The sequence below is a fragment of the Sceloporus occidentalis genome, unplaced genomic scaffold (genome assembly GCF_023333645.1).
Source record: "Sceloporus occidentalis isolate IW3139 unplaced genomic scaffold, rSceOcc1.0.p SCAF_1, whole genome shotgun sequence".
Classification (NCBI taxonomy): domain Eukaryota; kingdom Metazoa; phylum Chordata; class Lepidosauria; order Squamata; family Phrynosomatidae; genus Sceloporus; species Sceloporus occidentalis.
In genome coordinates this window covers 70,823,825-70,895,913 of record NW_028316981.1, presented here as the reverse complement: position 1 = coordinate 70,895,913, position 72,089 = coordinate 70,823,825, and the positions used below count along the sequence as shown (strand labels likewise).

Below are 72,089 nucleotides of genomic sequence, written 5' to 3'. Positions count from 1 at the left end.
TCATTGTACATCCAACCATAGGCCCATAGCAGGGTGTTTCTTATTGCCCCTTGCTCTCCACCAACCACTATATAGCCATAGAAGCCCCCCCCCCCCCCCCGCCAAGTCATTCTTGCAGAAGGGGATGGGAGAGAGTAAAAAGGTCAATGTGATTCTATACTGTGAAGTATAATTTCTAGATCAAGGGAAGTAATGGTGCCACTCTATTCTGTCTTGGTCTGGCTCCACCTGGAATACTGTGTCCAGTTCCAAGCAACACAATTTAAAAAGGACATTGAGAAACTGGAGTGTATCCAAAGGAAGGCAAACCATGCCTTATGAGAAGAGACTTAGGGAATTGGGTATGTTTAGCCTTGAGAAGAGACGGTTAAGAGGTGATATGACAGTCTTGTTTAAATATATGAAGGGATGTCATAGTGAGGATGGTGCAAGCTTGTTTTCCTCTGCTCCAGAGAATAGGACCCGGAGCAATGGATGCAAGTTACAGGAAAAGAGATTCCACCTTAACATTAGGAGGAACTTCCTGACAGTAAGGGCTGTTAAACAGTGGAACACACTCCCTCGGAGAGTTGTGGAGTCTCCTTCCTTGGAAGTCTTTAAGCATAGGCTGGATGGTCATCTGTCGGGTATGCTTTGACTGAGAGTTCTTGCATGGCAGGGGGTTGGACTGGATGGCCCTTGTGGTCTCTTCCAACTCTATGATTCTATGATTCTGTGAAACTTTACACACCATCTCCCCACTAAGAATCTTGGCCTCTGCTTGCAAAATTGAAACCCGGGTACTAAATGTATAAAAAAATGTATTATCTATTTTCTCCTTTGCCTGTTTTTAGTTTATAAGCATATATTTATAGCAGTGCTCTTGTGCACAGACACTTTAGCCATCCCCTCCCACAGAGTTCATCCAGATTTCATTTAAAACGTGCTGCAGGAAGCAATAAGGCGATAAGGTCCTTGTGGAGTAAATTCTCATTTTGTTCAGTAAACACAGACCACAACTGCAACACTCCACACTATCTGCCAATTTGCTATCTGATTTTAAAAGGTCCAGTATTTGTTCCCAAAATTGTGAGATCTGGGGATAACACAGCCACATATGGAACCCTGTTCTCCACAGCCTCTCTAGTACTTGGGCAACATGTGACATACACCAAGGATGAATTATTCTGAAAACATTTTGATATGATTATGCAGAAAGGGATTTGTGTGTCAGTGGGGTGGAGGGGGGAGAGACTCACAGCCAACTCCATTGAGAGTTAGGGGCTGTGCAGACCGCCCCTAAGTGGTGGCTTGCAGCCACCCCTTTTGCAGCCAGATCGGGGTCATGGCAATCACATGCCATATCCCCAATCTGGCCTTTGCGGGGCGCAAAAAGGAGCCACAAAAAGCAGCTTCTTTTTGCACCCTGCAAAGAGCATGATAGCCATGGTGGCGCAGCTTTATGGCACTCCTTCGGTGCTGCAGTGACAGAGAAGTACCGTGATGCAGTGACACCACATGTCATGTAGTGAGTGCAGCACGCACCATCACACCGGCCTAGGGCAGAGCCTGAGTATACGTCATGTAGATACTACGTCCCGACTCTGCCCCCAACCCGGCCAAAGATGCCGGTGTGCCCAGACTCTGAGTTAGAAACTTATCCAAACCAATCCCTCCAGTTACTGTCACACCCAGGGGCATCACTAGGGGGAGGTAGGGAGTACAGACCACACTGGGCGACATCTCATAAGGGGTGGATACCCACTGGGGTGGTCACTCATTGTCCTTCTCAAGACTCCCCCAGCAGCCCCCTCTGCCACCCAGGGCACCTCTGCCTGTTGTGACTGCTGTTGCTGTTGGAGTGCTACTGCCACCTGGCAGCCCCTTCTGGGCCTGTGAGACTGCTGCCAGGCAACACTTTCCTTCTCTTCCCTCTCCCGCCCAACCAGTAGCCATGCCAGACCAGGAAGGGTCTGCAGGGTGGCAGCAACACTCCATCTCTGACAGTGGCTGAAGCAGGTGGGCAGACAACAGAAGCTGGCAGAGGGAAGCAGGGTGTGTGTATCAGGCAGCTTGGCCAAAATAGGGAGGGTGGCAAGACAGTCAGGAGGGGGGGGAGGGAAGGCAGACAGAGAGTGAGTCCCCTTCCCTGCCTGGTGCCACTTCTCCTTCTGTCACCCATCCCCTGCTTTTCCACTCTCTCCCAATTTTGTCTCCCCTGGAGTGGCTACCTGCTTGCCTGGGGATAGCAATAGCATTTAGTATTTATAGTTCTATACCACTTATCAGTGAACTCAGTAATAATAATAATAATAATAATAATAATAATAAATTTTATTTGTATACCGTTTTTCCAAAGATCGAAACAATTTACAGACTACTAAAACTGTTACAGACCATCTTTATAAAAGATAGATAAAATCCAGTAATACAATTATACAAAACACAATCATTCACAGGGTAAGGCAGAGAATCGATGACATCAAGAACACTCAACTTCATTCCTGGGGGGAGGAAGGCTTGACAAAAAAGAAAGGTTTTAAGCCTCTTTTTAAATGTTTCCAGGGGGGTCATGAGACGGAGCTCCTCGGGGAGACTATTCCAAATCCACGGGGCCCCCACTGAAAAGGCTGTCTGGGATGTGGAAACATGTTTGGAGAATGGAGTTTCCAACAGATTCTTCCCGGATGTTCTGAGTGTGCGGGGCGGATTATATGGGGAGATGTGGTCCCTCAAGTAACTCGGGCCCAAGCCATGTAGCCTCTGAGCAGTTTACAATCTGTAAGCCAATTGCCCCAAGAAGCTGGGTACTCATTTTAATGACCTACAAAAGGATGGAAGGCTGAGTCAACCTTGGAGCCCTGGGATCAAACTCACAACCTTGTGGTTGCAGTACCAGCATTTTACCACTGTGACACCAGGGCTTCCTATGACAGCATGAATTACTGCACTGGGGTGACACCAACCCTAGTGATGCCACTGTTCACACCCACCATTCTTCCATGGCTCACACCAATCAACCAGTTACATATTTGGGAAACTTGGCTTGTTGTAACATTTAAAGGGGTAATCCATAGGTTTTCAATATTTGTTAGTCTCCTCAGAGGGCCCCTTTTGGGTTTTAACATCTTGGCAAATTCCCAGACTTGGAGTTTTTCCATCCAGCAGGTTGCTCTGAGGGATCCAGTTCTTTTTTAATTGGTATTCCTCTACGAAAGCAAGCCCTTGTTCTTTGAGTGTCCTTCTTTCTCCACTCTGCATATTGAGCTATTTTGTTTGCACAGCAATCTTCTAGGTGGAGGCTTTTGCCAATACCTGAACATCAGAAGGTGGGCTGATAAGTAGCATGTAGTCAAAAGTGAGATCAGTTGAAATATACATGTATCTAATTTATACAGCTGGCCCTTGGTATTTGCTGGAGTTTGGTCCCAGGACACCCCCCCCCCCATGGATATCAAAATCTGTGGATGCTCAAAGCATTGGGATGGGATACTCATCGCACTAAATACAAAACCATAGTGAAATGGTGGCCCTTATATAAAAGAGCAATATCAAGGCTTGCTTTTGGGAATTGATATGTTTTCTGGAATATTTTGAACCCATGGATAGTTGAACAGATGCAAAGGAATCTGTGGATATGAAGGGCCAACTGTACTGTCATTGTTAAACTGTGATTCAGAGATGCTTTATGCATTTCAGCTGCGTTGCTGTTGAAGTTTGCATATTGTGCAGCATAATGGTAATAGACCTGGGTTCAAATCCTAGCTTAGCCAGAACGCTCTCTGGGTAATCTTGGGCCAGTCACTATCTTTTAGCTTAACCTACAAGGGTCAAAGTTTACTTGACAGCAATTAAAAACAACAACAACAACTCAAGGTGCAAGAAATAACCAGTTAGTGAGTCTTGTATTTTAATCATGTTCTGCAGAAATTCTATGTATATTGTCCTACTTATGCTTTTAGTAATGTAAACTTTCAATTTTTAAATATATAATTGGCCAGACAAACAAACAAAGCTGGGAAGAAAGGGGGGGGGGGGACCAAGAGCTTTCTTTTTAATTAATTAAGCCTTTCCTACACCACTAGGGGGCACTTTCATGCATGAAATCAAGCAACAAACAAACCATGCAGTCTTGAGATCCTTGCCCTAAATGTCATTGCTACATTTCTTCTCCTCTTTTTAATGAAGGGAGGGGGGAGGGAATGTAGCATCACCTTTAAGACTAACAGGTTTTTATTTTAGTATGAGCTTTTGTGAATATAAACCCACACCTTCAGATGCAGTACAAGGTGATATTAAAATCTCAGGTTAAAAAGCATACTTATACAGTTGTAGGAGTGGGACAGAATAATAGGTTCCAGAAAGATGCAAATCTGCAGATGAATTTACTCTGGAAGGAGAACATTCCTGGCTGCCACTGGAAAGCACCAGGTGAATTTTGATGTTGTTGGCTCTGTGTTGGAGAGTTATGCTCTCATGAGGTAATGGTATCTTTTTGTTTTGACTGTAAAAATGTTCTATTTCCTGAATTTTCTAGTAATATTGTGGATTACATCCATGGTAAACTGCAGCTTTTTGGTTGATGTGGGCAATTTTATTATAATTTGGGAGTACATTTCATAGTCCCACTTCTTAGGAAAAAAGCTGAATACTCTCATTTAAGTACTTTTCAAATAGCTTCAGCTACTTTGGTGCATAGAACCACTGCAACTATAGTGGAACACAAATTGTGTTCATCATCTGAGACAGCCAGGCATGTACATGGCCCATTTCCAGATCTTCTTAGTAATCAGTATGTCTTGGAACTTGTATTTATGACAATTCAGCTATTTGGTCGTGTGGAAATATTTAACCATTTCTGGACAGGTCTCTCTTTCTGGGAGGTACCCATACTTTTATTACATGGGATGGAGAGGTACCCATACTTCTGTTGTCACATTCCTATCAGAGTTTGGAACAGATATGTTTTGTTTTTCTGTTCCCGTGCTGCCTGGGATTCCAGACCCTGCAGCCAAAAATAATAAATTTCCCAAGCTCCAGTCCACATTACCCCCCCCCCCCCCCCGTCAATATGTTCAGGACCAGATCTGAATAGGGTGACCCATTCAGATTTAAATAAGGTGTCCACTTCCTTCTCTCCTTTTTTGAATTATTTTAATTGATTAAAAAATCAACGAATAACAGAGAAATAACACAAGTAACACAAAGATCAACTTCCAAAATATACAAAACAAAGTACAAGCAGTAGAACTCACAAAATGTAGCCAAGGATAGATTGATCAAGCTCAGAATCTGCATAATCCTTTCACTGATAGGAGCGATGGTGGGTGATAGACCTTGTGTTTACAAGTGAACAAAAATCCAAGAATACTTCCCTCTGGGAACGATACACCTTTGTTCAAAGACATTTGCACTAATTGTCTGGCCATTCCTACATCCCTTCTCATTCTTCTCTTCTGGGAACTGCACTTGAATCCCAAACTCTGTCCAGGAAAAGGTTTTGCCCTATTAGTATGTGTGAATGGTGATTCCCTTTGATTCATGAATAAAACTGTTTTGGAATTTGCACTCTATAGTTCTGATTCTTGGAATGGCTATACACAGGCTTGATCCCTGCTTTCAGTTGCCTAAGCCCTCTTGCCTGTTTTAATTGGGCTAATAAAATTTCCCTATTGAATATTAATTGTGGGTGCCCTCCCGGGACCCTGGCATTTGGGTAACATTTAATTACGGTTATATGCTGGGATTTCGTTCCAAGATCCCCTGTGGATAACAAAATCCATGGATGCTCAAGTCCCATTAAATACAATGACATAGCAAAATGGTGTCCCTTATAAAAAAATGGAAAATCAAGGTTTGATATTTGAAATTTATACCTTTTTTGAACATTTTCAAACTGTGGATGCTTGAATACGTGTATAAAGAATCCATGTAGAAGAAGGGCCAACTATATCATTCATCTCTCTCTATATATAACTCATATTAATTAATAAAATCATTAATCATCAAATTACTTTTGTTATTTTTCAAAAAGTCAATTAACAATTTCCAATCTTTGCAAAAAGTTGTTAATGCATTTTCTTCAACCAAAACAGACAATTTATCCATCTCTGCTATTTCCTTCAGTCTAGATAGCCACTCTTCTTTTGCAGGAATTTAGTCCTTCTTCCATTTCTAAGCATATAATATCCTTGCAGCTGTGACCAAATGTATTATTCTTCCATGTCTCCTCTCCAGTTGTGTGTCCATCATTCCCAGAATAGGGTGACCATTTCTGTGCAAATATCCCTCATTCTGCAGCCCATCATTTTAAACCGTGGCTGTGGATGTTAGGGGTTGCCATGTCAGGACTATCTCGGGCCCTGAGATTTCAGGGCCCTAACCTGAGGTCTAGGGATGACCCCCCTCCCTTTGTGATGTCACAGATGATAGACCCTAATGATGTCACAAGGGTAAAGTTACAAGGGGTGGCCCTTGGTGATGCCATTAAGCATCAATCATTGTTGCACAGAATGTGCTAGTAAGAATCAAATTATTTAGAATATAAGACTCTTACACCTGCCTGTACCAAAATAGAAATGAATTTGGGACCCTTTTCTCTCCCTCCTCCCCCTCTTTTTTATAGCCACTGCAGTCGAATGGATACTGAACTGGGTCTCTGCTTTGGCTCCTGTTTTAAATCTCTGGTCAAATTCCATGTCTTCACAATGGCCTTGATCAGATGATTATCTGTCAGGTTCAGTCAGTGTTGTTTGTCAGATGTGTGAATTCTTATATGTTGCAGGAAAACCAGCAGCAGGGACAGGAAGTGCTCAAGGCAATTAAAATGAGATGAATTTTGTCAATTTTGCAAGCATATTACATCTACATCTACTCACTAAATAGGTGAATAAGAGAGTTATATAAACTATTCAGTACTGCTGAAATGTACATGTCGGAATCATATGTAAAACTTGTTCAGAGCTAGATAAAAAGGAAATCTTAGTACTGGTAGCAGATGGTCATAGTAAAAAGAAAAGAAAAGAAAAAAAGTAGAATATGTAGGCCTAAAGACACCAGATCCTGTCTGATCTTGGAAGCTAAGCAAGGTCAGCCCTCCTTAGTACTTGGATAAGAGACTGTAAACAAATTCCAGGTATTGTAGGCTTTATTTCAGAGGAAGAAAATGGCAAAAACACCTCTGAGTATTCCTTGTACTTATAGGGAGCCTTGGAAATTTACACACACACACACACACACACACACACACACACACACACACACCCTTTTACAAAACATCAATAAGCCCAAGAGCCTGGAAAAGTTTCTTTGGGGGGCTACATCTCCCAGCATCTCTCAGCCAGCATAAGGGATCTGATATAAGGGGGATTCTGGAAACAAATATTTTTCTCCCAAGCTAAGCCCCTGATTATACACACCAGTCAGAGCTGTTGTTGTTGTTGTTGTTGTTGTGTGCCTTCAAGTCGTACTCGACTTATGTCGACCCTAAGGAAACCCAATTATGGAGCCTTCTTGGCAAGATTTATTTGGAGTACGTTTCCCATTGCCTTTCCCATACTCCCATTGAATCAATGTGACTTACCTACACATTGTCTCATCATTCAATAATTGATGCAATGAGTGTCTGGAGTAATCAAAAGGATACCAGTCAGTCTTTTGTTGTTTGAACTGAACTGTGCACATCTAGTCCCTGCACAGTCTTCAGATGTGTGGTAGCTCTGCTCTACCCCAGGCATGCTGACTACTCAATCTCAAGCAAAGGCATAAATGGGCAAATACTTGGGTTTAGAGAGTGCACTCTTTTCAGACTAACATGGCCACTTTCTAACAATTTCTATCAACATCTTCCCCCTGACTGGAGTAATGGAAAGTTCTGATCATGTTGACACACAAACCCATGCCATCCACATGCCTTCCCACATGTGTGGCAGCAGCAACACTTAAGATAAATGGACATGGGAGAACATGGACCTTTGTGCTACACATTTATAGCACTATGATTCCATTGTAATTGCCATGGCTGCATCTTGTGCAATCCTGAGGCCTGCAGATTGGTCAGAGGGTCTGAAGTAGTCTGGCTCAGAACTCAAAATGTCTTTCCTTGAATTGTAAATCCTAGGATTCCATGCGATGTTACCATAGCAGTTAAAGTGGAATCATAGCACTATAAATGCGTACTGTGAAAGGGTTCCAAGTGCTTTTTTCTCATCTGTTGCATGAACAATGTCTGACCTTTGCCAAGTCCTGCAGGTGAAGCAGTACAGGGGGTGAATTCATGGAAGGCATCAGTTGGGTATATGTGTTGTTTCCAGAGCATGGAAAGTTACCTATGAAAAGTAATTTGTTATATACCTCATTCATGTAATAATTAGTTATCACTGACATTCCAAATTTTGAAAAACAATGTTACTTGCCTCATTGAGCTGTGTGATACTTGTTGTTGGGGGGGGGGGGGCGATTGCCTTTAGGACTGTGTTTTTTTAGGATTAATAAAATCCACTTTAGAACTGATAAAAAAGAAAATGGCATCAAACTAGAAAAGAATTACTGAACATGTTCTTAAATAACTTTTTAAAATAGCTGTAAAATGTCACTTATTATCACCCCACTCATTATTTTACTTGTGAAGGTCATTATGGCCTTACTGGGGTGGTGGTAGTGGGAAGATAACGTACAACTTTGAGATTCTGATCCTGCCCAAGGAGAAAAGAAGACATCACAGAGGAGAGTAAGGGCAACCATTTGATTCCAGGACCCTTCCTGAAGTGAATGTGAGACTCAGTAGTGTATCTTAAAAACAGAGTAATTAGCATTCACAAGAAGAAAGTATGCAACAACCAGTCCCACAGTACCACTCTACAGACATAGGGACTAGAAAAGAATGAATTAAGTTTAGCCTTCTTTAGAAAAACCTATCAGGTAGATTTGCTTACCAATACTAAAGGTTTCATAACATCCCATGGTGAGAGACTCTGTAACATGTAACATGTAACATGAAACATTGAGGAAACAGATGACGAAACACAGGGGAAAAAAAAAAAGGAAGATGAACAAACTCAGACTGATGCAGGAGGAAAGAAGGTGCAGATAGGACCAAAAAAAGAAAACTTGAAATGACATGAATACATGCTACTCTTAGAGATACATGCAAACTAGCAACTACTGAGTTTTTGTCATTTGATTTTGTCATTTTATATAAAGGACACCATTTTACTACTCCATTTTATATAATGGAACTTGGTATTCATAGGGTCTCCTGAAACCAAACCCCAGCAGATACCAAGGGTCCACTGTATAGGAATGCTAAGGCTGCTATCTCTAAATTGGAGCGTCCACCTACCTCTTGCACAAGTAACCTTGTCTGAGAAGTCTGACCAAGAACAGAAGAAAACATGCAGATAATTTTTAATGCTCTTGATTTGAGGATTCAGAATGAATAAACTGGCAATAACACTTGGTTCTGTGCCTTATCTATAAAGCAGGAATGACAGCAGTTTCTGATATATTGTAGAAACAAATGAAAAGAGGATGAAAAATAATGATTAAAGTGACAAGTGCAGTTCAAACAATAAAAATAACATGAGCAAGGAAGAAGCATTGTGCATGCAAGGAATGCAGGCAATGCAGAGTTGAGACATTACTATCTTCACTACCTGATTGTATGATGGGGAGAAAGCCAAACTAGTTCAGCTGTTGATAAAAGCTGTTAATGCCACCTTTACCTTACAGTCCCTTCATCAGAAGAGAGGTCAAAAGGATGCAAGGATGAAAAATCACTTGATGAAAGGATTTTGTAGATTTGCAAAACACATGACTTCCATTCTTCTCATCACAGAAAACTTGGAACTGTCAGGAACCATTTTATTTGATCGCTGAAGTTCTCCAGTTTGTTTTGCTATCAGGAGATTGTGGCTCATGATGACAGTATATATGTTTGTGTTGCAAAATGTGAGAGACAGTAGTGGATCCCTTTAGCAGAGTAATCATATTGTCAAGGCAGAAGCTGAACAACCCCAAACCCCACACATTCACAGGTTCTAGTAGAGAAAAGAAATACATTTAGTCAGTGTAAAACATATAAAGTAGCTTTATTTACTCATATTTGTGCATAAACACACACAGAGTCTAAAGGAGGAGAGGGGGGAATTGCAGGAAAAGACTGGGTATAGAAAAGTAAATAGGAAGTCTCCAAGCAAGCATGGAAAGATTGCTAACTCTTAGAATTCTAGTTCAGGGCTATCCTGGAATAAAGTGTGGGTAAGGGTTGTGATGAAGTATACTGTTAGGCCTCATGCATACATTTCTGTCCCTTGTGAGGAACTAATTCTTTGAGAAAGTATGCATGATATGGAAACAGTATGAAATCAGGTAAAAAAAAATTGTCAAGTCTGGGGCATCTTCAATTAAATCCAATATTTTTGACAAACACATAGCCAAACTAACTCTAAATTTGGAGAAGACAGTGCCAGACCTTCATGCTGCCTTTATGTACAGCTAAATTATTATTTTTTTTTCCTGATCTGACTGAAAGGAGTTGTTTTAGGATTGCCAAGTCTCTGGGCACCAGCTGAAGTCTCAGGGAACTTGCATGCCTGACAGCAATGGCACAGATGGCCTGGGGGAAAAATTATCTGAGGGCTAGTGAGCCTTCTTCAACCTCCAATAACATTTTTCGTCTCTCCCCCTCCTCCTTTCCCAAGGAAAACACAGAAAATCACTATATTTTCCTTGCTCTAAGAAAAATACAAAAGGTTAAAATAATATCTAGTTTACAAGATTAAGACCTTTCCAGCTCAGGTTTTGTTATACTATCTCATCCAACTTGAATTCAGATACGTGTGGGAAATATATGAATCTTCATAATAGCCAACCAGTAAATATTTTCTCTCACTCAGGAATGTGATTCAGGAATGCAGCTAATGATGAAGGGCTCTAGAGGGTAAGTATAATTCACAGAATTTTATCAAACTCTTTGTGCAGACTCATGGAGCTGGGAAAGGAGCCAGTCAATGGATAGCTGGCTTTACAGAAGAGCTGAGAAAAAAAAAAAAAAGATTGGCCCTTCAGATGTTTTAACTTCTGAGAAGCTTTAACAAGATTGCCTGTGGTAAGAGACCATGGGAGCTTTAGTCCAAAACATCTGGAGGGCCAGAGGTTCTCCAGTCCTGGTGTACAGCTTGACCCTGTGCACGTTTCCTCAGAATGAAGCCTTAGTGAATCCAATGGGATGTAAGCCCATTGACCAAATGCAAGCAGACAGGCAACATCTCTAGCCTTGCCCACAGTGTAAAAAATTAAGACTGATACCCTGTTTAAGCTTATGTGGAAATTGATTACATCTGGGATGGTATGGATTGCCCTAGAATTCTATGTCTCTTTACATTTGGACTCTTGGTTGCTTTTGCCTAAAAAGATATTGTAATTCAGGGACTGTACTGTATTTAAAGATATAGTCAAGTTAGTCTGTAGAATTGGTGTGTAGAGAGATATTGTAGCACCTTTGAGACTAACTGAAAGAAATAAGTTGGTAGCATGAGCTTTTGTAAATTAAAGGAAGTAGATGTAGTCAATGTAAACTCATGCTGCCAACTTCTTTCTCTCTCTATTGTTAATATATGAAGTTCATGGTGTGACTTTGGGCAACTCTCTCTCCTGATCAACTTTGCAGGGTTGCTGTAATGACGAATGACTTTATAGCTGAGATGTTTCTATGTTTACAATGTTTTGGCTCTTCCTGCCTTTCTGTATACTTTTTTAGTCAGTTTTTAGGTAGTCCTTCAACAGAGCACAAGGGATTAAACTCCTATAGTCATAGTCTATATTGGGACTTCCTATTGGCTATTTATCAAGATCCTTTCATCTGCCCCACATACTCAGAAACTATGGCTTTTGTCATGTGTAGGTTAGCTATCTGATCTGGGGGACTAGTAGGGTTTTCCCCTTAATCTGCCAAGGAGGGTTTTCCCCTTAATCTGCCAAGGATGGATGCCATCTTTGTGCCCACTGACTACTGGTTCTAGTTGCTTGGCATTATCAACATTATTCATTGTTGTTGTTGCATGCCTTCAAGTAATTTCCAACTTGTGGAGACCATAAGGCTGGGACTGAGATGGTGTGACTCATACAGTGGGTTTCCTTGGCCCACTGTGTGTTGACTCAAACACCGATTTCCAGAGTCCTAGTCCTATGCTCAGACTACTACACCACCCTGGCTACCATCAACATTGTACTTACTTGAATTTATAAACATAATGAATGAATGAATGAATGAATGAATGAATGAATGAATGAATGTTGAATTTAATATGGCTTCATTCTGAGTAGACATGTATTATTTAGTGCTATTAATATTTAATAATAAAAAACTTGCTGGTTTAAGATGAGGGTTAAGGCTTTCTCATGTCAATTCAAGGTCAATAAAACCAAGAAACTGGAAGCTAAGACTAATGTCTTAATAAATGTTTCTTGCAACTTGGATTGATGTGGTGCAATGTCACAAATTATGATTGCTTTCTTGATAACATCTGGGCTGCGGTTCAAAGGCTTTTAAGGTTTCATGCTGTTAAGAGCAGTGCACTGGTTTTACTGGTCTGGGGGGAAAGCTCCCCCAGGCACTAACCCTCTTCAGGACCTTACAGGTTTAAGATTTTTAAAATGGGCAATTAACTAAACTGACTACAAGTGAGAATGCGGTATAAGGTTAAACTGATTTTGCAGCGAAAACATTTATTTAAAAGAGAGAAAAAGATAGCAGTAAAAACCAACAGAATAGTCTGTATTCAATGCAAGCTGTTTCTCAAAGTAAAAGAGGGAGGAAATGGCATGGGAGCTACTCCTAACCAAGAGGGGTTAGTTGTGTGTAGCCAAGCTTAAGGGACTAAAGACTAAAACACAAATGGGGATTTTCTCCCCCTCCAACATGAACATGACAGGAGATTGGAGTAGCAGAAGCAGATCTCAGAGAGAGAAGCAGTGAAGCAGGTCTAAGAGAGAGGATCTCTTTCTGTCTCTATCTTTACCCCTTTCTAACCTGGGGGCTGTCTCTTAAAAATGAAGGGATCACCTCTGGATGGGCAAAATATGATCTCAGTTTTGTTCTATGGAAGGTTCAAAAACCAAAAACACGTGCTTGCAAAGGGCAGAGGTGAAAGTGCCCTTCAGGTACTGATACTAACTCTTATGTGGTATGGGCATTTTGAACAATGGAGTTGTGTACCCAAGATAAAAGTCAGCTAAGTAGAGATATTTACCTTCTTTCAGATCCATATGGGTTGCTCAGCATCTCTGGATACTGCACAGTACCTCACAATGGTGGGGGGGGGGGGATACCAGTCTGAACCATTTTGACAGATCTCCATTGAGTGGAAGACAAAAGAGTTAAGCACTGACTGGTTTCAATAATGGAACCATTTCCTTGTCAGCAAGGGGTGGGGGGTTTGAAGTGCAACTTCAGTTTGTACTTTTGAAATGATGCTTGAGTTTTCCCCCAAGGGTCCAGCCCAACAGCCCTAACAATTTGTGCAGACACTAGTAAGATACAGCTTTCCTATCTTATGTATCAAAGTCTAATATTCATATTTATTGAGCATAACACATAACAATGCACCCATTAAACTCTTTGAGTGGACATAAGCAACAAACATGCATGCGTCAATTCACATTATACTGTTGTAGTGCTATATTCTACTTTAACTCCCATCCTATGGACACCTGGGATTTGCAGTTTAGGGAGGGACATTTAGAATTCTCACCCAGAAAGCTCTTGAGCCTCTCTAAACTACAAATTCCAGAGGATGTTGCCATGGCACCTAAAATGGTATACAGCATTATAATAGTATAATGTGATGGGAATCTAAGCCTATGTGCACCTACATATTTCCTTGGTCTTTCAGTCCCAAATCCAGATGGGGAGTGTGATTCCAGCAAAAAACATCCCATCTTGCTCTAGCCTTAACTTATACTGCTTCATAAGCCATCCAAACTTCATCACATTGCTTGAGAAATCATCTTTTGAATTGACTCATGCCTGTTGCTCACACCCTCTCATAGAGTTTAATGGGGCATAAAACCTTAAAAGCCTTTGAACCACTGCCCAGACATTTGCTAAGTAGCCCTTTCAATACAAGCCTGAATAAAGTACAGATGTATTTTCCACCAAAATTTGCCTGGGAAAAAACATTACTTTATGAAAATTAGAGGGGGAAAAGGCGCACTCGTTCAGTTTCAGAACTGTCCAACTTGCAGTGCTTGTTGGATGTTTGAAATTCGGCAAATTTGTAAACCTTATCCAGTAGATAATGGATGAACAACATTCTGGGTAGCAATTTGATTATCTCATTGAAGTAGAAATGCACAAAATACATAATGCAAGCTTTCAAAGCTCCACTGGCTTCTTCATCAGACAAAAGATGCTAAAAAATCATACAGGAGAAGATAACTGTGGTAGAGTCACAGGCCTACATTTTGTATTGGATGTAATTTCTGTTGTAGCCCAGTTGTTCTGGACTGATGCCAGTGCCAGCAAAGGCCACTCCTCCTCTTGGCCATGTGGGGACCAGAGACAAAATGCAATAAAAGGTAATAACATCTCAGCTCCACTAGCAACAGTGCTAATGGACTGCTCGTACAAAATGTATGCATGTTTTCATACATACATGTATATTATATATACATATGGAAATATATATAGTTGGGAAAACTTTTGATAACTTTTGATACCAGACAACTTATGTACCTGCTGAGTCCAACTGTTTAGGCACTCACTGCTAATGGGCAACTTCAAGGCCCCAATTCTACTTTATTGTTCATTATCTTTAAACTGGAGTTTGGATGGGACAGATCTTCTCACAAAGGGTATCTTTAGATTGAAGAAACAGCATCACATCAGTTTATCCTCCTATCCCCCTTTGGTATCACTGCTCCAGGAACAAAGCATCTTGTTAGCCTCATTCCTAAGAGACTGAGGAAGGCACTGAGCATTTTAGGAAATCCAGCTTTTGAGAAATCTCCATATCCTCCATAAAAAGCAAAAACCCAAATAAATCGACTATTTGAAGAAACCCCATAGGAAAATGAGCCACAAAACTGACCAGTTCAAGTGTCAGATATTTTCAGCATGGGGAAAATAATTCATGACAGTTTTTTCCATAGTAGCCTTATCAACATCTATGGAACTATTTGGGTAAGACTTGGGAGCTGGGGATGTATGCAGTGTTTCTCAATCTTCATTTTCTCTGTTGAGTTGAAAATGGTTGTTAGTCAACAATGTTTACTTTTAGTACTTTTAGTACTTTTAACACAGGAATAATGAGAGGAAATTATTTCATCCTGCAGTGACATCTTAAATGAAGTAAAGTGACCCCTTGGTATCTGGTTCCAGGCCCCCCATGGACATCAAAATCCATGGATACTCAAATCCTATTTAATACAGTGGCACAGTAAGATTGTGTCCCTTGTATAAAATGGCAAAGTCAAGGTTTGTTTTTTGAAATTTATATATATATTAAATATTTTCAAATTCTGTATAACTGAATCTGTGGATAAAAAAATCCATGGATATGGCAGGTTGTCTGTACATATGACCCTAACCTTGTCCAAGAGAATTGTTACAACCACACTGCATCATAAACAACAATTTTAGGTAGAACTTGCTTAAGTGGTTCCAGTTATTTCGGAACTTGTGGGAATAGATCATGATTAGGAAATCCATGGCAAAAAACCTGTTAAACTAAATTTGTCGATAAATCTTGAACATTAATAATAATAATAATAATAATAATAAATTTTATTTGTATGCCGCCCTTCCTTCGATCAGGGCGGCTCACAGCAGTAAAAGCAAACAATTTCAATAAAAATTACAATAAAAATACAATAAAAACATCCAATACACAATCCTACAATAGAGGAGAAAAAAAAAAATTTAAAAAGCCCCATGACCCAACCTCTAGGCCACGAAAAGAGGAGGGAGGCCCACAGGATATCTATTTGGGGAATGCCTGTTGAAAAAGGAAGGTTTTTAAGTCCTTCCTAAATTGGGCCAGGGTGGTAGATGAGCGGAGCTCAATGGGCAGCGCATTCCAAAGGGCTGGGGCAGCTGTGGAGAACGTCCTCCGCGAAGTGGAGGCTAACCTAGCCCCAGGCACCTTCAATAGCTGCTGCCCAGTCGATCTGAGGGTGCGAGGCGGAATATACGGGGAGAGGCGGTCCTTTAGGTATCCTGGGCCCAAGCCATTTAGGGCTTTATAGGTAATTACCAACGCCTTATATTGAGCTCGGAAACAGATGGGCAGCCAATGGAGGTCCTTTAAGACCGGTGTTATATGGCTGGTCCTGGGAGCACCAGTGACCAGCCGGGCTGCCATGTTCTGCACCATCTGCAGTTTCCGAGTTTGGTATAAGGGTTGCCCCATGTAGAGTGCGTTGCAGAAGTCCAATCTCGAAGTTACCAGAGCGTGTACAACAGTTTCTAGATCCCTCTGGGCCAGGTATGGGCGCAGCTGGCGAATCAGCCGGAGCTGATAACAGGTGCTCTTGACCGTCGCGTTCACCTGAGCAGTCAGGTGAAGCGACGAATCAAGGAGCACCCCCAGACTGCGCACAGAGTCCTTCACAGGGAGCGTGACCCCGTTCAGGACAGGTGGAACCACCGCCATTCCTGGGCCAGGGGAACCTATCACTAGTACCTCCGTTTTCTCTGGATTCAGCTTGAGTCGGTTTTCCCTCATCCAGCCCATTACTGACTCCAGACAGGCCGCGAGAGGAGAGACGCCATCCCCAGTCACTGCATCAGTCGGAGACATAGAGAAAATGATTTGGGTGTCATCAGCGTACTGATAACCCCGCGCCCCATGTCTCCGGATGATCTCTCCCAGCGGTTTCATGTAAATGTTAAATAGCATGGGAGACAGAATAGCTCCTTGAGGGACCCCAGTTTTAAGGGGCCTCTCATCAGAGCACACGTCTCCCAGCTGCACCATCTGGGACCTCCCAGAGAGGTAGGACCGGAACCACTGGAGCGCAGTGCCCCCGATTCCCACCTCTGCCAGGCGTCCCAGAAGGATACCATGGTCTATGGTATCGAAAGCCGCTGAGATGTCCAAGAGCACCAACAGGGACACGCTTCCCCCGTCGATGCCCAGACGGAGATCATCGACCAAGGCGACCATGGCCGTCTCAACCCCGTAGCCCGCCCGGAAGCCAGTTTGAAATGGGTCCAGATAATCCGTTTCATCCAAGACCGCCTGAAGCTGGATGGCAACCGCCCTCTCGATCACCTTTCCCAAAAATGGTAGCAGCGAAACTGGCCGGTAATTATTATGTACCAGGGGGTCGAGGGAGGGCTTTTTTAGGATCGGTTTTACGATGGCCAATTTAAGATCCGATGGAAATTGCCCATCCCTCAAAGATGAATTAATTATCCGGCGTAACAATAATGTTACCGCCGGTCCCCCCTGGGCCGCTAACCACGAGGGGCAGGGATCAAGAGAGCAGGTCGTTTTCCGAACACTTCCGAGGATCTTGTCCACATCCTCGGTACTCACCAACTCAAACTGATCCAGTTTAACATAGTCCGCGGAGGCTCTGGACGCTTCTACCCTGGGTTCTGCTATAACGTCGGCGTTCAGACTTTCGCTTATACGAGAAGTTTTATCCGCAAAAAAGTCGTTAAATAAGTCACAGCAGGCCTTAGAAGGTTCAAGGATCTGGTTCGGGGTGGGAGGGAGCTGAGTTAGCTCCCTGACCACTCTGAACAACTCTGCCGGACGCGACTCAGCGGACGCAATACGAGCACCATAGAACGAATTCTTTGTTGCTCGTATTGCCTCTCCATAGTCCTTTAATAATTGGTCTAGGAGAGTCTTGTCGTCTAAGCGAAGGTGCTTGCGCCAACGGTACTCTAGCCGTCGCAGAGCTCGCTTCCTTGCCCGGAGATCTTCCGTATACCAGGGCTTACGTTTGGAAGCGGGCCTGAGAGGGCGCTTGGGAGCGATCCTGTGTATAGCCCTAGAAAGACCGGTATTCCAGATACCGGTGAGGGCGTCAACAGAGTCGCCGTCATTTCCAACCGTGAGTCCCTCTAAGGCTTCTTGGAACCTCTCAGGTTCCATCAGCCTTCGAGGGTGGACCATCCTAACAGGTCCACCACCCCCGGGGGGGATCTGGGTAGAGGCCTTGAGTTTTTATTCTGGCATAAAAATAAATCCTACCTAATATCCCACTCCAAACCAGTTACAAAACAAACTGAACAGCACAGATAAAGGCACTTGGGACTGAGTCTGAGATATTTAATTCTGTTTTCAGGGCTGATTGACATGTAACTTGTTTTTGTTCTCTTTTCAGATAGTACTTTGTAGAGGAAAAATATATATGACATTCAGGCATCATTTTACAACATATCTTAGAATCTATAAGGAAGCTGAGATGGTTTACATCAAGTTCACGTAGCCAAGTAAATGCATGAAAGATCATACCATTTGTGGCTAAAATGCTTTTTTCTGTTCTCAAGATCGACTTAAAGCAGCTTTAGTAACCTAACCTCACCTTCCTCTTTCATCCAATTATGCAACAATTTATTTATTTAGGCATTTATATCCTGCCCTTCAGCCCTAATGGCTCTCAGAGCGGCTTACAATTATTGTTTTTAATCGGACAGTTCCCTGCCCTCAGGCTTACAATCTAAAAGACATGAAACAAAAGGAGAAGGGAATGGTGGAGGGAAAGGGGATGAGGTCCAGTGGTTCTTCTCTCCCTCTGAGGCCTGGACCAAGGCAGATGGATTGGAGGGAGGGCTCTTCCTTCTTCCAGGCTAGTCCTGATGGAGCTGGACCTGCCTGGTGAACTCCCTCTCAGGCTGGCGGATGGCAGTTATGGAGGGCAGAGTCTCCTTCCTCTCAGGCCAGCGGATGACAGTTATTTAAACATACCAAACCCGCTAGTACACCATCCATTACAAGACTCTCATGGATTTTGTGTACATAGTTGTTCAGTGCAGTAATTTGAGTAATACTTGCTTTCTTCAATACATTCCAAGCCTTTGCTTCTTCTTAGATAGCAGGGTGTGAGCATCCACAATGAACACAAAACAGAAAAATTGCATATCCCGCCCCCCAACATCTGAGTCCTATATTGAACTGTGGATGCTATGTCACTAGGAATAAAATAATTAAATAATTCACAACACAAAAAGCACTCAGGCCCAGGGGTATTGTGACTCAGCACTACGCTGTAATGCATTATGCCATGTTCTGGAGAGCTGCATCAAACAAGTGTATATAAGGCTATGTCTAATGTAAACTATTGTGGGTTATTGTCATGTGGGTTGAGAAGAGTTGTAGAGAGTGCAGTTGCAGTTTGTCTGTGAGTATACAGAGAGTTCTAGTTTAGCTCTGCATGGCTGTGAGCTATTCAGGAGGAAGAGTGTGTCCTTCCATCCAAGAAATCTGTTCTGTTCCTGCTTCTGTAAATAGCATCTCCTTGTCACTTGTAAATTTCTTCACCATGAGCAGTCCAGTTTTGCTTCTTGATTTTTTTCAAGGTATCTCAGAGTCTAGCTGAGATACTGAAAATCCCATCCATGTCTGTTCCCAGTGTGGCATTCCCTCCCCAATGAGTGAAAATCTTTTGCTTAACCATTTTATTGTGTTGTTACTTTTTAAGTCAGAGTAGAAGTGCTAGATCAATCTGTTCTTGTTTTTTTTTTAAAAGGGTATATCTGCAGACAAAACAGTAAGTTTCAGCTCTTGCCTTGAATTCTTCTCCATATACACCCCTGCCACCCGTTTTTATTCAGCTTTAAAAATGAAGGGAATGGGGAGGCCGCTTTAACAGATGGTGATGTTCCTCTCCCCCACAGCATTACATGCATGCCATTTTTACTCTTTGCCTTCCTTGAACATCACGTTTTATATACACGCAAGTCTTGAAAGTCTGCAACGATCTCCCACACCATCACTCAACCTTTTTCAAAAGTTCATCAGCAACTATCAAGACTCTATAGATATTTCCTGTTCCATGTGTGACTTCTCAAGTACAGTGGACCCTTGTTATACGCTGGGCTTTGGTTCCAAGCTCCCCCATGGATAACAAAATCCATGGATGTTCAAGTCCCATTAAATATAATACATAGCAAAATGGTGTCCCTTATAAAAAATGGAAAATCAAGGTTTGATATTTGAAATTTATACTTTTTTTTTAACATTATCAAACCCCAGATGCTTGAATCCATGTATAAGGGCCGACTGTATTAAGAGGTCAATAATGGTGGTGTCTGCATAGGACCCAAATACCTGAGAGGAGCCTGGAGTATTCTGGCACTGAAGTTGCTTCAATGTCCCCCCACTACCTGGCACTCTGGAGTGACCCAGCAGGTGGACGTTCACACACACATCCCGCTGTGCCACCCGCCACTATGGGTTGCCCCGTCTGAGGTCAAAAACAAACCTTGGTCATATTGCTGGGCGCCTTGTTCTGACTTGCAGTGGTGGTGGCAAAAGACACAGCAGGATGTGTTGTAAACAGCCACCTGCCATTGCTCTGGAAGAACAGGGGCAAAAGGTAACATTTTAAAAATTGTTTTAAGATGCGTGGGGGTATATGGCAGATTCAGCACTGAACAAGCCAGGCATTGTCCAGACAGTTCACACCAGAACCGAGGACTGGGCCCTGTTTTGTCCAGACTGATCACTGGCAGGATGTGTTTATTTGGCCCGTAAGGACACAGGCAGATAGATCTCTTTTAAGCTATAGCCACTTTTTAACAGGGACCCATGCTAAATGAATTAATTACTAATTAAACAGCAAGTCAGTGTCGTTCAACCATAAGCTGAATAGGAAAATGAAAGGCATCCATGTAAAATACATAACTGATATAACACCAAAGTTTATTTGGAGGAATTGTGTAGAATAAAATGCAAGTAATATGCAGGTAACAGGTTACAATGAACAATCTGACTATAAGACAACAAGACATGTATGGGGCTACAGATTTCTTCAAGCGGTAGCTGATACAAGTTTGCTCATTCCACTGAAGTAGGATCTTTCCCTTTCACTCATTACTTCAAAATGGAGGGGTCGCCTACAGAAATTGCATTCAGCTGAGGAGTGTGGCTTCAGCTCCAAGCCCACTTCCTTCCAAGTTCCTAGCAAGTTCTCTGTAAGAAGAAGTGAAAGGAAATATTCGTATCAGCAAGTGTACAGTCCTGATTTTTAATTCACCAGTTAATATTTATATTACTCAGTTATATTCCACATTTTATGGTGTTTCACAAGTTTCTGACAGTCACAACTCCTGATTTATCTACCAGACAAGGGGAGAGCTAACTGCAGGCCACACCACATATGGTTATTGGACCCTTTAAGTGCTATTCCTGAAGCCCTCAGATCCCAGAATCTGTTTTAAAAAATTGCACTGAACCTTTGCCCCCAAACTGGCCAAATTAACCCGAATCAGGCCACAAATGCAATGGTTTGGTTTTCTCACTCTCCCAGAACCATCCCCATGCCAGTCTATGATTGTAATAAAGTATTAATTGAATTAACAGAGGTGAAAAACTTCTCATCTAACAGATGAAATACCTTATAAAACACTGTTATGCTTTCATATCCATTTACTCACCAATAAAATAGTTCATCATCTGTGGAGTATGATGAGGCGTAGGAGCAATACGCAGCAGCTCTTCGCCACGTGGCACAGTGGGATAGTTTATTGCTTGGACGTAGATACTATGCTGGCTCATCATTTTGTCACAGATCTCAGTGTTCTTAGCAGCATCTGCAACCTAAAATTATTGAGGTTTAATACCTACTATTATTCTAGAAAGGTCTGCAAGGCTTACGAAATCCTAGGCTGAAAGCACAATTACTTATAATGTTGAAGACAAAAGCATTTTTATGGTAGAACTCTCCAAATGAAGGGACCAATGCTTACTTACTTCTCACAACTGGCAGCATCTGCTATGACCAATCAAATACTAGGCAGAACTAGGAGAAAATGCTGGGGAAGCAGAGAGGGCAAAAGCTGGGGGTGGGGAGAGAGGGAAGCTGGCAGGCAGAAGAGAAGGCACATTCATATACTAGAAGACAAGTAGCATGGCCCTATGCTTCCTCTCTAACAATGGATATGAGTGCATCCTTTCTGATATTGTAGGTCCTCCAACAAACTAAGATAAAAAACACACTGCAGAAGCAATCCAGTTTGAAACCACTTTAACAGCCCTGGCTCAGTCCTAGGGAATCCTGGAAATTGTAGTTTATTGTGGCACCAGAGCACTCTGACAGAGAAGGTTAAATGTCTCACAAAACTATAGTTCCTAAGTGAACCTAAGTGGAGCTTCATCTCATCTCAACACTCAATTTCTATTCTCCAGTAAGCCCACAGTAAACACTAACAGAGGCTGGCACTTAAAGTTTTAGTACTAGGAAGAAGCAAGGCAGTAGAAGTTCTGTAGGGTTTCTATGGACCAGGGCTTACAGAACTAAAGTTCAATATTTTGAAATGGAAAGACAAACAGCATAGCACACGTCTGTAACAATCATTACATTTAAAAAGCCAGATATTTCAGTCTATGGGGCAAAACAAACTGCCCCGAAAGGGTGAGCTGGAGCCACTTGTTTTACCTGAGGAGGGAGGCCGCAGCTGCCAAACCGCACAGCCTCCATGCGCAGGTTCTTTTTCCAGTGCCCGGCAGAAGTCACAAGTGCGCCACTGGCATACTGTGGCGTGCCACTGACATAAGCTGCCAGTGGCACCCAGAAAACATCATGAGTGCACCATTGGCAGACTGTGGCGCGTCAGTGACTGTATGCTGTACGTCGCTTACATCATGATGGTGGCCCCTGTATGGATGGGAGGCAGCATTAGGCCGCTGCCGTGACATGCTAGGGTTAGGAAGTGTGTGGTTGGTGTGCAATTCCTAACCCTAGTATTGGCACCAGGACGCCGCGTCCTGGCGGTTTGTACCGGGCCTACAATTCTCATCAGCACGTCAGCATAGCCAATGGTGAAGGTGCTGAGTTAAGTGGTACAGAAATGTAAATGTTATTGCTAAGGGCAATGGAAGTTGCAGTTTCTGGAGGCCATAGCTCCTCACACATTTTTAACAGGTTGGTTGGCTACCTCTGTAGACTTAAAAAACCAAGTCTGTAGTACCTAAGACAGCAAGGAATTTGTTTTGCTTATGTTTAACAGATACCTCCTCCCTCCAAGTTGGGAAATCTTAAATACTTACCCTGATAGGAATGATGTGACTGGGACAATGCACAACAGGAAGCCCAGCATCCATCAGCATTTGTCGCATGAGTTTAACATTGCGCTGGTGTTGGCGACGAAGGGCTTGCCCCTCCGGACTTTTTAGAGTTCTCACAGATTCTAGTGCTCCAGCTAAAAGCATGGGTGGCAGAGAGGTTGTAAAAATGAAGCCAGCAGCATAGGAACGAACAGTGTCTATCAGAGAGCTGGTGCTGGCAATGTAGCCTCCTACACAACCAAAGGCTTTGCCTGAATGGGAAGGGGGAAAAACATAAAGAAGTTTATTTTATTCTGGTTCTTGGCTTACAATTATTTTCTGATAACACTGAGTTACATGCTTTGTATAAAAGTAGCTACTCAGCTACTAACTTGATATTTTTTCCTGCAGAAGAGAAAACAAAATGCAATTTCAACTCTTCAAGCAAAGGTGGCCCATTCATAATAGAACCAGTTTGCTTTTTGTTTTTCAAATGTTGCATTTTAGAAAGCCTTTGCATACACAAGAACATTACAACCTACATAAAAAAAGCCTGACAACCTAATGGAAAAAAGTTCACCTGGAGCTGCCTTTTGGAGACAGTAAAATTTGGTAAGTATGAGACTGTATATGTGGAGACATTTAGAAAGATTTTCTTAAGTGATCAGTGGCAATTATTTACTAACTGGAATACCAAAGGGGTTGAACTTTGCCATCTGTGACAAAAAACCCTCCACAGAATACTAAATGAAATATTAAGACATCTCTACTAGCTGTGCTGATTTGTATTAACCATTTTTGGATCAAGCCCAAAGGGTGCTTTACAAAAGGGAATTATTGTACAGTAATTCCATTAGTGGGAAAGTATACACTTTTGTAAACCAAGACCATCAAAAAAAAAAAGATTTGCAAAATAAGGACAAGCAGCTTGAGGTGACTACACTGCTACTACTGTTACATAACACCAACTGTTAGTTCACAGTTCCTTTACACTTAAAAAGTAAATACTTCCTTAGGTAGTAGGAACAGTTTTTACTGTAGGTTTTCAGTCTGATGTTGACAGCCATCAAATGGTAGAACTTGTTGTTAGCATAAAGATTTCTTGGTTCTTTTCTTACCAAGCTTGTTACACAACACCTGTATCAGATTTCAGGATTAAGAAATGTTGTGCTTTAGAGTTAAGTTCTAAAGTAGAGCTAGAACCCTGTGGAGACTGACATTTTCAGACACTGACTATATTCAGGTGTGACAGGGCCTAGTAAGTTATCCATGCAATTATAGTAGTCTGACTATTTTCCCTTCTATCTTATGTTTTGTTTAGTCAACATTAATCTAACAGGACTAGTGCACACATACCAAGTGTTCCAGAGATAATATCCATTTTATGCATGACTCCATCTCTGTCTCCTATGCCACCACCATGAGTTCCATACAGCCCCACAGCATGGACTTCATCTACAAAAGTGATTGCTCCATGTTCATGAGCTACATCACAAAGCTCTTCCAAAGGACAAACTGCACCTAGAACGAGAAAATATTCACTCATTAGCATCACATTCTTGCTTTTGAAAAGCCATGCCCACCAAAATTTCAGAAGTTTGCCCAAGACATAGCAGAACATACCATCCATTGAATGAACAGTTTCAAATGCAACAATTTTCGGAGTAGACGGATTAGAGTTTTTCAGCAATTCTCGGAGATGATCAATATCATTATGGCGAAATATATGTTTTGGCACTCTGCTGTTTCGAATCCCTTGAATCATGGAAGCATGGTTTCCTGCATCTGAATAAATTTCACAACCTGGAATGGTAGGGGAAGAGAATTAAAGTGCAACCCACATATTATCAGACTAAAGGGCCTTTGACTTAGTTTTCAAATCCTGTTGGAAAGAACCTTGGAGAGGTAGGACAATGACATCACTAAGCAAGGCACTTTTAAGCAAGAAATCTAGCACATTAGAAGTGATGTGAGGGTACATGGAATGCTTTGCATTATGGAATTTAAGTGTAACATGTAGTAATCCTGGAAGCCAGGATGACTAAATTGAGGCTGTCTTACTTTGGCCACATCATGAGAAAACATGACTGATTAGACAAGGCAATAATGCTAGGAAAGGTGGAGGAGAGCAGTAGGAGAGGAAGACTGCATGCTAGATTATTAGATTCAATCAGGGAGGCCACAGACCTGAACCTGCAAGACCTGACCAGAGCTGCTGAGGACAGGGACCTTGGAGAATGTCTCATTCACAGAGTTGCTACAAGTCAAGGATGACTCAAAGGCATTTAACAACAATTTAATAAAACAAGGTGTAATGCTCACCAAATCAGATCCCATGCATTTGCTGTTTCGAACAGCTTTTACCAGGAATTTGACCAGAAACACAATGATTTCAGAAGAAATGTCAAAAAATGACCGCAAACATGTTAGACTGGTAAGATGACTAGCCACATTCAGCTGAGAGCCACTAAGTATTTGGCCCAGATGCCCCATACAATTCTGAGGGGGATTAGAGCTCTATAGTGAATCAGGAAAGTGTGCACTACACAACTCCCCCCCCCCCCCCACAATTCCTTCTAGTGACAATATATACCAAGTGCAAATTAGATCTTACCTGGCAACATTTTGGCTAATGTGAAGAGTGTTGAATCATTAGCTACAAAACAAGATGAGAACAACAGAGCAGCATCCTTTCCATGGAGATCAGCCAATTCTTTTTCAAGGTCAACATGGAATTTACTGGTTCCTGAAATATTCCTGGTGCCTCCTGCCCCTGCACCATGTTGTTTCAATGTTTCCCTATGAGGGAGGTTCCAAAAGGGACATTAATACTTCTTGGGATGTTTGCAAGTTACCTGTGCTCCAATTGGTGAAGGATAATTTTTTTCAAATATTTGTTCGCATTTATCATTTTCATCATTAGATTGGAGTATGGCTTCTTTATTTTGTAGTGGGGCACCTGGAAGAGAAGCTATGGGTGGGAGGTGGTGGGAAATAGAATTTGAATGCAAGACTGATCCTCTGGACAATCTGACACACAATATAGTATCTTGAAAACCAGAGGACCTGTTAGTACTACTGAAAAGTAATGCCTCCTAAATACATTTTGGGTCTGAATTCAAGGTACTGCTGATGATATTCAAAGCCCCAAACAGCCTGGGACCTCAGTACTTGAAGGGGCACCTCTTATATAATTCAGCATCCTCCTTTAGGTTCCACCTAAATAGCATTACACTAGGATCTCCTCTACTGTGGCACCCTGGTTGTGGAATGCCTTCCCCTTGGACGCCAGAATGGCATCAAAACTGACCTCACTTTGGCACCAAACTAAAATACCATCACCAAAGCATTTGAGGCCTAACGATCTTCAGTGAAATAGATTGTGATACATGGTTTTCAATAAACAGAACTGTTTTACTATTTTAAACTGTAGTTGCTCCAAATTTAAATTTTGTGATTTTAAAGTTGCTTTCATATCCATATCCCATCTTCAAATGGGACAAACATTTTAATTCATCTAAAATATATAAACCACACCATTAAGCAATAATTTGCTTTTAATCAATAATTATGAAAGTTTCCAAGAGACATTCTGTAATTAGCCAACATTTTACTTTCAATTCTACAAATACTTACATAACAGCTCCACAAACTCTAGGATGACGACTCATTCCAAGATAATCATTGCTGCACCATACAGAGACCTGTTTTTTGCTGCTATGAGACTCTGAATAATCATCTGCCATTGGAAAAACCTGGGCTCTTCGATTCACTGTTTTGAATACACGGTATGTGTGATCTTTTTTCTTCTCATCAATCTTTTTCTCAAAAAACTGGTCATACTGAAAAGTAGAAACAGCTGGTAGAAAAAGTAAAACAAAATGTTACAGCTAGAATGTCCAAGAAAGGATTTAGAGATTCAAGCTCTGATGTCTACTAATGAACTGAACATAACTGAGGCTCACATTTTGGCAAATTCTCCTGAAGCAGATGAGACACCCTTTCTGGCCTCTGCTTCAACATGATGTCCTGGAATTTCTTCAGCAAGCCATTTTGCTTTTCACCATCAGTCTCAACAGTTTTTTCTGGTGTCTTGGCAAACTCTATACAAGCAAGATTGAAAGCTTAGGACAAGTTTCCAAAGCAGTTTTGGACAGCTCATAAAATCTATGTATAAATAACCCAGAAGAATTTTGATATGTAATTAATAGCCAAACCAAGTAGTAATTGACAACTGAATAAAAACAAACTTCTCTTCAAGATTTAAGACTGAACAACATCTAGCAGAAGTGGTGGGGATCAACATGAGGCAACAAGTGTTTCAGAATTCTGTCATTCACATCATGCTAAAATATTCTAAAACATGCACCTTAGTCATGTGCATATTTTAATCTAAGTTCAGAATGCTGGCTATCCCACATTCACATTCTCAAAAGGGCTGCATGAATTTATCCTAGCTGTTCAATTCTTCTTGTTGTATGCCTTCAAAGTGTTTCCAATTAATGGTGACTAAGGTTTTCTTGGCAAGATTTCTTCAGAGGAGGTTTGTCTCTGCCTTCCTCTGAGGCTGAGAGATTGTGACTTGCCCAAGCTCACCCAGGGGATTTCCATGTCTGAGCAGGAATTCAAACCCTGATCTCCAGAGTCATAGTCCAACACCCAAACCACTACACCACACGGGCTATCCTGTCTAATTCTGCTTACAGTTAACTTGCAAGCTCATGTAAAGGTAACCATGCAGGAATACTTTCAGGTGCAGAGTAACCACCCTCCCCCCAAATATGGATTTTGGGCTTTGCCTTGCCTACAATGACCAAGCTGCTAAGCTCCAGTCTGATCCTCTGAAAATAACCAGGCTTTCATAGCACAAGTAAAGGAAAGTTATTTTGTAGTGCTTTTTAATAATGCACTGAATTTAACTTTCACAAGAGTACTCCATTTCATAACTCCAGTTATGAAATGGAGTGGAGTACTCTTGTGAAAGTTAAACACCACTTGCACAAGAACATGTAAAGAGATCTTTGAAAGACTGGTTTCACAACTATGATTATTCTGATCCCAATTGTAAATGAAGATGATGAAAAAGTTAAGAGGCAGGGGATATTCATTATCTTGCTTCTACCTACTAACTAGCTTAGAGAGGTTGAAGATCCTGTCCTTGACTATAATTTTGCTCAGTTCTGCCTCCTCTTTAAGCCTGTCTAACATAACCAGGGTTAGAGCCAAACTGAGAAAAACACCAACATCTGGAAGAGGCCATACCTTTCCTTACAGCTTGCATTTCTTCCACATCCTCCTGGAGTTCCAGGCTGGCTTTGCAGAAAACATTACTATTCCCTTCATTAATCTGAGCTGCCAAAAATGGACATTTAGACACAGAAGCCTGGTTAGCACTCTGGCTAGTGGTAGGTGGGTGGCTTACTGGAAGCTGAGATTTGCTCATATTTTGCTGAGCCACATCAGGGGAGATTTTGGCCTCTTGAATAAAAGAAAAGAGAAAACTGTTTACAATACAGCAAAGAGATCTGAGGTATACATTTTGAATGCATACTTTCAGTGTCTAAATATATTTTCCATGCAATACATTATTCAATCTCCCACTTCCTTAAAATATCAGCTGTTAAATGAAGACATTTACCATTAGGCCCACTGATGTTCATCAAATGAAAATCTACAAATTGCAGAGTTACAGGACCATATGTAGCTAAACCATTCTTTTTATCCTCTTCAACTATTCCTTCCATCTCCAAGGTATCACACAACTGTAAGTGTTTCACTGAGCACAAATGGCTGAATTAGACATTAGAAGTCAAGAAAATGAGTAACTGAACATCTATGGCAAGTGTGAAGAATGTGGAGTCCAGGGCCCACCAGAGACCCCCGCCTGAAAAAAGCCAAAATATCCCAAAACAGCCCACAAATAACACAGTTTAATTTGGCCTCCCATTGAAGCTTCCCAAATCGGGGGGGGGGGGGGGGGGGAGGAGAGAAGAGTTGAAATCAGCCCAAAATGGTGACCACAAGAGACCTGACATCACTTCCAGTATACCTATAGCACACAGTGCCAAAATTGATCCAGAGGCCCACTCTGATCTAGGGGGAAAATTCACCTGTTACCAGTGCATTTCAAACCACGTTTGTATTCCTAGTTAAGTTGTGTGGCTGCAGTTTCTAGAAATTTCCTTTCTGCTAGGCTATTGCCTTTTGAACTCTTAAATTTGCTTCCTGACGCACCAGTGACAGGCACTTCAATACTGTCTTGCAAGCCTGTGATTAGAGAGACTTTCTACTACAAAAACAGAAAAAGAAAACAGGAAACCTGAAAGATCATTTCCCATCAAAATGGCCTAAAGGATTATTGTGTACTATTGTGTTTTACGCACAGTCCTTGCCACACAACAGGTTTGGCATATGCTTTATTCACCTCTGTTCTTAAACATTCTTCAGGAGAGATTGTTACAATTTACTCTGGACTTTGAGCTCAGAAAAACATTATGTTCTAAGCTCAGACACAGCAGTTAGCCTCCTAAAAGTTCTAAATTAAGGTTAAACCTTTTCAAGGCAGAGTTGTATTAAGTTAAAATATCTTCAAGCACAATACAAGAGAAAGTTAAACATTTTAAATACAGTTATGCTTTCCAGTGAAGTCACTGCTCTAGAGTATACCAAATGGAATAAGCTGCCCAAAAACACACGTTTAACTATTAGCACTGGAAAGGCCCTTGTACATGATGTAAGTAAAGTAAGTGGTACTATAACTGCATCATGTTCCACAAGCATGATCACTAATACCTGTCAAGAAAGCATAACAATAACTCGGAGAGGGGGAGGTTTTCAGTTAGCATGCACTGAGCTTCAATTCACATAACAAAATTACAAAGCTAAGCCTTACTCTCACTAGTGGATGTGCTTTCTTCAGTTTGCTGGCAATGAGCTGCTGATGTACTTAAGGCTCGCGAAGCAGGCTTGGTCCCGACTTCCATCATTTTGGGGCAGTTCTGGGCATAGAAAAGAAGAGATTTGCCGGCCTTCTGCAGGAAAGCCTGGGATACCCGTGACAGGAACGGGCAGCGGCGAACAATAGTTTCCATTTTCTGGCTTTTTAAGCGCTTTACTAGAAGTAAAACCAAAATAAAGTAGTTAGCGTCCTAGAAATACAGGTTCAGATGCAGTCACCATTTACCATAATAAACACTGTAGTAAATACTGAAAGCTGAATACACACATTCACAGGTTAATTCCCACAGATCAGAGCCTTCAGTGAAAGAGGTTTTGCAATGTGTGAAACAACTGTTACAGGTCTGGCAAGTGTTACATAAGCAAAGAAAAATGTCTGATTTAGTGTGACCACAGACAGAGACACACACTGATCGACGTGTAAAAATACTTCCAAGCCCTGGCATCGCAATTCAGCTGGAGATATGTCATGCATCACTGTTTGAATTTCTTGGCAAGGCTTGTTCAGAGGTTTGCCCTGGTCTTCCCCAGAGGCTGAGAGAGTGTGACTTCTTGCCCAAGGCCACCCCCCCAGTGTGGATGCAGCCAAGGTCAGGAGGAAAGGAGGCTCCGCTTGGGCCTCCGCCGCCCAGGAAAGAGCGAGGCTCGAGTGAGCCGAAAAAACGACCAGGCCTCTCCTTTCCCGGTTGCCCCTGGCAACCACGCGCCCAATTCCCCCCTCCCCGACCGGTCGTGTGTGTGTCTGGGTGCGCGCGCAGCCCCTTACCCTCCAAACGGCGACCCTCTCTAACGCAAAGAACCTTTCCTCTCTGCAACCGGCTCCGGCCGCTGCCTCTAGCTATATAGCCAATCGCCTAGTGCTCAACGCGCATGCGCAAGAAGCAGCGTCATTATCACTACCGCTACTACCCACCTCCACCGAGTGGAGCCCAGCAGCCGCGCATGCGCTCCTCGCGCAGAGGCGGTGCTCATTGATTAGCGTAGACTTGGAGCCCTGAAATCACCCTGCCCTCCCCCCGTTTTTATTGTGGTCTCTTCCAGGCCCATAGAGGCGCTGGTTGGGAGGGAAGGAGGAATATACCATTTGTCTGTGTGGTGTGGGGGGGGTGTTGGTTGCTGAGGGGATTGAAATGGGGTCGAGGAGTCTGTTGAGGGTTTAGCTGAAAGTGGTGTTAGGAAAATTCTGGGGTGTGGGGAGGCAGAGACACCCCCCCCAGTGAGCAGGGTGAACAGATGAGTCCTCACCCCAAAAGGAGGACAGGGCGCCTCAAAATGGAGGACGTTCAAGAAAAAAGGGAGGACGTTACAAAATAAAGACTAAAAAATACAGAAATACACATTAGTTTCATATGGTTTTATTTACAACTATATTACATTTACATACATATTACACACACACACATTACATATATCACATTTATTTTGTTTACTTTCATTTTTATACCGCCTTTCTCCCAAAAAGGGGACCCAAGGCGGCTCACAAGATAAAAACACTTTAAAAACAATTTTTAAAAAGCCAATTAAAATAACCTAGTTATAAAACAATATGCGTATGGTTGTGTGCCTTCCAAGTCTTTTCCAACCTCAGGCAACCCTGTCATGGGGTTTTCTTGGCAAGGTTTGTTCAGAGGGGGTTTGCCATTGCCTTCCCCTGAGGAGGCTGAGAGAGTGTGACTTGCCCAGGGTCACCCAGTGGGTTTCATTGGCAAGCAGGGTTTTGAACCTGGTCTCCAGAGTCGTTGTCCAACACTCGAACCACTATGCCACACTGGAATACTATATGTGCTCAACTGTTTTTCTGACAAACCTATTTTGGTTAAAATGCCTTGTTCATAATATAATTCTACAAGATGCTCGTGGAATTCTGAGTAAGATAAAGGCTTAAAAATGGTACTTTACTAGCTGCAAACCCTTGACCGGATCGGCATTTAAATGAAAATATTCAGCTCATCTGTCCATTGTGCTGAAATTTGGGCGGGAGGGGACCTTTCAACATTTGCACTGAGCCCTCAAGCAGCCCATGGCCTAATACATTTGCTGTCTTCCTCCCTTCTGAGAAACAAAGGCTCCCCGAACTCTGGGTGCCAGTCATGTCCGCTGCTGCTTCTGGGAAAAAAAGAAGGTGAAAAGGAGCTCTCCCTCTCTTTGCAGCTTTCTCAAAGGGGAACAGCAAATGTGGTGTTAGTTCACTTCTCAGCCATACTCAAAATGAAGGGCATTGTGGAATTCCTCCTGGAGAGAGGGCTGAAATGTAGGACATGTCCTGGAAAAGGAGGACCCTGCCAATGAGGCAATTGAAAATAGCCTGTAGCATCTGCTGCTTTCAGAAGCAGGCGTTTGACTACCCCCTTGACCAATGTGGTGTTGTCAGTGGAAGTAACTTTCCTGAGCAGTAAACCCCAAGACAGCTTAGTTGTGCAGTTCTAGGCTGAAAAGGAGCTTTTCCAAGCTCTAAAGGATGGGGAAGGGTATGTCCATAGAAGAGGTAAAATGTTGCCTTATCTTCATGCCTAGTTGTGTTATTCTAGTATAATGTGCATGGGCCTGTTTTTATTGATGTTCACCTCTCAATTGTAGGACACAAAACACTTTGTTGTTATATGCTTTCAAGTCTTTTCTGACTTATGGTGACCCTAAGATAGATCCTATCATGGGACTTTCTTGGCAAAATACATTCAAAAGGAGTTTATATTACCTTTCTCTGAGGCTGAGAACCAGTGACCAACCCTGTGGGTTTCCATGGCAGAGGGGGGATTTGAACCCTGGTCTCCGAGAGTCCTAGTCCTACACTCAAACTGTGGTGGACTATGAACCTGTGTAAACAGTGCCCTTCCTCCACAAATGTCTAGTGGGGGATGGGGATGGACGCCCCACTTGTTTGGTCCCCATACTCTATGGAGTTTATTACACGGGACAATTCCCATGCAGAAACTAAATTTAAACTGAAAACAAACCACATTTGCTGGTTAACCCAAACAGAAAGTTGGAAAAAATGCATTTGCGGGATGTTTTTCAGATTACGTTTGTGTGAAAGAGAACGCGAAAATAACCTGAACACAAAGTCATCAAAACCAGCTCCTTTTTCCTTTTGCTAAATTCATGCCTGTTTGTAAACTTCAGCTCAGCTTCTGTGCTTTGGAAATTCAAATTTCAAAAGAGTTGCATGTGAAACTGTGTTTACTCAACAAGGAAAGCAAAGCCCTCTTTTCTTCATTGTGGCACTCAGGGACATAGTCAGGATTTTGGGAATGGGGGTCCAGACTAAGTGCCACCATTATAATGGGGCTTGGGTGCGGCGGCGCAGCGGCAAACACCACTCATTGTATTTAATGGAAGGGGGGGTCTGGACCCCATGGACCCCCCCCCCCCCCGGCTACAACCCTGTGGCACTGCTTGTTCAAAGGCTGGGATCTGGCAGGATTGTTCTTCCATATGAGGCTGCCCTCAGAAGACAGTGTGGAAGTTTCACTTAGAAGAGCCAAACGCCTCTTGAGAGATCTGGGTTGTAGGATACAAATAGTTCCAGTTTCTGTCTGTTTGTACTATGTGTGTGTGCCTTGTGCCTTCAAGCCGTTTCCAACTTATAGCAACCCTGAGATGAATCTATCATGGGTTTTTCTTGGCATGATTTGTTCAGAGGAGGTTTGTCATGTCTTCCTCTGAGTCTGTGAGCATGTGACATGCCCAAAGTCCCCCAGCGCCGAGTTTCATGGCTGAGTGGGAATTGAATCCAGGGTCTCCAGAGTCATAGTCCAACACACAAACCACTATTCCATGCTAGTCTCTCTCTTATGTTTTTGATCATAGTTCAAAGTGTTGGCCTTGACCTACAACAAAACTTTCCAGTGCTTGGGTACTGCAGATTTCACTGTCTGCCCTTCCTCATTTGTTCAGGACCAACTTTGAAGTAGCAGTTAAAACAAACTTGAGTGTACTACCCGTGTACCACCGAGTTCAAACAGCAAGTTCACTGGAGAGGAGTTGTTTGCGTCAGCTGAGAAACTCCCCCAACAGAAACAACAAAAAGCTGAGCCTCAATCCTTTTTGTTCTAGCTGGATTCTAACAGCTGAGGAGTCAGATTACTTACAGTTATTCAATTCTGTGTGTGAGGGGGATCCTGTATTTAAACTGCTGTTACCTTATGTGCTTGAAGAAGGAGATCAGTGGAACAGAATTTGAAAACAAACTCTGGTTGCAGATATTTCCCTGTCTCTCACGGCATAGTATGTCAGCAATGAAAAGAGGAGACTAAGGAGTTATTCACACATTGTTTACCATGACTATGCAAATAATCACACGCATTCCAGGTTTGTTGTTCACACTGCATCTATGCACATCTCTGCTAATTTGGTTGCTCACACATGTCAGCACTCGAATAAAGATGGATTTGATGATGCGAATGTATTCAAAACATGTTCATGACATGCAGAGTTTTATCCCAGTTTCTCCTGGGTCTGTTTGCATTGATTATTCACACAGCCGAGAATCCAAATCTTTTACAAAAACTCAGAGAAAAAATCTTGACATTGATTATCCTGGGCTAAGTGGGATTTTTGGTAGCCCCCCTAAAAAAAAAACCAACTAATCAGATGTATTTGAAATGCATATGAACAACAAAGATTCAACCTAGATTCTACCCAGATTATTTTCACCTTCTGAAAAACCCATAAGAAGAAGGATTAAAGAAAACAAAACAAAAAAATGGCTGTTTTTGCATCCGTTAATGGTTAAAGTTCATAGAAGTACTGAATCCTCAAGGTGGGGAATGGAGAAAACAAGAAGGCAATGTACATTACTCTTACAATAAATCTTAGAAGTGTAAACAGTGCTCTGCAGAGTATAAGAGGGCAGTTCTCTGTTCCCAACCGTGTTCTGTTGAAACTGAGATATGGTTCAATAGAAGCCAGGGAAATTAGGCAGGAAACTAGCTGGAGAAGGTAGGGTCTCTTTCCTGTTCTTTGCGTGTGAAATCTAATAAAATAATAATAATAAAATTTTTATTTGTATACCGCCCTTCCAAAGATCAAGGCGGTGAACAGCAAATTAATAATACAAAACCAATACACAGATACATATTAAAATACAAACATATAAAATCAAAATTAAAACCCCATCAACCAGCTGCCAGTTGCCGTCGAAGGGGGGGAAGGCTAACTGGAACTTACTTCAGGGAATGCTAAACGAAATAGGAAGGTCTTTAGTAGCTTTCATGCCGTGATTCAACAGCTCCAAGTTACAACACTTGCAGGAATGAAAGCATATGAGCAATTAAAATAGGATGACTCAGAGTGAATAGGAACCATGGGAAAGCCCTGATTTCAATATTCTTCTTTGTTAACTGTGTATTTCTACACTGGCTTTGTTCCATCTAGTGAATTACACATGTTTGTATTGGGTTTCTTTTCCTGCTATTTTAAAAACAATCCAATACAACATGAGAACAGTCATGTGGTAGGCCAAACAGAGGGCACTACAGTCAGCATTGGTGGTGGTTGTGTTGCTGACCTCCCCATGGATACTAAAAAGCAAAGCACCTCAAATCCCAGTATTCCCAATGGATGTGCAATGTGTGTGTGATTGCACTGACGCAGCCACATGCACATGCCACCATTGACAATAATGGGGCTTGAGGTCCTGTGAACAATTCCGCTTAACTTCCTTTGTGCAATAATTTCCCAAGTGTAAATATGAAATTCATTTGTCTCATATGCACCTTATATACATAGCCTGAATGTAATTTTATACACAATATTTTTTAATAATTTTGTGCATGAAAGTAAGTTTGTGTACAGTGAACCATGTGAAAGCAAAGGTGTAACTATCTCAGCCATCCATGTGGACAGTTTTGGATTTGGAGTATTTGGGATTTTGGAACTAGAGATAAGGGAGACTTAACCTGTACTAAATTTTATATTTTCAGAAATTGGAGAGCATAAATTATTATCTCTCTCCTGGTAGACTTTGGTGTAACTTGCAGTCTGTCTTGTATTTAATGAGATTAATTTTGTTACTGCCTGTATTCCATTTCAAGATTGTGACAAACTGCCAACTTGGTGGCAACTGGGGCAAGCATCATGACCAGCCTGTTCTCTCCTTTTGTTTGTTTGCTTGTTGTTTGTTTGTTTGTTTGTTTGAGGTGAAGTTTGATGTAGTATACAGGAAAAGGCAAATAGATTGCTCATACCATTGTAACATTTTGGTTGATTCACACAACCATAATGTGATGTTTGTGATTTTTTTCGAATAGAACAACATAGTTACATACAGTTTTTATATGAAATTACATAGACATCACACACTATACGCATACCCTGGCAATGTTCCCATTCTCTCCAGATCAAAATGCCAAAGAGCTAACTTTGCAGTCTTCTTTAAAAGTGTGATGTGCTATCTCATCGGCAAGAAATAGACATTAATAGAATATTAGGGCAGCAACTGGTAGGGGGGAAATGGTAAAATATTTTCTTTAACTGGGTATGTTGCTGTTGTTGTTACCTGCCCTCGAGTCGGTTCCAACTCATGGCAACCCTATGGATGAGACATCTTCAAGAATCCCTATCTTCCACTGTCTTGCCCAGATCCTGCAAACTCTTACCCACAACCCCCCCCCCCCTAATTGACTCTATCCATCTTGTTTGTGGTCTTCCTCTCTTTGTTGTACCCTTTACCTTTCCTAGCATTATTGCTTTTTCTAGTAATCTGTGCATTCTCATTATGTGGCCAAAATACTATAGTCTCAACTTTATCATCTTGGACTGAAAACAGATGGCCCTAAAGGGGCGGCATCATGCCGCCCCTTTGTAACCAGATGGGGCTGCAGCAACTGCACTCTACAGCCCCAATCCAGCATTTTCTCAGTGCAAAAAGAAGAGGAAAATGCTGCTCCTTTTTGCGCCTGAAAAGGGGTGCCCCTTTTGCCACTGCCACCGCAGCTCTTCTCAGCTCCTGTGGCATGCAGCATCTAATCACTTCACCGCAGAGCATTCCCATGCTGCCCACAATCTGGCCGGGCAGGCGGTGTGACTTCGGCTTGGTTGCAACACCCCCACACCACCCCAAGCCAGTTTTTACTGCCAGTCTCCTTTTCTCCTTAGCTTTTAAGGGGAATTCAAGAACCCATTTGTTTGTCTTCTTGGCTGTCCATGGTATCCTAAGTACTCTTCTCCAGCACCACATTTCAAATGAGTTGATTTTCTTTCTGTCTGCTTCCTTCACTGTCCAGCTCTTGCTCCCATTGTATTGGGAAGACAGTGGACTGGATGATTCTGACTTTAATGCTCAGTTGTATGTCTTTGTTCTTCAATATCTTTTCCAGTTCTTTCATAGCTGCCCTTCCCATTCCTAGTCTTCTTATTACTTGATTGCAATCTCCATTCTGGTCAATGTTTGATTCCAGGTATGGGAATTCTTTAACTATTTCAATTTCCTCATTGTCTAGATTGAATTTGTGTATTTCTTCTGTGGCCCTTATTTTTGTTTTATGTTCAGCATCAGACCCGCCTTTGCACTTTCATCTTTGACTTTTCTTATTAACTGTTCCAATTCCTGAATGTCTTCTGCTAATATTATGGTGTCATCCGCATATCTTAGGTTGTTAATGTTGCTTCCTCCTATCTTCACTCCTCCTTTTTCTGATTCTAATTCTGCTTTACTTATTATGTTTTCAGCATATACGTTAAAGAAGTAGGGTGATAGGAGGCAGCCTTGCCTGACTCCTTTGTCTATTGGGAACCACTCTATTTCCCCAAATTCTGTTCTGATGGTGGCCTCCTGTCCTTGGTACAGATTCCTCAATTATCATTTGGATCTTTTGAATCTTTATCTCTTGGTACAGATTCATTGGGTATACTACTATTAAATTAATGTGTTCAAGATTGCAGCTACACAGAGGTCTTATTCATGCAGAACTTAGTTTTCAGCCAAGCCTTCTCATTTCTACTTTGATGAACTCCAGTGATCAAAAACTGCCCTATTTTGGCTGGATTGGTCTAATAAGTGGTATCATCTTGTTTTATGTGTACACTACTAGATAAAGGGGCATTGGGTGTAAGAAGCATCGTCATGGCTAGGGATTCTGAGTTGCTACTAAGGGATGAACCAGGTAAAACAGAAGTAGTTTAAGATATGGAATTAGTGTGACTGCCCTAGATTCTCAGCTCTGCACTTAACAGTAGTTTTTATCTAACATAGTTTTAGCTTCAGCAGTGACATAATCTGAGCAAAGTAGAATTATGAAACAGGAAACCTTTGTGTGTGGTTACCAAGAGACCTTTGCACAATATTAGATTACATTCCATGAAGCCAGTATGCCAAATGTTTGACTCCAACTCCTCTATTTTGCTGTTGTCTGACTCTTGACTTCTCATAAATAGCAAATGTATATTAGCTAGTAATGATAAATTTACTTAGTAAAATTGTAGCGTAAAACATTTCATCACTACCATGTGAATCATTAGGCTACTTAGCTTGATGAAACATAAAATATATTTATTTGATTAAAATTTCAGAACAAGAAAACTGTCCTAAATTCCTTCGTAGTAGAATTCAGAGATATTGCCTTGTTAATTTGGAATGTAAATATGCAAAGGGATCTTGTAGCACCTTTGAGGCTAACTGAACGAAAGACTTTGTTGCATAAGTCTTTGCAAAGTTGGTATACTTCCTCAGATGCTAAATTCCAGGGAAAGTCAATATGCCAAGAAAGTCCCATGATAGGGTCGGCATAAGTCAAAAACAACTTAAAAGCACACAACAAAACATAGTGCTGATTATACTGCAGGCTTCAACTACTGGACTGTTTTTATGTCCTGTTGCCTTTTTGTCGTGGGTAACTTAGCTGTTTCCATTTTTATTTATTTATTTATTTATTTATTTATTTATCTATCTATCTATCTATCTATCTATCTATCTATCTATTTATTTATTTATTTATTTATTTATTTATTTGTTTGCCTGCTGGATCACTGACTTGAGGAATCATTTTATGATATGATGGTTATTTAAATCACACAAGTAAATAATATTTGACTAAAATGGGATTGATGATAAGAAACCTCTGACATGTTTGACAGCTGTAGAATTTGGCCAGAGATGGTTGTATAAAAGTGTTATTATTTCTGATGTTTAGCTATTGCTTGATACTCAAAAGATACTCTATTTTCTCCTTAGAATAATAAGGGAAAACACACCCTTACTGTGTTTAATAATTGTGTAAACAGAATCTTAGATTAGTAGCTCTGCAGACACTTACAGGAAAGTCAGTTTTTCTTCTGTAGTGATAAGGGACTCTACAGCCTGATATTTAAAAAATTTTTTTTGAAAGAGATGTCAACATCTTACACTATTTTTTTTAAAAAAATGTACACTATTTAAAGGGGTAGCACCTAAAATCAAAATGTAGCATGAACAGTCACTGTCCTGGTCTCCTAGATTAATTCGTATGTTCAGGACACCATCATACCTTCATCTCCTCAAAGTACAAACCAGCATATGGACTACACAGTTTGATCTGAACTGTAGCAACAAACAGTTCAAACATCTACTGGACACAGATGATTCAGAAGCACTGATTCATTTGTTTTTCACACATCTGTTTGTAGGCATATAACCAGCTCTGATACATAACTGATGCTGCTCTTTAATAAATTACAAGATTATAGTTCTTCAAATTGTTATCTGATCCTTCTTGAGAGGCTCAGAATAAGTTACAATTAAACCAAAGCTTTAAAACAAAACAAAAATCAGATAAACCCACAAAATCCATATCAGACGAAACATCCAATTGTAAAACTACACTTCTTTACAAAATAACCTAGAAGCTAAATCATTTATTCCAATGCAAATGGATCTTTGCCATAGGCTTAAGTCTACGAAAGCTCATGCTACCAACTTCTCTCTTTCAATTAATAATAATAATAATAATAATAATAATAATATTTATTTTATTCTGCTTTTTCACAAAGGAATCAAAGCGGATTCCAACAGTATAATTAAAACATCAAACAATTAAAATTATAATTTAAACCCCCCGAAACCCCAACCCTCCCCCAATCATAAAAATAGTGATCAACCCATAAAAAGAGGTTAAATTAAATTAGTCTCAAAGATGCCACAAGTTGCCTTGGCAAAATTATTTTCCAAACTAACATCTATGTCTTTCAGTTTATTCTAATGCTTTTGAAAAGGACCTAGGCTCTGACAAATCACCAGGTTTTTATGTAGAAAAGGTGAAAGGAATTGGGATTGGATTGGGCCAAAAATCTATCTAGCTCAATATTCAGAGGTATCGGGTATTCAGAGGTGTTGCTGTCTTTTCTAATAATGCGCTGTGTTCATCCCAGTGTTGTTCATCATCATCATCATCTGGCCAAATTGGCTCTTAATGTATCTTGAAATTAATTAAAATAACTTATTATAATATAGAATAGAATCTTTATTATGGTCATAGACCAGCACAAACAACTTAGTATAATATTCAATATGCATAGCTAGTATATTGAGATATTAAAGTAGAACTAAAGACATAGTAAGAAAGAGAATTGCATGTATTCCAGTAATGTAATTCTGGTAATCTTAGAAAAGCATGATTTAGCCATGGTCATGATATTGCTACAGGAGAGTCATTAGAAGTATCCTTACTAAGGCTTTCAGTGCCTTGTATGATTCCATAAAGAGCAGAAGGGGTGTGATCCAGCCATGCTGGTGAGCAGCATCACCTTTTTTCCAGTCATTTGCCTCCCTGAAGTGGCAAGTGCAAGTGATTTGGTTGCTTAAAATATACCAGTACATCTTCTCCCAGACATTACTCAAAAGTTTCGGCCATTTTAACTATTGCCAGAAACCAAGCTAGGCTGCTGTGTGTTTCATCTCAGCCACCAATCTTCCTGTGTTCATTGGTGAATGGAAGGGAGGTAGTAATTATTGCTACAGAGCTCTTGATGAAACAGATTATTTTACTTAGATTGAGAAATCTCAAAGTGCTGGGTATACAAGGAAGGAAGAATTATTTGCATAGATTGGACAGAATCTTCATTAACTGTTTTGGTGTTCAGGAATGGGCAGACGGTAGATCTGGATCTAGTGGAAGATTGCTGGGTTAATTTCCGTAGAGAGAGAGAAGCTTCTGACAAAATACCCCCTACCCTATTTTACTTTTGAAATTAAGATGACTTGGGATAACCAGGACTGGATTTTTCTTACAGAATGACTGAGAGATCTGTTCAGTTCAGTATACTAAAATTCCTGAACTGAATTGTTTTTTTTAAAATTAATTATTTTTTTTAACATTTCTACTGTAGCATTGGAGTCGGCTCACCTTTGATGTACAATGTGGTTACCATCTGTCCTCCTTTTCCTTTTCTGTCCAGGTAGATTTCAGATTTTTGGACTGGAGGGAGCAGGAGATCAGGTAATAGGCTTGTAATAATGAGGAGGAAGAGAGACATGTCAGGTTAAAGCGGGGCAAGGGGAGCCCCCAAAACTGTCAGCCTCAGCCCCGTGGAGGTTACTGTGTGACTCACCTGTTTCCAGCTGTAGCAGCTGTTGGAAGATGTGGGGAAAGGGAGAAAAGGAAGGCTCTAGCCTTCTTGTTTTTGTTGTTATGTGTCTTCAAGTCATTTCCCACTTATAGTAACCCAAAGATGACACTATCATGGGGCTTTCTTAGCAAGATTTGTTCAAGGTTTGCCACTGCCTTAACAAATCTTTATGTGGCCTTTGCTGAGGGATTGACCTCCTGAGGGATTTTGTTTCCTGATTCTCCACCTATCTCTTAAGTGATAAGCAGTTGTGGAAAAAGAATCTGCAGATAATTATGCTTAATTAAGCAGATAAGTCAGCATCAGGAAGAAGTACAAAGTGCACCTGAAAGTGACGGACTATGGAATAACTGTTTTTATTTGTACAAATACAGAGGCTATATATACCCATAAGTTTCATAGTGCATTATTTACATTGATTTGAGCACACTTCATTATACAATAAAATAGGCATTGAAAATGCATTTATTACCAGATCAGTTGTTGGTATTATTAAGTATCACTAAATAATAAATTAAAATGGTTGTTATTTAAATACAACGAATGTTAAAAATCTTTCTAGCAGCAACTGTAAGCTTACATAGTAGGGATATTTAAAGTGAGAGTCATCATAGTGATTGGTGGTTTGAAGTAGTCAGTAAATGTTAATTCTCTTATTTATTTTTTAAAATATGGTAACCCTAATAAATAAATGCCAGCGCCGGTGTGGTATAGTGGTGTGAGTGTTGGACTAGGTCTCTGGGAGACCAGGGTTCAAATCCCCACTTGGCCATGGAAACCTATGGGATGACCTTGGGCAAGTCACACTCAGCCTCAGAGGAAGGCAAAGGCAAACCACCTCTGAACAAATTCTGTTGACAAAAACCTGTGGTAGCTTTCCCTTAGGGTTGCCATAAATTGGAAATGTCTTGAATGTACACAACAACAGACAATGGGGTGAAACAGACGGACAAAATAAAGTGGTTTCCTGCCACTTTGAAGGCAGAATGTTTAGATGATATACGCCTCCAAAGCAGGTGGAAACTGGATTGAAGCCATGCTCATAATCCAACATTCAGACCACTATACCATGTTGGCTACTTGTTTGAAAAAGAGGCCCATTAAACGTGATAGGACTGAAATGTTGTCAATGTATCTGAATATTTAGATTGACTTTGATGACAGCAATTGACTCTTGATTGAATCATTGACATCAGAAATAGTAGAGAGTCATAAACATGATTAAGCTGATGTATTTACCTGTATTCTGTAGATTGTTTAGAAATGCAGTAATTAGGGGAATAGCCAACTATTTCACTGTAGTAAAGTACTGACTGCATTTTGCATCTGTGAGTGCGTGGCACTGCTTTGTTTCATTTGGTTGCTCAGCTGTTATTAGAGTGACATATCATTATCTTGAGACCAAATTACAGTATCTAAGATGGTGCAGAGAAAGGGTTATTGGTTTAATTATAGTTCTGTGGTCGTAGAGGACAGAACTGAAGAAGTCACTGAGTGGACAATGCCAGCATTGCAACAATGAAACAATGCTTTAAAAATCCTTAGTATCTGATCCCAAAGCAGCTTTTGCAAAATAGCTGAATTAGTTAGTTTGGTTTTTTCAGGCTAGTATCAATTATTTTTTTCATATCAATTATTTTGCCACTTCTAACCTGGGATCCATTTACTAGCCCCCCACCCCACACACACACACCATGCCTACATAATTGGAAGCAGATGCAGAAGCATGATTCTCTTTGCAAAAACAAGATGAGGAGCAGATGGTGACACAGACAATCTTCTAACATCTGTGCCACTCTCAACATTGAAGACAAATTTAAGATGCCCAAGTTCAGAAGCTCTGGGAGCAGGAGGTATCCAATGTTAAACAGTCCAGGCTCCAGGAAAGCTATACATCAGAAAGGCGTCCAAGGTGTCACAGTAGCAAGGTGCAGTGGGCTTTGGGGTTTGTTTGGTTTCAGGGTCCCCTGTGGATACCAAAATATGTGGATGCTCATGCCTCATTATAAACAATTGTGTATTAAGACAAAAGAAAACAAGGCTTGCTTTTGGGATATTTAAAAAACATTTCCAAGCCATGGGAGTTTGAATCTGTGGATGCAGAATTCATGGACACAGAGGGCCAACTATAGTTAAGCAGTCTAATGGTAAAGAAATCCAGTACTTACAAACACCAAGTCATCAAGAGATGAACTGGTAAAGAGTGTGTCTCACAACTGTGCTCTCTGATGCCTTGAATACAGTCTGTCTATCTTTGGGAATGGTCCTCACCAGATGATGAAGCCTCTGCCTTTCTCAGGGACTGGGGAGCCTCTCCACCAGTTTCTCCTCCTGCTGTGAATCTCACTGGACTGAAGGAGGACCTGACTATCAGACATCTGCATCACCGCTGGTATGTCTGCTTTGTCTTTCAGGGAAGATGAACTCTCAGGTGGGGGGGGGGGGGCATGACAATAGCAAAAATTAAAGTAAAGCTAAGGAGGTACACTAAATCAGTCATCATACTAAAATGCAAGCTGAAGAGCATCCTTGTAGAATGAAAAGTCAAAGTAAAGAAGAGATTTGGATTACTAAGCCTAAAGATCTTTTACCCAAAGGACTCTGAAATAAAACCAGGAGGTATGAAAACTGGTGAAAGAACATGAGCATGAACAACTTAAGATATGCTGATGACTCAATATTAACAGCACAAATTAGCAAAAATTTGGAATGGCTATTGAGGAAAATCAAGGAAGTAAGAACAAATTTAGGGTTATAGATGAATATTAAAAAAACCCAAAGAAAATGAATACAGATGTTGTACATAATTTAATTGGATGATGAAGACACTGAAACAGTTAAAAGATGCTCTATAATCAGTCATTAATCAGAATGGGGACTGCATTGAGAAATCAGAAGAAGACTAGGACTTGAAAGGGCAGCTATGATGGAACCAGATAAGACCCTCACTTGTAAAGATATATCATTGAACAACAAAATCAGGATTGTCCATGTCATTGTATTTCCTTCTTTTTAAAAATAAAATGTTATTTACATTCAAAAGGGATCTGTTACATACAATACAATGTAACACACAATGACAAAAGCGGGAAAATAACACAAAAGGAAGAAAAATAACTACGTTAATTGTACTAATAAGGCTAACCAAGATAAATGAATGGGTCATGCAGCAAATCAGGCCCGAATTCTCCCTGGAAGCCAAAATGACTAGTAAACTGAAGTTATCATACTCTAAACATATCATGAGATGACATGACTCATTAGAAAAGATGATAGTGCTTGGCAAAGTAGAAGGTAGTTGGAAAGGGGAAGACTGCATTAGAAGTGGACAGACTCAATCAAGGCAACCACAGAATACACGAGTTTGCGAGATCTTAACAGGCCTGTTAATAACAAGGAGGTTTGGAGGTCTCTCATTCATAGGGTCACTATAAATCAAAGCCAGCTTGAGAACCAGCACAACAAAGAATCAAGATTCAAGAAACATTGCTTTATGAGTGTTTCTTCCAGGCCTTGCACAATCCTGCTAATGTCATACTAGGCTAGCTTTTTTTTTTTAACCAGAGACCACAAGGAAGCTGACATCATTCATTAAATCCAACCATTCTACTAAAACCTGCACTTTAAAAATTAAAACCAGGAAATGAAAATCAACAAAGATCAAGAGATGGTTGTGGGAAGTGTGTGGAGAAGGAGAGAGAGAAGAGGCTGAATCACAATGTAATAGTGCTCAATTAAAAATGAAATAAAAAGAAAACCAGAAATAAAAGCAAAAACAGTTAGCCAACAACAGAAAACCTCAAAATCCAACAGGGACATCTCAGTGATGATCTAGGAGCAGGCATGTGATTGTGGTTTCACATGGCTTTAGCCATTTGTTTTCTGCTCAGTGGCATTATAATATGCTTACCATTTACGATCCTTTTCTTCTTTAATTACACATTTAATTAGGTCGCAAGGCAATACACAGAGGTGCTTGATGGGAAATTTGATTTGAGTCCCTACACCAACACAACTGCTCACCTGCTGTTGTCAGAAGCACAGTGATGACATGGATATGCTGGTTTTAAACATGGCCAAATTTCACAGCATGTGTGGGCTGGAAACAACTCTTGGGGCACAACTGTTGGCTTCTTCTGCACAAGCCCAGCTGTAATGAGTGGGAATTGCACAAGGGTTCTGTCTTCCATCCCTGCCCCTTCAGTCCAGATCAGATTTGGCAAGGAAGTCTTGTGATGAATTCCTTTCATCGTTTGTGCTTGCACACTGACACCACCTACTTTTGCCTGTTCTTTTGTCAAGAGAAGCAAGTCACCCAGTTGTGCCAGCAGTCAACTACGTCATATTCCCCAAGTGCATTGGGGTATGCTGTTTTGCTTCAGTACCCCCATCCATCTGTGACGCATTTCAGAGTCTGTGGCTTTTTAAGTAGCCCCTAAATTCTTCCTTTGACTTTCACAGTCCAGGTGATTAATCATCCTTCCCACTGCCCCATCTTTCTGGCCTTGTTTTGACAGTAGCCTAATTAATTATATAGAACATCATAAGTGATCCTTTCTAAGCTGTCCTGCTCAGGTAACCTGCTGCATTGGCTTAGTCATTGTTTTCTTATGGTTAACAATCTCCTTGCCCTATCATGCGAAATCTGTCTCTTTTGCTAGTGGCCTACTTTGTGATTTGCTTTGCTCTGAAGATAGATATACAGTGGCAGCCGTGTTGACCATGCAGCAAAATATAGCAAAAAGAACAATAACCTCAAAAGAAAAAAAAAAAAAAAAAAAAAAAAACACATTGCAGTGATATCTTTATTAGGCCAACAAAAAGCACAAGATACATTAGACAAGCTTTAGACGGTCACTTTTTTGTGCCTTTTGGTTGTTCTTATAAAGGTATCACTGTAAAGTTCGGGCTTTTTAAAAGATTTTGCTCTTCTGAAAGACTTACACATTGGCTGTTATCGGCACTTAACTCTCACCTGGATTTACACCCCAAGTTGTGACCATCTTGTGCTTGAGGGAAGAATCTCTCAGGGAACTATCTACATGTGCTGTTTGGAGAAGGAGGCACTTATGGAAAGAGAAGCACTAAAACTCAGTGTGTCCTGGTCCTCTGTTTATTTTGCACATGGGAAAAGCAGGTAATGAATTTACAACATGATAGCTGCAGTGTGCAGAATGAAAGAATGATATCAGTGTGCGGCCCTCTCATGTAATTTCCTTAATCTTTATTGACATATCAAAAATGTTGGCTGGTGATTTCTGTGTCTGTAGGACAGTGCATATGCACAAGATTTTAGTTTGTACTTGAAAAGAGCTATCCAAGGTGCTGATCCCTATCTCCAAATTAGGTTCAGCATATTGGGGGCTCTTTTAAAGTTGGAAGAAAACCCAGAACAGATGCCCTGATGGCATAGGAGCCAGCAAGAGGCCACTGCATTTCCCCTCTGTATAAATGGAAGTTATATTAATCAAGCAAATCTCACAGGATGCGCCCAGAAAATTTTAATATTATCTAGACAAATATTTTTCAAATTTTAATGGGCATTATCCTGTGAATGTTTCCATACAGTTTGTGACTTCCCTTTTGAAGGCAGAGTAGAAGTGAAGTGGAATCTAGTATCAGTCAGAAGATCAGGGGTTACAGCGGAGTTGGCTCCCCGGCCTCATGGCAAAGGGAAAAGGAGCTGCAGGGAATTTTCCTCTTTACTACTTGCAAAAAGGAAAATTCTGGTGAATTTGCCCTAGATTTTCATCCAAATTTTAAAGGAACTATCCAAGGTACTGCACTCTGTGCCCAAAACAGGTTTGGCATATTAGCTCCTGACAACAGACAGTTGTGGGAAACAATTTAAATAATTTGCAGAGTGATCTTGTATCACCTTTGAGACTAACTGAAAGAAAGAAATTGGCAGCATGAGCTTTCGTAGGCTTCAGTCTACTTCCTCAGATGCATTTGGTGGAGTGGAAGCCAGGCACAGACATATATATGTCATTGGTATGTGAGGATGTCAATTCAAATTACAAATCCTTTGTGTATGGAAATGAAGTTTCAGGTGCAGTTTTAACAATGGACTGGGAGCCAGTGGAGCTGCTGCAAGGAGGGAATTTAGTGCTTCCTATACCAATCCCCCCACTCCATCCTGTTAACTATCTGGCTGCAACTCCAGGGACCAGATGGATTTTCCAAACATGCTTCAAAGGCAATCCCGTGTGTGTTGCAGTAACTCAAAAGGAATGTAATTAAGGTTTGTGTCACCATGGCCAAGTCAGAGCTTCCAAGGAGCGGACCAGCACTAATTTTAATTGTGAAAATGCACTCTTAGCCACTGCCAAAATCCAAGCATCTGAACTCAAGGCTGAATCCTTGAATACACCCAAGCTGCAATCCCGTGTTTTCAGAGGTCTAATGCCATCCAGCACAGATTCAGTCCCTATTCTTGTTTCTACGTCTTTTCTATGTACTAATGTAAATATTTTAGTCCACTCATGCAATGTATTCTTGATGAAAATAAGATCCAATGTTTTCCAGCTCAGGATGTTGAAACAATGCATGAGAGATTTAACATTAGATGTCAAAATGCAGAATGTCCAGTATTATATATATTTGGGCCATGGGCAATTACAAAATGTCAGATTGGTAATGCAAGTTTAAAGCAGGAAAAATGTACAGGAATGACACAAATGTCACCAGAATTTTTGATAAAAATAAAAGAGAATATGTGTCTGTTCCTGTGTCCCTATCTTGCCATAACTCCAAGGCTGTAAAACCTGAATACCTGAAAGATGATGATAAAGATGACGATGATAATGACTGGCATGCATATCAAGGAAATTCAAGGAAAGGGTGGTCAAAGAGTGGTCCACAAACCACATGCACCTCAAAGCTGTTTTTGCAGCCCCTACCAGACCCCCCCCCCCAAATCTGCAGTAAAGGTCAGTTTCGATACCAAGAAGCCTCCAGAAGCATGTCCTCCCCTCCAACACACTAAACAAGACACAGGGCCTTTCTATACCTTGTTTCTTCTTCCCCCTAGGAAATGGAAGTCAAATGATTCCCCTTCCCCTGCTTTTTCCAGTGCTGGTGTGGCCTTTGGTCCTGAAGACTGCTAGAACATATCCATCCCTGCCTTAGGGTTTATTTTGCTTTTAAAATAAACTGATTAATGTTAGTTAATTGAATCTGTCTGGAGCCTGCAGTAACATCTTTAGTAAACAGGCAGCACACTTCTCTAACTAAAGAACAACCAAAAGAAAAAGAAAGGAAAGGAAAGGAAAGGAAAGCTATAGATGGGCCAAGGATGGCCATTTCTGGATGGTTGTGAGTTAGATCTCATGGATACAAGGTTGACTCAGCCTTCCATCCTTTCGTAGGTGGGTAAAATGAGTACCCAGCTTGTTGGGGGCAATTGGCCTACAGCTTGTAAACTGCTTAGACAGTGCTGAGTTCACTATGAAGAGGTATAGAAATGTAAATGCAATCATTACTGCTATTTCTCCCCATGACCTATAAGCTGTTTTGTGCTTTCCTCTGCAGGGCCCCAGAACTCTTCAGACATTTAAATAACCAGGGAGAGGGAAGAGGTGCTGCTGCCTCCGCTGCTTGGAAAAGTGGTATGATGAAAAATGTACAAGGGAAAGTGAATGCTCACTAGAGTGGAGGGAGAAAAGGAGCATCAAGAAAGTAGGGATGGTTTTGTAGCTCAGTGAAGAGAAAAACCAGAGAGAAAGTGGCAGAACATGGAGGACAAAGACTTATCTAAGCCTTGTGAAGCTGGTATTTCTGCTTTCTTGTTGTTGTTGTGTGCTTTCAAGTCATTATTTCTGCTGGGAGCTAATAACAAGGAAACACAGCACAGGCAAACATTTTCTATCAGCAAATCAGATAGCTATAAATATCCAAAGACTTCACCTGTGATCTGGTTACAATAGTTTTAGGAAGCTGCTGCTCCTTGCAGTACTTGACCAGGGGTGGCCTGGTTCTGCTCAGCCAGAGTAGCAACTATTCACCTTTGTTTTCTTGCAAAAGCCTGAAACCCTTTGTTTGTTTCTTTTTTAATTATCTGCTGAGATGGGATTGTTCTTTACTACTTGTATGCCTGGGATAGGAAGAACCACATCAGTTCAACTCTGCTGAGCTTTGTCAGAGAACAAAATGAGTTCAGTCTGCTTTGGCAAGAAGTCTGGCATGGATTTTGGAGTTAGAAATAGCTTCCGAAATGCACTATACAAGCTGCCTGTCAGCCATCTGAGACTGACAAGCATCTGTTAGAGCATAAAAAGCACAAAGTGGTTCCCTGAAGGTAAACACAAACAAATGCACCATGAGCCAGAATCACCACCCGCTGGTTGTGTCTTAGGCTGTCAGATGCAGGTGAGCCCATCCAGCAACAACCAATACATGGGTGAAAGCCTCTTTCCACCCCACCTCACATATCCTGCAATGTAAGCGACAAACAGCAGGCTTCTACTTTTAACCTCTTCAGAAGAGTGTGACAGCAAAGAAATAATCCAAGGAAGGGAAAATCAAAAATATTTGCCCCTGGTTTGTAGGACGGGCATGACACATACTCCTAGTTCCTCCTCTGCCTTTCACACAAGCTCAGATAGAAGCTGTTTTGGTTTTTAGTTGCTCCCAGATCTCTCTTCCATTCTCAGAACTGCAGTCTCACAGAGGTTGAAATGACAAGCCTGCATATCTTCCAAGGCCTCCCAAAACATAGAGGGAAAGACCAAAACAACATCCAGCTTTCTCCAACACAGATTTCCTTGAACTTCCAGAATGTTCTGGAATGTTCTAAAAATCAGTGTTACCCATTTCTTCCAAAGTTTCTACATCCAGTGGGAGCCATAATTCAAGCCAAGGTCTCTGAGGGAATAGAATTATCTGTTACCCTTGTTTGTTTTTAACTTAAACCCAAGGTTTTTGGATTTTATTTATACTTTTTACTCTGTCTTTCAATATTTTAATCCAAATATTTCACATGTGTGCTAAAATCCGCACAGTCAGAATCAACTCTAATTTTAATTAATATATGCCAACAAATATGGAAAATAAAACGATGGCCAACAGACTGGAAATGATCAATGTACATCCCCATCCATTAAAAAAAAAAAAAAAGAGAGAGAGAGAGAGAGAGAGAGAGAGAGAGAGAGACACAAAAGACTGCAGCAACTATAGGATCATAGCATCAATTTCCCATGCAAGCAAAATTATGCTCAAAATTTTACAACACAGACTCCAATCATACATGGAGAGGGAAATCCCAGAGATGCAAGTGGGGTTCAGGAAAGGAAGAGGCACTAGGGACCACATTGCAGACTATGATGACTAATGGAGCATACTAAGGAATTCCAGGAAAAAATAGCATGTGCTTTATAGACTACAGCAAAACTTTGACTGCATAGATCACAAAAAGCTATGTGTGGCTCTTGAAAACATAGGCGTGCCAATATATTTGATAGTCCTGATGAAAAATCTGTGTTTAGGAGAAGAGACTACTCTTAGAATAGAATATGAAGAAACAGAATGTTTCCTAATTGGCAAAGGGGTCAGGCAAGGCTGCATTTTATCACTCTACTTGCTCAACTTGCAGAAAATATAATATAAAGAACAGGCTTATATTGAGAAAAAGTAGGACTGAAGAGGAAGGAATAGTAATAATCTAAGGTATATGGATTACACAATACTACTAGCAGAACAATTACTAATGAAGGTCAAAGAACAAAGTGCAAGGCAGGCTTACTGCTGAACAAAAACAAAACCAAAAAATGTCCATGGAGGATCTCCATACATTCAACCTGGACAATGAGGAAATCAAAATAGTTAACCATGGCCCGTTACAAACGGGCAGGAAAGTACGCGTGGAGCACATACTAGGGTTAGAAAGAGGCGGTGCTTCCGCACCCCCGTAACCCTAGTGCGTGCTCTGTGCGCACAAAATGGTGGCGGCCGTTCCACACGGCCGCCACCATGAGGACGTCACGACCGCACCGCCTCTATACGGGGTGGCGCGGACGTGATGTCCTCGCTCCGTGCCAGGGCGCTTAGTGCGCCCTTAGTGCGGAGCAGGAAGGAGCTCTGTTTCGGAGCTCCTTCCTGGTTTGGTTCGCTGGGCGCAGCCTTCAAACAGCTGCGCCCAGTGGACCAAAGGAGAAAGGGGCCAAGTGGCCCCTTTCTCCTCCTCCCCGCTGCCGCGGGGTTTCCTTGGGGCTTGAAGCCCCAGGGACACCCCTTTTCAGGCTGCGGGGAAGCGGCCTTTTGCAGCCTGGAAAGTGGCGGATCGGGGCCTCAGCGGCTGCCGGTCTAGCCACTGAGGCCCTGATACACCGGGGAAAGGGGCGGGTGCAGCCCACCCCAAACAGGCGGTCTGTAACCCGCCCATACCTTGGATCAAACACTGATCAGAATAGAGACTGAAATCAAGAAATCGGAAGACAAGTAGTAATGGGAAGACATCAATGAAAGAACTAGAAAAGATCTTAAAGTGTAAAGATGCAGTATACAACTGAACACTAAAGTTAGAATCATACAAGCAATTATATTCCCCATCACTATGTACAGATGCAAGAAGTGGAAGTGCAGAAAGCGGATAAGAAGAAAATTAATTCAGTTGAGATGTTGTGCTGGAGAAGAGTGTTAAGAATACTGTGGACAGCCAAAAAGACAAATGGGTCCTTGAATGGATCAAGCCTGAACTCTCCCTGGAAGTAGGGTTGCCATAAGTCTGGACCTCCAAACCGGGACAAATGTAGGACAAATGTAGGACAAAATTTTCAAATTACTTAACATGGCAATCTCTTGCATATTTCAGAGGCTTATTCCATAACCAAACTCTTTGGGTTTCACACTGAACATGCTATGCATACTGAATATGTCAAGGTGGTTTAACAAGAAGTGGGTTTACCCTCGGATTCAACTGTTCTTCTCAGAAGTGTGTACTTGGTCAAGGGACTTTGGGTTTTTCTTCACTGCGCATGAGTTTGTAAAAATCAGAGCAACTTACATTGGTCGTGCCTCAGAAGCTGGCTCATATCATCATCATCACTATCCTCTTCCTCCTCCTCCTCTTCTTCCTCCTTGTCCTTCCTTCCTTCCTTCCTCCCTCCTTCCTTCCTCCCCCTTCCTCCTTCCTCCCTCCCTCCTTCCTCCTTCCTTCCTCCCTCCTCCTCCTCCCTTCCTTCCTTCTTCCCTCCTTCCTCCACTTTCCTCCTTCCTCCTTCTTTCCTCCCTCCTTCCTTGCTCCCTCCTCCTCCTCCCTTCCTTGTTCCCTCCTTCCTCCCCCTTCCTCCTTCCTCCTTCTTTCCTCCCTCCTTCCTTCCTCCCTCCTCCTCCTCCCTTGTTCCCTCCTTCCTCCCCCTTCCTCCTTCTTTCCTCCCTCCTTCCTTCCTTCCTTCCTTCCTTCCTTCCTCCCTCCTCCTCCCCCCTTCCTTCTTCCCTCCTTCCTCCCCTTCCCTCCTTCCTCCTCCTTTCCTCCCTCCTTCCTTCCTCCCTCCTCCTCCCCCCTTCCTTCTTCCCTCCTTCCTCCTCCTTCCTCCTTCCTTGCTCCGTCCTCCTCCTCCCTTCCTTCCTCCCTCCTTCCTCCTTCCTCCCTCCTCCTCCTCTGCCTCCCAGTCCAGGACCAAGCGGAGGAGGAGGTGGGTGGCTGCGTTGGCGCGCTCCCCCCCCGCCCGCGTGCCAAGGCAGGAGGCAGGCAGCCACCCACCTCCGCCTCAGCCTCCTCCTCCCGGGCCCAAGGAAGTGCCCAGCGCGGAGGCACGCCAGGCGGAGGAGGCTGTGGGTGGCTGCCTGCCAGTGCCTGCTGCCTTGGCACACACGTGCACAGGGAGCCCCAAGCCAGGCAGGCACCTCTGCCTACTCCTCCGCTTGGCGCGGCCTGCAACGGAGAAGGAGGAGGAGGTGTGCCTCCTGTGCGTACCCGCGCCACCCTCCCCCGCCTCCCCCCGCGCACCGCCTCCTCCTTTGCCTCCTCCTTTGCTTCCTCCACAGGGCCGCACAGCCTGGAACGGAGGAGGAGGAGGAGGTGGGTGGCGCAGCCATGCAGGGAGGCAGGGGAAAGTGGGTTGGCGCTGCGCGGGCCCCAAACCAAGGGCTGGGGGCCAAACCGTACCGGGACCGGGAGGGGCCCCCCAAACGCGGGTTTGTCATGGGGCCGCCGGGTTATGGCATCCCTAACTGGAAGCCAAGATGAGGCTGTCATACTTTGGCTACAAGAAGGCATGACTCATTAGAACAGACAATACTGTTAGGAAAGGTAGAAGGCACTAGAGAGAGAGGAAGAGCTCATGCTAGATGGATATACTGAGTTAAGGAGGTCATGGGTCTGAATTTGCAGGACCTAAGCAGAGCAGTGGAGGACAGGAAGGCTTGGAGTTTGCTCATCCAGAGTATTGTCATGAGCTGAGGTCAACTCAAGAGCAATTAACAACAACTGGGTCTCTGATGGAGAGAGTCAGAGAAGATTCTGCTTCTGCTTTGATCCTTTTCTTCCTTCTGCCTTTTTTCCTCACATGATATGGTGATAAAATGCCATGGTGATGGAAGACGAAGCCATTATTCCACTTGAGTAACTGAGCATAGTTGGAACAGCCAACTAGGGGGAAAGCTAAGTAAGTCCCTGTGCCTACTGCCAGAACCTGCAACTGTATGCATGCACATGACATGGGCAGTTACTATGGACAAGTATTTCTAACTTCTGAAAGGGAGTGAAAGCACAGCTGGAGAGTTCCTGAACCAGTTTTTGCCTTCTTTTATTTTAGAAGCAAAGACAGAGAGCCCTCGTCCTTTCTCCTCAAAGGGGCGAACAGACCCACTGATATCCAGGGGAGCGATTTACAGGCTACACACAGTGGGATTCCTAGGGGAGAGGAAAATGGATAATTGTGATTGTTCTCAGAATAGTGGAAAAGGAAAACACTGCAGTATTTTTCTTATCTGCCTCGGGGAGGCAAAAAAAAAGGCCCCAGCTGTGTTTCATTGACATTATGTAGGTCACGCCTAAGCTAAAAACAAACACTATTGAATAGTATATTGGGAAAGTTATGCGTAAGGGGAACTTAACTGATCTTGGGAAAGGGCAGAGTCCCCTCCCTTTCCTTCCTCTCTTATGAAGAACTCATTAATTGAGTAAGCTGCAGCACAGCAGGATGTTGAACTAGTAACATTATAAGTTCTGAAAGCATCTTCTTTCAGGATTATTGAAAGTATGTCCCAGGCAACTGAAGTGTGGCTGAGTCCTTGCATGCTGCTGCCCAGGCAATGGTTTTTTTTTTTTTTTTTTTAGTAAAGAAGAGAAATTGGAAAAATAGGTACTTCCTTGCAGAAGGGAGCTTGGCAAGGCAACACACAAAGTATTTTAGAAACTTTTAGGTACTTAAACAAAAATGATCAGAAGTCTAATCAAATGGCAGATCCCCCCCCCCTCTTTCCAGGCAATACAGCTTGAGTCTCCCTTATCTGAAATGCTTAGGACCTGAAGTGTTTTGGATTTGGGTTTTCTTTTGTTTTATTCTGGAATAGTGAGATAATGAGATATCTTGGAGATGGGATCCAGATCTAAACAGATAATTCATTTGTGTTTCATATACACCTTATACATATAGCATGAAGGTAATTTTATATAACATTTTAAATAATTTTGTGCATGAAACCAAGAGCCTGAACAGACAGGCCAAAATAAAGCTGCTTCGGGTTACTTTGGAGGTATGCTGTTTAAATAACACACACATCTTAAGAGGCTAGAAACTGTGCCAAAGCTGTGCTCTAGTCCTTAGGACTGGAGCAGGGTTTTAGTGCAGCTTCCTGCCTCTTAGGATGCATGCATAATTTAAACAGCATATCTCCAAAGTGATGCGAAGCAGCTTTATTTTGGCCTGTCTGTTCAGGCCCAAAGTTTGTGTACACTGAACCACCAGAAAGCAAAGATATCACTAGCTCAGCCACCCATGAAAAAAGTTTTGGTTTTGGAGTACCGTATATACTCATGTATAAGTCGACCTCATGTATAAGTCGAGGGCAGTTTTTGGATCCAAAATCATGGATTTTGATATGACCCATGGATAAGTCGAGGGGCAAACACTGGAGGATAGTACAAAAGATCTAAAGGGGGAAACAAAGCACCACTTCCCTCCCTATATCTCCCTCTGTGGATCTCTTCCAAGCATCAGTCTCGGCATGGAAAAGGGGAAACAAACCTCGGTGTGTGCGTGCGCGCACACACACACACACACTCTTCCCCTTACCAGAAGCATCTCCAAGGCTCATGGCTTGAGAAAAGGAGGACAGACTCCACTGTCTCTCTGCTTGTCACCCCCAAGACTCCCAAGGATCAGGGCTTGCAAAAATAGAGGACAGACCTTTCTCTCTCTCTGCTTTTCACCCCCAGGACTCCAAGTTTCAGGGCTTGCAAAAACAGAGGACAGACCTTTCTCTCTCTCTGCTTTTCACCCCCAGGACTCCAAGGTTCAGGGCTTGCAAAAATAGAGGACAGACCTTTCTTTCTGTCTGCTTTTCATCCCCAGGACTTCCAGGCAAAACAGGGTACAAGCCAGGGCATACTTTCTCTGTGTTCCTTTCCTCAGCAGCAGCTTGTTAGCTCCGGCTGCGCGGGAAGGCTGAGAGGGAAAGAGACACACACACACAGAGAGGGAGAGAGGAAAGCGGGAACCAGGGCTTCAAACAGGGAGCCATTAGAAGGCTACAGAGAAAGGTGGGCACTTCTTCTTTCAAGAAATTTACTAGCATTAACTCATTGCCCCATACATAAGTCTACTCATGATTTTGGAGTTCATTTTGGGGCATAAATTTTTCGACTTATAGTCGAGTATATATGGTATTTTGGAATTATGGATATTGGAGAGTCATGTTATTACACTCGTTTCTCCACATTTGTGGCACTGACTTTTACGGATTTGATTATTCACCGATTTTATTAATGTGTTCTCTCTAGGAATATATAAGTCCTCCAGCGCAACTCTATGGTCAACTTTAACCAAAAGTCACACAGACATTGGCCATAGAATTGCGCTGGAGGAGCTACAAATGTCTAGTAGAGAGAACACTTCACTAGGCATTTGTAGCTCCTCCAGCACAATTCTATGAGACCTACAGATTCCTTGAGAGGTGTTCTCTCAGGTAAAAACATAGTGTTTTTGTTATTTGCAGTTTTTCCACATTCATGGGGGTTCTGTGCTTCTAACCCCAGCAAATGGGGAGGGATGAGTATACTTCCAAACTGAGGGTTTCCCAGCACAGCAGTGGAACTTTGGTGGCCAATGCAGACCACTCCAGCCCTGGCATCTCCAGTTTTTTGGCAAAAAGGAACATTTTTTCAAACAAAAAACCCTCCAAATATTTTGGGGGGAAGCCCTCTTTGCAGGTCTATGCAATGCTGTTATGTGGGGCAATCTATCCCAAGAACAGTCCAAAAGCCAACTGGAAGTAACATGTTGCCACTTTTGTTTTCCCACAATGGCAGGCATGGTGATGCACTGTTGGGCTCCAGGGTTCTGGAAGAGCAGAAAATGGGGAAATGTATTCAGATGGGTGCCTGGACATGACTAGAAAAAAACCTGAGCAGTCTCTCCTGAAAGTATTTGAAGCCCTGTAATCACTTGTTTGTCAACTAAGGTTGACCCATTGAATCAAATGGAACCTGGTAAATCAACACTTATAAAATCCCATTGATTTAATGGGAACTAATTGAATTTATGTCCAGTTTCTGTTCATGTGCCTGGCTGTAAAAAAGATCACTAGCTGCCTGAGGCAGTGGAGCAGCAAATAGCACCCAGCATCCACTGAAGCCAAGGTATATAGCAAGGGTGAAGAAAGTTAGCTCACAGCCAGTAGCATGTCTGCAGTAAACAATGAAATAAAACTTAATGATAACAATGCAACTCAGGGATGAGGAAATGTATGATACTAATGTAGAAAGAATGTGGAAACCCTTGATGAGATATTGTGAAATAAGATGGGCAAATACAAAATAACATGTGCTGAAAAATGTAATAAAAATAAATTTACAGAAGTAGTCAAGGAAGAACAAAAGATAGGAAATATGGGTGCGTTACAGACTGCCCAAAACGGGCGGTCTCGCACTGCTGCCGGTTACTCCACGAGGGAGCCGCAGCAGCCAAACCACGTGGCTCCCTTGCAGAGCAAAAAGAAGCCCCAAAATGGCGCTTCTTCTTGCATCCTGGATGTGATGCAGCGAGGCGCTACTCGCGCACTTGCGGCATCATATCCGGGGCGCGACATGCGGACGCTATGTGTTCAGCACATAAAAATGGCGGCACCCGTATGTATAGGGCGCCGCCATTTTCATGCCCCCGTCACATGCTAGGGGTGAGGCTGGTGTGGACGCTAGGTCCTTGGCCAACCCCTAGCACGTGATGGGGGCACTGCAAAGGCCCGTTTGTAACGGGCCATAGCTTATGAAAGCTAAGAAAGAGAGGTAATAAAATATGGAAAAGACACCTCTTAAGGAATAAAGTGAAGATAGGATAAATTTCCGTAATTAAGATTAGTAAAATGATAAGAAAGCAGTGTATGGAAGAGATATGGTACAGTCTCGTTCATTGAAACGCAATATTTACTGTGGAGTAGAGAGATGAGGTGGATAACAAAAACATAAATTGAGGAACAGTTGTATAAGAAGTGCTGAAGAACAGATAATAATGGAGAAATTGTTTGAGCGAAGGAATGAAGTCTACCGGATGTTTCCTTTTATGTTCTTTTCTCTTTTTTTGGGGGGGGAGGGGAGGTTTGAAAGAGAAAATATCAAGATTCAGTAATGTATGCAACAAGAAATTTGAATTGTTTTATATATATTGTAATAAAGAATATTTTTTAAAAAATGAAATAAAACTTGAGCTGGGAAAGAATGGGTTTCTGCTTTAGCTGGTTCTATTGTAACTATGTGTGCCTGCCTACAATAGGCAAGGTAAACAGCAGGTAGCTTCAGAGTCCAAACTCCTTTACATGAAAAACAAAACAGAGAAGGGGGAAGGCAGATAAGTCTGCTTCATCAGCTACCCCCAGCAGGTTAAAAAAGTATAGCTCTTGAAGTTTGCCCACCAAAATGGAAATCATAAGAAAACTGAAGGCTTCTCAAGCTTCACATATCCACATGACCTGGTTCTTTTATTTCACATACCTGTATTGATAGTTTTGGATAAAATGTTTGCTGTAACAAGTTGTACTGATCTTCTTTTCTGTAGTGTAGGAACTTATCCTAATTTTTTCCATATTATTTCTGCATATGGTACCAAATTTTCTGTTAAAGAAGTACAGTAATGCTCAGGAACATATCCGCTATGTTAACTGAGGTATATCTGAAATGCCACAAGTGCCTTCCTCCATCAGCATTAATATAATGCTAAGAGATAACAAGCTGCACTTTCATGACACCTAAACTCTGTTGCCTCTTACTCTGCAGGTATTATTGATCATTATGCACTCTTGTGAAATTCTAGGCAGGACATTACAAGTATGGTCATTCTGAGAAAAACCTCTCTAAAGCTCGATAGGGCATGAAGGTCTCCAGTGCTCATATAGCTGTAGTTCTGTACATTGTGATATGATTCACAAACCCAAAATGCATCTTGTACATTTATTTATATATGTAACAGAAGATGGACAGGCTTTAAACCCAAGATATCCCACTTACAGAAGAAATACAGGCAGCAATATAGAGAGCAAGAAAAACTCAGATAACCCTATATCTGCATGCCACCAAAGCAAATATTTGTACATCTTCTAGCGACAGTTTGTATCTTGAGAGTGGTTTAACTGTGTAGCTCATGCCCACAGTATTGTGACAAATTGCAAAACTTTCCTGTTTCTGCTCCCAAACCGCAATTTTTGTATTGCCTAACACAGTGAAGAGTTACAGATAACTAAAAAGCAGACTTTTGTGGCATTTTAGTCATTCCTAATAAAGGTATGGCTTGGCAGTGGGTTTTGAAATTTCATATCAGCCAGTATAGCTATCTTTTAAAAAAATTACAAAAGAAAAATGACTTTTAGGTCCATAAAGCAGCTCTTCATGCTCTTGGCAGTGCTACAAATGTGGTGAAAAAATGATTAGTATCATAAGACACTTCAGTGATGATTTGCTGTATGGGATTTTTTTAACAGACATCCTCTGTTTCCTTATTCTTGCCTTCCACTTCCTGGTCCACTTGGAAAACCCCAAGAATCAGAGCTGTTTAAATCCATGCTTTCTTTCTTGGGACTCTCTTGTTTTTCCTGTGAAAACTAACCAGATGGGTTGTACTGCTCTGTGCTGGTGAGCAGAATGCTTGAACAGAGATGCTTGTCTATACCAGCAGGAAAACCTGTATTCACCCCATAGCTGCAGCACAGTTTCCTGGTTTGCTGTGACCCCGGTAATGCCACATTCATTGTGGCTAGATAGATGGGAATAACCCAGAAGAAAAGAGTGGTCCTATGACAATCATGTGTCCTGTAGTGCAGAGTGTTTCTGGCTACATGGCTATGTCTTCATTGCTAACCCGGGTTTTCTAGGTGAATACATGGTAAAAGGCAGTTCTTTTTTTTTCTTCCAGATTTTCAGATATAAGCCCCACATTGCCTGTGAATCCTGAGAAACATCATGAGCCTGGATCACACTCACTGTAGGGTTAGTATGGGGTTTCCTAACAGTGTATCCCAACATCTCCCATAGCTTAAACTGTCCAGAATGGTGGCATTCACCCTCAGTGTGCCAACAGAATATTTTGGGAAATGTTTCCATTGTTCAAGACAGTCCAAGGAGACAGATCCTGCTGTGAAGCAACTCCCAGGCCTGTCATGTCTCTGCTTCCAGTATAAGAAGCTCCTTTCCTTCTCAAAGGAGTACATGAGCCTATGCAATTATTTGTGTGAACACAGAGAAGTCAAAATATATGCCAGGCCCACACAGAGTTGGCATTGTCTGGTACAGTCTGTAATAAGATTAATTTATTTAATTATTATTATTATGCCCCGGAGGGGAAAAATGCAGGCAAAAAGTCCATTAATCTAAAAGTCTCTTTATTTATTACTTATTTCCTCTATCTAATATTGTAGGCTTTCAGCATGCTGGGAATGGGAGGAGGAGAGAATGAGCAATGTTAGTTAAAAGGTCAAAACATAAAACAAGATACAGTAATAAGAATCACATGGGTTCCATCACATAACAGCACAAAAGCAACATCACTATTTCTTCTCAAACGTCTGCTTTCTGTTGTTTTCTGTGCTGTCCTCTTTCAATCTGGTGATCCTTCAAAAATCTAATGTAAGTGCAGTGCTAGCTTGTTCAGTGTGGACTGGCAGAGCACTACTGAAATATGTCCTTCCTATCAACCCTTTAAAGGGAATTTCCTTCTTTGCCTCTTTCTTGTAAAAACCAAACCAAACCAGAACTTCTGCTTCTTAGCCTATTGGCCTATAAGTTATTTGATTCCTTCCTATCAAACTTTAATTAGCTGATTTTCGGCCACTGGATTCCTGAATCTTCCTTCTGATTTTTTCTTTTTCTTTTCTGTCTTCTCTTGTACTTTGAAGACAAAGCAATTGTTTATTCATTCTTTACATTTAGTTTAGTTTTTGAGATGAACTATATTATTATACGTTATATATTATTGACTTTATAAAAATAATAATACACAAGTAAGGGTACACTCCCATGTGGTAATGTTATTATATGTGAAGATGTCCTAGCTTGCTGTCCTCATAGTCCAGAAGATGTTCTTTTGGTGGCCATGAAGTGTTATCATGTTCTTTTCCTTGATGATAAATTGAGGTCTAGGAAGGTCAAGGATTTGGGCTGATACTGAATATGCCTTGGTGTGAAGGATGGAGTTTTTCCACTGCACATATAGGGAGGATGGGTGGAGGCATTTATCTATCCCATGTGCTAATAACAGTACTGCATTAGGAGTGGCTTGGCATTCCTGTAAGTTGATGAGCCTCTGTTCTCCACCAAAGAACAATTTCAAATTTTAAGAGCTGCCACACTAAAGAAAACCTCTCCATGTCTCTTACTTCAGATGTTTAGCTTAGTTTTGTAACTGCATTTTATTCCAAAATATATGGTTTGTGATTGTGCAGGACCTAAACTCTGTCTTTTTAAAAGTCAGGTATCTTTTAAAAGACTACAATTGCCCTTTTAGAAAGCCAAAAGCCTCCAATATCTCTCATCATAAAATCTGGGGACAGGGTAGGGGTATAGAGATTTGTACTTCCAGAAAGAATAATTCTCTGTCAAAATATTGGTGGGTGGGCACACTTGGAAAAGGCCCCAGTCAATATTACAAACTGGAAGTGATAGCATAGGTCTAGAGGGCATATCAATGAGGCAGGGATACTGTGTGATTCCCTACCCTTGCTGTATAAGAATTGTTCAGATGGTATTTACTCTGAAAAAAAAAGAGATCTCAAAAGACTCCTTTTGCTTCAGTGAGATATGAGTGCCATTTGTGCAGGGGATGATGAGTATCTCTTCTTCACCTTTTTCTTTGCAAAGTGTGCCAGCCTCCCTCCCTCCCCTTTTCTTTAAAGATGGCTTGAACTTTGTTTCTTTCCAACTAAGCATTGAGACCTCCTGATTCAGCCATCACACAGAACACATGCAGCATTAAATTCTGTTTTGAATTTCCCTCCTAGTTCGTTCGTATCTATTGCAGGGTCTCTATGAGGAATCAGAGGGTTTGGTTTTGATTTTTCTTTTAGGAGCAGCTTTTGTTTGAGATGGGTGGGAAACACCTGACTTTTTTTACATTGCTGGACTCCAAAGCCCCAGCTAGTATTGATTCCACTTGATTTCCTATTGGTTTTAAATGCCACCAAGAGCCAATATGGTGTCATGGTTTAAGTGTTGGACTATGGTTTTGTAGACTCAGTCATGGAAACCCACCAGGTGACCTTGGGCAAGGCACATTCTCTCAGCCTCAGAGGAAGGCAGAGGCAACCCACATCTGAACAAGTCTTCCTAAGAAACCACAAGAGGTTCGCCATAGGACCACCATAAATCAGAAATTACTTTTGATCCCAACTTCATCTAGTGAATCTGAGTGAGCTGTCTTTAGATAACTATTATGCAAGTTTACATATAGTCCCCCAAGGCTATTTATTACTTATGTATTAATTGCTTGTTTTGTATTGTTGTTATAAAACAAATAAAAATACCTAATTATATAAAAACAATAATAGAAGCTTGTACACTACTATAATAGCAGTATATCTATTTCTTCATGACCCACAAACTTCTGCCAGATGTTACAGAATTTTGTACAGTATAGAATCTTATACATTACAGATTCTTTACTCCAAATGCATAGATTGACTGTACATTTAAAATAAAATATTGGAACTGTTCTGTGGCGGAAAAAAACTCACAACAACAAAGTTGTCCTCTCTACATTCTATTAGTTCCTATATAATTTTCAGTATATACAATATATAAGTGTATCTCTTAAGTTAGTATAGGCCCGGGAAAGACAGTCCCAAAGTGCCGTGCCACCACCAATTCAAGGGTTAGAGACCGCGCACCAACCACATGGTCTCTAACCCTAGCATGGCATGGTGGTGGCCAAATGGCAGCGTCCTGTCTACATGGGTGCCACCATCTTGGCGTAAGTGATGCACAGCATTTACACATTGCTGCGCATTGCTTACATCATGAGTGCGCCGATGACAACCCAAAAAGAACCTGGTTTTTCCGGGTTCTTTTTGGGGTGGAGGGACACTGGGCAGTTTAGCTGCTGCGGCGTCCCTCTGTGGGAAGACATGCTGCCGCCAGCCCAGATATTCCCAGAGGTATGTACCGGGCCATACTCTGCTTGGTAAGGACCAAAGCATGTTCCACCATGTTATGTCAGAGAGTCTGGCTTTGGCTGCATTTGTACTGTAGAAATAATCCAGTTTGACACCATTGTAACTGCCAGGGTTCAATTCTTCAAATCCTGGGAATTGTGGTTTGTTGTGGCACCACAACTCTGACAAAGAACCTAAATGTTTCACAAAACTACAGTTCCCAGAAATCCACAGCATTGAGCCATGGTGGTTAAAGCAGTGTAAAACTGGCTTATTTCTGCAGTGCAGATCCAACCCTTGTGGCTATTGTGGCTATAACCTATTGAGGCTATATTGGGAGAAAGGTGGGCTATAAGAAAAAATAATAATAATAATAATAGGCTAGGTAGCCATAGAAATGCACTGGGTGGCCTTGGATGAGTCGTACACTTTCAGCCCCAGAAAACCCTGTTATCTGTTTACTATGAGTCTGAGGGTACACAACAATCCCATATATAATAAACAGCAAAATAAATAAATCAACAACAAAAAAGAGGCTACTTCAGTTGTTTATTTGGCTTCTTGCTTAACTTAGATCCCTTTCTTATTATATTTTGCAATTGCAGATTGGGAATTGGCTGCCTAATGAAGCACCCAAGATACTATTCCACACAGGACTGGATTGCTCTGTTTATGTTACAGGCTTTGATCAAAAGTGTGCATGTGTGTTTGTGCTAAAACCTATACAGGGATGGAAAGGGTGAAGCTTGCAAATGATTTTTTTTTTTCAGGATTTGTGCAAGAGGGCAATGTTACCAGCCAGAATTCTTACAGCCAAAAGTTTCTACTAGGTGAAAGTGCTGAATCATTTTCAAGGGCAGCCCAGATATAATACAGTGCAATAATCATCCCCTGAGATAGTTGGAAAATACAGCTAGGTTATCTCTGTCCAGGAGGAGCTGTAAGCTGGAGAACCAGTGGAGGCTGATAAAAAGATATTCTAATGGACTGAGGTCACAAGTTTATACCAACAACATTGAATTATTCCTTATGCTGCAGACTTGCTCTTTCTGGTGGAACACAAGCTCTGAACATATAAGTTATAACCAAATTCTCTGACTCAGTGGAACCAGCAAGGCTCTGCATCTCTGGGGCCATTCAGACTACCTTTTACCCTGGATCAGAACCAGGATTAACCATGGAAGTTCATATTGGCCCTGATCCTTCCACAAGCGAAAATGAGGCTTTCACACTCGTTCAGGGGCAAATGCCCCTTGGCACGGGTCTTTTGAAAGCAGACTTTAAGTGGTATCTTTTGAGAAAAACCGGGTCCGGAAAATATGAACTTGTCCCCGATCATGAGCGGGTCAAGTTCAGGGGAGCAATGTAGGTCAGAGGGAGGGCGGAGGGTGGAACATGCCTCCCCTTCATCAGGGCAGAGGAGGAGGAGGAGGAAGGAGCTGGAGGAAGGGTGCCATGGAGGGGAGAATTGGGGCAAAGGAGTAGAAGGAAGGAAGCCAGGGCAGAATTGGGGCAAAGGAGCAGGAGGAGGAAGAAGGAGCAGGACAAAAGGTCAAGTTCAGGGGAGGGAATTAGGTCAGAGGGAGGGCAGAGAATGGAACAAGCCTCCCTCTCGCAGGCAGCTTTCTCTCTCTCTTTTTTTTTGGGTGGTATTTTTATTTTTGACAGACTATGCAAATGCTTTTTGTTACAGGGCGATACCTTTGGATAGAATGTGTCTGCTTGTGCTATATTTCCCTTTCTGCTTGCTGCCATCAGGGCACCTCACTTTGCCAGAGGATTTTTAATTACTATTATTATTTTCTGTAATATGTGAATGCTACAATGCGAATGTTACAAATGTTTCCCTTTCAATTTGGCAAATTGATACAATATGTGAATGCTTGTGCTACATATGTATGTGTGTGCATTCTGGGGTCGCAAGGAGGGAAAACAAAGCAAGAGGATGCAGAGATGGCATTCTGGGGTGAGGAATTATTATTATTATTATTATTATTATTATTATTATTATTATTATTGTGACAGGAATGGGATGGGATGGCATGGCACGGGGGGGAGGCAAGGGCTGTAGCATTGGGCTGGAAGTGGAGGGGAGGCTGGAAGCCTGCGGAAACCCATGACTTTGGAGAAGTCATGTATATATGTATCATTTAGCATCTTTAGCCACACTAGATGATCCCTAGACTTATCAGCATATGCTATGCTGTATGAAAAATGACTGTGGTAGGCAGATGGAAGCAACCTGATTTTAAGAATATCGGGAAATCCATCATGTGCTCCTTTGCTTCACCTATTTCCATTTCAGAGCCTTGTGCCCTAACCACTGTCAATGGTGCCAGTAATAACTGGATCCCTGTAATATTCTGATCCAGCCGCTACATCCACACTGCCTTTTCTTATGATTCTGCTACGCTCCACAACATCACAACAGCCCAGCCACACTGGCTTGGAATCCATGCCCTTTCCCTCCCCCATTGTCTTGGTGGTTTGCTTTTGTCCACAGTGTTGTATAAGCCCTGGTCACACCTGACATAGACAAATACTGGTAACACACTTTAAATCTAGGTGAATGAGAAGGGAATGGTAAAAGGCTGTATTGTGGGTTCCATCATTTTGTAGCTTTAGTGGTGTACATTAGCAACAGTCTTCATGTTGCCTACTTTGCTTCAGAGAGCCAGTGTGGTGTAATGGTTTGACCATTGGACTGGGAATCTGGAGACCAGGATTCGAATCGTCACTCAACCACGGAAACCTTGGGTAAGTCACACACTCTCAGCCATATAATAATAATAATAATAATAATAATAATAATAATAATGTTTTATTTATATACCGCCTTTCAAATATCAAGGCGGTTTCCAACAAAATATAAATACATACAAAAGTAAAAACAATAATACAATTAAAACATTCCATTAAAAACACTAAAAAACTCATGCCAGCTCACTGATGCTGGCGGAGGGGGGGGGGGGAGGGCATTCAGGAGGGAGGGGTCAGGGGTAGGCCTGTTCAAAAAAGAGTGTTTTCAACCCCTTCTTAAATTGGGCCAGGGAGGTAGCCGAGCGAAGCTCGACGGGCAGCGAGTTCCAGAGAGTGGGGGCTGAGGTGGAAAAGGCCCTCCTGGTGGTAGTGACTAATCTCGCCCCTGGAACTCTTAGCAGTTGCTGCCCTGTTGATCTGAGTGTGCGGGGCAGATTGTATGGAGAGAGGTGGTCCTCTAAGTACCCTGGACCCAAGCCATTTAGGGCTTTATAGATAATAACCAACACCTTGTATTGCGCCCAGAAGCGAATAGGCAGCCAATGGAGGTCTTTTAAGACCGGTGTTATGTGACTGGCCCTAGATGTATTAGTGACCAGTCTTGCTGCCATATTCTGCACTAGTTGCAGCTTCCGGGTATGGTACAAGGGTTGCCCCATGTAGAGCACATTGCAGAAATCCAAACGAGAGGTTACCAGAGCGTGTACTAATGTTTCAAGGTCCCTCCGGCCCAGGTAGGGACGCAGCTGGTGTATCAGCCGAAGCTGATAACAGGTGCTCTTGACCATCGCATCCACCTGGGATGTGAGGTGGAGCGACGAGTCAAGGAGCACCCCCAGACTGCGTACTGAGTCCTTCACAGGAAGCGTGATCCCGTTCAGGACAGGTGGAACCACCGCCGTCCCCGGGCCAGGAGAACCTATCACGAGCACTTTCGTTTTCTCTGGATTCAAACTGAATCTGTTTTCCCTCATCCAGCCCATTACCGACTCCAGACAGGCCACGAGAGGAGAGATGCCATCCCCGGTCACTGCATCAGTCGGAGACATAGAGAAGACTATTTGGGTGTCATCAGCGTACTGATAACCCCGCGCCCCATGTCTCCGGATGATCTCTCCCAGCGGTTTCATGTAAATGTTAAAGAGCATGGGAGACAGAATGGCTCCTTGAGGGACCCCAGATGTAAAGGCCCTCTTATCGGAGCACACGTCTCCCAGCTGCACCATCTGGAATCTCCCAGAGAGGTAGGACCAGAACCACTGGAGTGCAGTGCCCCCGATTCCCAACTCTGCCAAGCGCTCCAGAAGGATACCATGGTCTATGGTATCGAAAGCCGCTGAGATGTCTAAGAGCACTAACAGGGACACGCTACCCCTGTCCATGCCCAGACGGAGATAATCAACCAAGGCGACCATAGCAGTCTCAACCCCGTAACCCGCCGAAAGCCGGTTTGAAATGGGTCTAGATAATCCGTTTCGTCCAAGATCGATTGAAGCTGGATTGCAACCGCCCTCTCGATCACCTTCCCCAAAAATGGCAATAGCGAAACTGGCCGGTAATTATTATGCATCAGAGGGTCGAGGGAGGGCTTTTTTAGCAAAGGTTTTACAGTGGCCAATTTTAAGCTAGATGGAAGACAAAGACCTGGTACATACCTTCTCTTCTGGTCCAGGCTGGTGGCAGCCTTTTTTCAGCCGGAGGGAAGCCGTAGCCGCCAATCCGGGTGGCTTCCTGCTGGCGAAAAAAGAACCCCCAAAAAGCAGGTTCTTTTCAAGCCACAGTGGTGGTGTAACAAGCGCAGCATGTAAGTGTTGTGTGGTGGCATGCGGATGCCGCACGGCACTTACATAACAATGGTGGCGCCCATGTATACAGGGCACTGCCATTGTTATGCCCTCATCACATGCGAGGGTTGTGGGGCGTGTGGGCGCTCCACCCCCCAGGCAACCCTCATACGTGACGAGGGCATTGGTAAGGCCAGTCCATTCTGGGCCAAAGGCAACATCCCCTCTGAACAAATCTTGCCAAGAAAACCCTGTAATAGATTTCAGTTAGAATCCTTATAAGTTGGAAATGATTTGAAGGCACACAACAACTTTACTTCAACCTTTTTCAGTTTTCTACTTCTCTTTTGTCATCGGGATATGGCTTATACTGGCAACAACCTACCACTGTTCTCTTTTCCCTTGATAACAGTCAAAGGCAGATGCAGTTTATTTTGGTTGCTTTTCCCTTTGTGCAGCAAAGAGATTGGAACAGATAAGTGGAGGAGGGACCACCAGCCAGTTCTAGTACCATTTCTGCTCCCCCTGGGCATGCAGTTCTACAAAGCAAAGTGTCTTGACCCCATTCTCCACTCTAATGTGGAGAATCATCTTATCTTTCACCTCAGGCAGCACAATGTATTGAACTGGCCTAGCAAGGGAAGGATTAAATTGACATATATACACCACCACTTTTCTACTTTTTATAGAAGTCTCCATACTATTTCTCCTGCAAGACCCAGCTCTTGGCAGTTTTGTTACATGTATTCATTTGCAACTCCTTCTTCTGTCCCGCTTCACAGAGGCCCTAATGTGCTCCATCCTGATTTCTTGGAAGAAGGGCATAATATGCATGCCACAAATGAATTGCAGCCTTAGTTATGCCTTTAGGATAGGCTCCTTAATTGTGACAACTAGACCTTATAGAAGCAGCCTTGAGAGTCATAGTCTGGTTCCATCCAGTTCTTTTAGTCTTGAGTACTGTAATTCAAGGCCTTTTTTTACCCAGCAAATGATCCTAGCATAATTATGTCATAGAACACAGTATAATAGCTTGTAATAATCACAGAGTATTAGTACAGCAATTATTTGCTGCATGAGTGGCTTATGTTCCTTTGGATGGACTTCTGAAAAGAACATTGGGAAATATTGGGGGGAAAAATTCACTCACCTAGTTGTTCTTGTAGGAACGTTTTATTGGACCCCCCCCCCCCCCAAGTGCACACACTGGAGTATATTGACTAGAGGTAGTTTTGACATCTTTCCATCATACTTTTAAGATTTTATCCCAAGTGTCAACCTTCACCATATTTGCTTCTAAAGTTCAGGACAGGAGCCCTCCTCTGTCTATCCACTAGTGATAGCAATATATTATAAGTGGCTGTGGGATCAAACTTTTTCTGCTTTGGTGCCCTTTTTGTAGAATGCCCGATTGGCACTGAGGGCTTGCTCTCTTTCTACCACTAAGCTAAAAGGTGACTTTTTCTTATAATTTTTGAGTCCTAACTGGTGTCAGGTCCTACCTAAACAGTGTTGTCCAATATGTATAGCTACAGGGTTCTAAACTGTTTTTGACCTTTTGCAGTGTTTTAACTTAATTTTTTTAAAAAAGAGGAACACCACCAACAACAAGTTATACCTCTGTAAGTTAGCATGTTTTAAATTTTTTTTGTTCTAAATTTTGATTTTTAAAAAAACTGATTAAATTTATTTTCCTGCCTTAGAGCTCATGCTATAGATGTAAACAGCTTAATAAACACACTTTCCTCAGGCCATCACTACATGGGCTAAAATGATTCGATTTTGAAGCCAGAGCATCGATTGACCAGCAGATTATGCCACAGAATATTCCTTTTAGGTCAGTCCTTTTTACAGAGGGAGAAGGCCTACAATTCCAGACAGACCCTTTTTGGTATTTTAACCACCAATACGCTTGGCTTTGGGTGTGCCTATCATTGTTATTATCTGCATGAAACTGAAATCCTCCCTCCAGAAGTTGTTGGATTACAGCTCCCAGAAACCCTGGCCTATAGCAAAGAAAAGGAAATGATGAATTCTGTGACTTCTGTGTGTTATACTTGGTTTACATCAGATAGCATATCGTAGTGGTTTGAGTATTGGACTAGGACTCTGGAAACCAGGTTTGATTTCCTGCTCTGTCATGGAAACCTAGTACTGTGTGATCTTGGACAAGTCACATTCTCTCATCCCCAGAAAACCCTGTGACAGGTTTGCCTAAAGGTCTTCATAATTCAGAAGCGACTGGAGGGCACACAACAACAACATTTGCTTGCTTGTATAATATAAGGACTGCAATGGCTAACACGATTTGTGCAATTACATTGTTTAACTTTTCTATTCCTGGAATCATCCATAGACAGGGGGCATGCTCAGCAGCAGATTGCTGAAGGGGAAGGTGGAGAGTGGAATGGAGTATTCTGGAGGAAAACACAACTGACTAGGAAAAACGGACAGGCACATACCAGATTGCAACACTTTGTGGCAGATCCCAGTCCCACTAATAACAACAAGCCACAAAGTGCTTCTGCTCATCACAGTTTGGGCCAAAGAACTGCCCTATCTATTCCAATGTCCATCCAGAAAACTACACTATGCATTTATAACAGTATGATTCCACTTTTAGCTGCCATGGTCCCATCCTGTGGAATCCTAGGGTTTGAAGTTTGAGGAGGCACTGGGGCTCTCTAGCTCAGAATTCTAAGTACCTCTCCCTAAACTGCACATTCCAATATTCCACAGGATGGGACCATGGCAGTTAAAGTGGAATCATAGTGCTGTAATAACTGTGTAGTGTGAAAGGACCCTGGAAGATGCAGAAATGCCCATTTGGGCTGCTGCCACGCTACAGAAATTATGCAGTTTTACACCACTTTAACTTTCCACGGCTCAATGCTATGGAATTCTGGGATTTGTAGTTTGGTGGGGGTACCATTGCTCTCTGACAGGGAAGGCTAAATACCTCATTGCTGGTTACATCTTGAAATAAAAATAATACTTTTGCTCTGAAGGAAAGTAAACTTCATCCATTGTTTTTCCTTATCATGAGAGGAAGTAGATAAAAAGCGAAGACACATTCAACTAAATGAACTTCCCAGTCTCCTTCAGAATTTTTATTTTTATTTCAGAAGATTGGTGACAATCTCTGAAAGCAGGCCAAGGCTCTGTGAGCTGCATAGCATTTAAATGTTTAAAACAGGCTCTTACGATTGTCTAGAAATATGCAGCACACTGTTCCAAGGCTCTAGGGTTTCTGCTTAGTCTCTGGATCTGTATTTTAAGTTACTGTGCAAGGGATCAAGGCACAATGATAAGGCAGCATCAATGCCATTACTCTGGTTTCTTTTCTGTCCTCTAGGCTGAGAAATGGTTTGGCATTGATTGAAGGCCAGGGACAAAATATACAGACTGAAGGGGAAATTGTCAAAAAATGATGTAGTGCTTTATAGTTATGTGCAAAGGAAACAAAGCTCTTGGGGAAAGGCTTGCGAAATTCTGTTCTAGGCAGTTCCTCAAGACAGTGCACTCACCATTTAGCATGATTGTTAATAAACACAACTTGCAAGAGGTAACTCAAAATAATTTACAATAGGCTTTCAGTCTAGAGAACTGTTTGGATTCCTGATCAATGATTAGGGTCATTTACAAAAAATATCTGGACCAAACTTCTCCCAATTGTATTGCTGCTGTTTCATATCTTTCTTATTCCAAATACAGTATGAAGAAAGAAGATATGTACACATGAAGCTAGTTAAAGATGGTTGCAAATAATTATTTTTTTAAATTAAACAATTTTATTATATAAAACACAGTACATCAACAACAAAAAACACATTAACGATTCCAGTACATACATGTCCCATCTTTCACATAAATTCACTCAACCTATACAAACATAAAACCTTCCTGCTTACTAATGGATACCTGCTAGATCTGTTTTTCAAATCTCATATTGTCTTAATTATCCCTGTAATGGTTTTCTCTTTCTATATATTACCTTTACAATGCTCATACATATCAATGTATCTAGATGCATCTAGATATATGTAACCTCTTTTTT

The 72,089-nt window shown here is 41.9% G+C and overlaps 1 protein-coding gene across 5 annotated transcripts; it reads right to left on the bottom strand.

The window, feature by feature from the left end:
- Window positions 1-20,828: 20,828 nt before the first annotated feature.
- On the bottom strand, window positions 20,829-52,782 carry ALAS1 (5'-aminolevulinate synthase 1). Of its 5 annotated transcripts, XM_089524425.1 has the most exons (12): window positions 52,699-52,782; window positions 41,474-41,574; window positions 30,094-30,315; window positions 28,464-28,679; window positions 27,167-27,304; window positions 26,838-27,060; window positions 25,816-26,000; window positions 24,825-25,004; window positions 24,558-24,722; window positions 23,205-23,473; window positions 21,593-21,755; window positions 20,829-21,128 (listed from the first exon to the last, which is right to left on the bottom strand). In XM_089524425.1, exons 2-12 carry the CDS (start codon window positions 41,496-41,498, stop codon window positions 20,968-20,970), a joined length of 1,947 nt encoding a protein of 648 aa, XP_089380551.1. In that variant the 5' UTR covers window positions 41,499-41,574; window positions 52,699-52,782; the 3' UTR covers window positions 20,829-20,967. The 5 variants fall into 5 exon arrangements, with proteins under 5 accessions (XP_089380551.1, XP_089380542.1, XP_089380560.1 ...); XM_089524416.1 differs by lacking the exon at window positions 41,474-41,574 and having other exon boundaries at window positions 52,699-52,774; XM_089524434.1 differs by lacking the exons at window positions 41,474-41,574; window positions 52,699-52,782 and adding an exon at window positions 30,925-31,031.
- Between the last annotated feature and the right edge of the window lie 19,307 nt (window positions 52,783-72,089).

Excerpts from the sequence above, each read along its gene's own strand:
- ALAS1 (XM_089524416.1), bottom strand. The coding sequence starts at position 52,726 with ATGAGCCAGCTTCTGAGGCACGACCAAT. Across the intron at positions 25,005-25,815 it reads ATTAGCCAAAATGTTGCCAG|GTTGTGAAATTTATTCAGAT; the intron begins GTAAGATCTAAT and ends CTACCATTCCAG. Across the intron at positions 21,129-21,592 it reads GATGATGAACTATTTTATTG|AGAACTTGCTAGGAACTTGG; the intron begins GTGAGTAAATGG and ends TTCTTCTTACAG.